General features: G+C 36.8%; 4 protein-coding genes across 5 annotated transcripts; 2 read left to right on the top strand and 2 right to left on the bottom strand.

The window, feature by feature from the left end:
• Positions 1 to 2,844: 2,844 nt before the first annotated feature.
• On the bottom strand, positions 2,845 to 3,225 carry LOC108945010 (uncharacterized mitochondrial protein AtMg00820-like). Its single transcript, XM_018770544.1, has one exon. The coding sequence runs from the start codon at positions 3,223 to 3,225 to the stop codon at positions 2,845 to 2,847; it is 381 nt and encodes a 126-aa protein (XP_018626060.1).
• Positions 3,226 to 27,574: 24,349 nt separating this feature from the next.
• Positions 27,575 to 31,273, top strand: LOC104108721 (protein CUP-SHAPED COTYLEDON 3). Its single transcript, XM_009617826.4, has 3 exons — positions 27,575 to 28,247; positions 29,130 to 29,404; positions 30,290 to 31,273. The coding sequence occupies exons 1-3, from the start codon at positions 28,043 to 28,045 to the stop codon at positions 31,007 to 31,009; spliced, it is 1,200 nt and encodes a 399-aa protein (XP_009616121.1). The 5' UTR covers positions 27,575 to 28,042; the 3' UTR covers positions 31,010 to 31,273.
• Positions 31,274 to 54,932: 23,659 nt separating this feature from the next.
• On the top strand, positions 54,933 to 61,263 carry LOC104092080 (monosaccharide-sensing protein 2). 2 transcript variants are annotated; one of them, XM_009597570.4, is made up of 6 exons: positions 54,933 to 55,124; positions 55,573 to 55,694; positions 56,081 to 56,641; positions 57,902 to 58,845; positions 59,618 to 59,805; positions 60,631 to 61,263. In XM_009597570.4, the coding sequence occupies exons 2-6, from the start codon at positions 55,616 to 55,618 to the stop codon at positions 61,073 to 61,075; spliced, it is 2,217 nt and encodes a 738-aa protein (XP_009595865.1). In that variant the 5' UTR covers positions 54,933 to 55,124; positions 55,573 to 55,615; the 3' UTR covers positions 61,076 to 61,263. The 2 variants fall into 2 exon arrangements, with proteins under 2 accessions (XP_009595865.1, XP_009595864.1); XM_009597569.4 differs by lacking the exon at positions 54,933 to 55,124 and adding an exon at positions 55,134 to 55,400.
• A 4,373-nt stretch (positions 61,264 to 65,636) lies between these two features.
• Positions 65,637 to 66,462, bottom strand: LOC104092081 (RING-H2 finger protein ATL80). The gene has a single exon (XM_009597572.4). It carries the CDS (start codon positions 66,387 to 66,389, stop codon positions 65,814 to 65,816), a length of 576 nt encoding a protein of 191 aa, XP_009595867.1. The 5' UTR covers positions 66,390 to 66,462; the 3' UTR covers positions 65,637 to 65,813.
• Positions 66,463 to 71,403: the final 4,941 nt, after the last annotated feature.

Below are 71,403 nucleotides of genomic sequence, written 5' to 3'. Positions count from 1 at the left end.
ATAGGTAAGAGTGTTACAAATCACCTCCTTCAGTTGATCAAAGCTGGCACTGGCTGAGACAGTCACTCCATCAAGTCTGTCGTGTACCTCCTTGAATGCCTTGACTGCAATTTCCCTAACTCTGAGAACTGCAACTCTTATCTTTGACACATCAGACCCCGTTTCTTTAGAGATTTCATGAATGTCTCCAACAGTGGATTGGGTAGCAGCAAGAAGATCTTTGATGGTGGACAGCTGATTGTCAATGGCAACAAGTTTCTCAGCAAGGTCAGGGTCACTAGGACTATGATGGGAAACAGAGGGTTTGGATTTTGATTCAGGTTGAACAAGTTTGACCTCACCTTCTTGCTTCTTAACCCATGAGCCCTTCACACACACATACCCCATACTTACAAACGCTCTGGAATTGAAAGATTTTGAAACAGAGATGAAGGGATATTCAGAGATGGAGATATTATGAGCTTCCAGAATGTGAGTGATGGCCATGCCATAGGGCAGACTGGTGGGATCATCAGCACTTTCAATCATAAAATTGATGACCCAGGAGGATAGTTTGATCTTGAGTTTTGTCACAAGGCAATAGACAAGAAAAGTATCTCTTTGAGAGAAGGTTGAGAAAGAACCAGTACGAGGAAGCAGAGTAGTTGCAACAATATGGGCTAGAACACGAGTTTCAAAACTAACATCACTTGGACCTAACTGGTTTGGGAGAGATTCAGATGGACACTCAGCAATACACTGTTTTGCTTGGTCAAAAGAGATTTCAAAATCATTAGGCCAGGAATTTTTAAAAAGCATGGGAAAACCAAAACACTTACACTAGAAAATTGAGTCAAACATGGCACAATCAAGAACATTGTGCTTCCCTAACACTAAGGATTCCAGCTTGTTAGACTTACTAGAGCGAATATTTGCATAAAATATTTTCACTAGGGGTTTATAAACTTTAGGAGGGGGAACAGAAAAGAATTTTGACCAGCCTTGATAGACGAATAGATCTTTTACCTTAAAATTTAGTGCTTCCATGTCATCAAGGTTGACTACCCTCCCATGAGCAATTGGCTTGTCTTTCAAAGCGATGAAAAAATCCCTGTTTGGAGAATCCCAGAAATTTAGGTCAAACTCTAAAGAGCTGGAGAGATATATTTTCGACTTCTTTGGAGTAAAGGATTCAGGGGGTTCTTCCATAGGTCTTTTTCCCAAGGCTTTTTCTCCAAAAGTATGAGAATGATATGAGAGGTCCGCCTGAGAGGAGGCAAAACCTTCTGAATGATCGGACCCTAGGTCTACTTGTTCTGGAGGCTGAGAAGGGGGTTTTGCTCTGGAGCGAGTACTCTTCCTGGTAGAGGCAGAGGTACTTTTGGAGTGTTTGGCCATGGAAAATCTTTGGTTGAGGAAAAGTTTTGGAGAGGGTTTCTAGGCGATAGAGACGATGGAGATTAAAAAGGGTTTTCAGGTATTAAAAGAAGGGTTTCTGATGGTTGAGTACAGAAAAGGAAGGGGTGTCAGTGATCAGACGTGATGATTGGTTTTCCTTCTTTGAACTCTGCAACTGATGTGAAAAGAGAGGGAATTCGGAGGTGCAATTAATGATTAAAAAATGAGCATTAGCCATATAGTAACACATAGGTCCTAATATTAATGATTATTGTAAGTAATACCAAGTAATTCTCTTTAAAAGCATAATATGTCCTCTAGTAAAGGCGTAGTAAAAATATTCGCTAATTGATTAGTAGTTCCAACAAAAGATAGTTGTATATTTCCCTTAAGGACATGATCTCTAATAAATTAATGCTTGATGTCTATATGCTTTGCACTAGAATGATGCACAGGATTTTTTGAGAGACATATAGCACTAGAGTTATCATAGAAAATTGGTATAGGTTTAAAGAATAATTCATAGTCACCCAATTTATGAGACATCCATAGTAATTGTGCACAACATTATCCAATGGCGATATACTCAGCCTCTGTTGTGGATAATATAACTGATACTTGCTTTTTATTGTTCCAAGATATCAGTGCCTTTCCAAGTAGTTGGCATGTTCCACTGGTACTTTTTCTATCTTATTTATCACCTGCAAGATCAGCATGTGAAAAACCTTCTAGTTTAAAATTGTTAGAGCGTGGATACCACAATCCATGAGAGACAGTTCCAATAAGATATCGAATAATTCTCTTTACTGCAGTCAGATGTGATTCTTTAGGAGCTAACTGAAACCTGGCACATTTACAGACACTAAACATAATATCCGGTCGACTAGCATTTAGATAAAGAAGTGAGCCAATCATTCCACGATACTTAGTTTTATCAACAGGATTTCCCTGTTCATCTTTGTCAAGACTGGTTGAATGACTCATTGGTGTGCCAATAGCTTTGGCATTGCTCATACCGAACTTTTGAATCAACTCATTTGTATATTTTGTGTGACATATGAACGTTCCTTCTTCAGATTGTTGAATTTGAAGTCTAAGAAAGAATGTTAGCTCCCCCATCATACTCATTTCAAACTCGCTTTGCATAAGATTTGAAAATTCCTTGCACAAAAGAGGATTAGCACTACCAAAAATAATATCATCAACGTAAACTTGAATAATGAGATTACTTTCTGATGATCTTTTAATAAATATAGTAGTATCTACTTTGCCTCTTGTAAATCCGTGATCAATAAGAAATTAGCTAAGTCTTTTGTACCATGCTCGTGGAGCTTGTTTCAATCCATACAGCGCTTTGGTCAGTTTATACACATGGTAGGGAAACTTTGAATCTTCAAATCTAGGAGGTTGTTTCACGTATACCTCCTCTTTAATGAAACCATTCAAAAAGGCACTTTTAACATCCATCTAGAACATCCTGAATCTTTTAAAGGATGCATATGCAAGAAGAATTCGTATAGATTCTAGTCGAGCTACTGGAGCGAAGGTTTCGTCATAGTCGACTCCTTTTTGTTGAGAGTATCCTTGAGCAACTAATCTGGCTTTGTTTCTCACAACTTTTCCATCCTCATTCAGCTTATTTCTGAAGACCCATTTTGTTCCAATTATGGGAGCATTTTCAGGCTTGGGCATCAGTTTCCATACTTGATTTTTGTCGAATTGATCTAGCTCTTCCTGCATTGCTTGCAGCCAGCTTGAGTCTTTCAAAGCTTCCTCTATTTTCTTTGGCTCAATCTGGGAAATCAGTGCTATGTTAGCTTTCTTCTTGAGAGCTCCCTTGGTTTTCATTCCTTCGCTTGGATCCCCTATGATGAACTTTTAAGGATATTCCGGTTCACTTCTCCATTCTTTTGGACGAACTGTATGAGTAGTTGACTCCTCTGGAGGTTCTGATTGACTGTTTCTAATCTCATTAGTTGACTCTACCACACTGTCAGGTTTATTAGTCGACTCTTGAGATTTGCTTGTCTCCTGAATTACCTGTGTTTGATCTTCATCACCTGTAGTAATTCCTTTCTCGGCCGAAGTGTTATTCTCATCAAAGATAACATGTACTGACTCTTCTACACACAATGTGCGTTTATTATAGACTCTAAAAGATATACTATTCAATGAATAACCCAGAAAAATACCTTCGTCACTTCTTGGATCGAATTTTCCAAGATTGTCCTTACCATTATTATGAATGAAATACTTGCTTCCAAAAGGATGAAAGTAACTTATATTGGGTCGTTTACCTTTCCACAGTTCATATGGAGTCTTCCTCAGGATGGGTCTTATGAGACATCGATTGAGGAATGTGACAAGCTGTACTTACTCCTTTTGCCCAGAAGTGATTTGGCAGTGAATATTCTAGTATCATAGTTCTTGCCATATCCTGTAAATTCATGTTTTTCCTTTCAACAACTCCATTTTGTTGGGGTGACCTTGGAACAAAGAAGTTGTGAGTGTATCCTTGATCGTTACAGAAATCTTCAAATGCTCTGCTTTTAAATTCTCCTCCGTGATCACTTTGAATAGTTGTAATAAGATATCCTTTTTATCTTTTGACTTGTCTCATCTTCAATAGCACAACCTGTTTTCTTGAAATTTACTTCATACCCTGAGTCACATAGCTGACTTAAACTCAGAAGGTTGTAGTTAAGTCCGTCAACAAGATAAACTTCAATGATATCATAGTTATTATTGAAAGGAACTATTCCGGTACCGACTATCTTTCCTTTTGAGTCATCATCAAATTTGACATTTCCTCCATCTATTTGTGTAACTTCTTTAAACAGGTTTTTGTCACTTGTCATGTGACTAGAACACGCACGATCCAAGTACCATTTTCATTTGCGACTCCTTCTGTGGTGTTCCTGCAAAATATAATTATCACTTCCTTTTAGGTACCCAAGCTTGGTTGTGTCCTTGTTGGTTAGTATTACTAGATTCAGGATTGTTTTTGGGTTTCCAAATCCATCATGAGACATTTGACTTACGAAATCGACAAAAAGAATATTTGTATCCATTTTTATTACAGTAGTGACACGTAGGGCTTGATCTAGTTTTGGTTCCCCCATTTGTGTCAGTACTAGCAGACTCTGTTATGGCTGGTCCTTTTCTAGTTGACTTGTAAGTCGCCTGGTTCGACTTTACAGAACTATGACTGGTGGATTTGCGCATGCCATTGAGTTGCATTTGCAATTCATCAACTTCATCTTGAAGTACTTCTTTTTCAATTTCGCATACTTTAAGCTTGAGTTTCCAGTCTTTTATTTCTCTGTTGAGTCTCTTTATTTAATTCATCATCTTTTGAGACTCTTCCAAAGTAAGATCAAGAATATCCTGCAATTCATTACATCTTTCGTAGTTAAAAGGTCTTACCTCGCTTGTTTCACCTCGTGCCATGAAACAATTCTCGTTGTCATCTTTGCAATCATCATCTGAGATGTCCTCGTCTGTCCAGCAACCTGAGAGCTTGTTCATGTCGTTTTCCAAAATTGTCATGAAGCATAGATTTGCTATCTCTTCATGTTCAGAACTGTCTTCATCACTCCAGCTTCCAAATGATTTGTTCTTGTTAAACCCTCTGGAGACCTTTCTTTTAAGCTCAGGACATTCAGCTTGAACATGCCCAAATCTTCCACATTCATAGCATTTTCCATCATTTTTGTCTTGTTCATTGTATTACCTAGTTCGCCTATGTGGTATTCTGCCTCTTTTTGTATTCCTGTATCTCCTCATTAAACCATCCATGTTCCTTGATACCATGGCAATTTCTTCTTGAAGAGCTTCAGGGTCGTCATCAATATCATTGTTTGTTCTTTCAGTTGTAGCCTTGAAAGAAACTATTTTCTTCTTCTCTTCTTAATTAGTTTTCTTGAGATGATTTTTCTCGAAAGCTATAATTTCTCCTCGAAGTTCATCATATGATAATTTGTTCAAATCCTGTGACTCAAGAGTAACTACCTTTGTCTGCCAAGTAGTGGGCAGACTTCTCAGAATTTTCCTAACTTGATCACCACTTGAGTAAGGTTTGCCAAAAGCTTTTAAATCACTGATGATTTTGCTAAATCTGGCAAACATTTCTTCAATAGATTCTCCTTCTTTCATCTGGAAAAGTCGTAGTCATGGACCAACATGTTGATATGGGTTTCTTTTACTTTACTGGTTCCTTCATAAATGACTTCAAGTTTATCCCACATCTCTTTGGATGTATCACAACTAGAGATTTTCTCGTATTCCTCACCACTTATAGCATTATAAAGCAAATTCCTTACTTTAGCATTAACTTGCACAACCGCCATTTGTTCATCAGTATATTCATCTATATCTTCAGGATCAGCGGGTGGTTGAGTAGCAGCCGGTAGTGGGTAATTCCCCTTTTTGATAAATCTCCAAACCTTAACATCATAAGATTTTGCATATATTTCCATACGCACTTTCCAGTGAGAGAAATGTTGTCCATTGAAGTATGGTGGCCTCACTTGCGATATTCCTTCCTGAAAGAGTGTTCCGACAATAACTTGATAAAAAAGAAAGTGTGAGCCTTGCTCTAATACCAATTGTAAGCACAAGAGGGGGGTGGATTGTTTATTTTTATATTTTAATAGCTACTAGTTGACTAGTTTTCTAATTAGTTGACTAGAAGTAATAACAAGATAATAAGAAGAGCATAAATTAAGATGCAGAAATAAAGTGCAGGAATTAAAGACACCAAAATTTTTATACTGGTTCGGATTCAATGTGAATCCTAGTCCAGTCCCCTTGGGTTGCAAGGGAGTTCTCTTTCAGTGAATGAGTTTTTGGAGTACAATCATGAATGGTGTGGTTTACACCAATGGCTCAGTTTCTATATCACTCGTTTCTTTTTTATACAATGCCTCACCAGTAATTTTCTCTCTTTCTTCTCTAACTTGTTACACAGCAGATCTAATAGAGCTACAATATTTGTTTGCATTAGAACAAAGAGAGGGTATTTGGTTCGATCAAAGTATATTTTTCTAAGGCTTAAGGATGTGTATAAATACTTTGTAAGAGGTCATTGCTGAAGAGATTTGCCAACCCAAGAGATTTGATCCTTGGAAAGAGGTTGATTCTTTTCAAGAATAAGGTTATTTGCCATTGCTCTTCCTTGATCAAAAGACTTTAATAGCTTTCCTTCTACAGGTCTTGATAGTGCCGGATTTACTCCTTGATTTTTGGACCTTCCAGTAATAGCAACTTGATTGATCATCTTGCAAGATCTTCGATACTTCTTTTCCGCTTCAATCAATCTCAGATTGATTTCCTTATCTTTGAATGATTCCTTCAATCTTGGATGCTTTCCTTGAGTTCCTTTAATTGATTCCTCCAATCTTGGATACTTTCCTTGAGTCCCTATACCAAGAGTAATTATATTATTTTCATCATTAAAACTAAAACCTAACACTATAAATAGAACCATGAGTATTGGACTATCATCCATTTTAGTTGGTTGCATATCTTGCTGTCGAGGTTTGGGATCCTCTTGTGGTTGCTGCTTCATCGACATTATCAAAGTCTATAAAAGGGAAGAGAGCAGCAATTCCACGCTTATTGACATTCCAAAAGATGAAGCCACGTGGCGGCGACAGATGTCACTTGTTCCAGCACCACCTGAAATAATTAAATTGCAAGTTTCATATTCTGTGTACTAATCTGGTCATTACTCTTTTCGTGGTTTCCGCAACTGAAAATACTGTTTGACCAAAATGGTAATCTAGCTAAGGAGTTTCATTATAATTGAATAATGGTTAAAATAATCTATTACAACGAAAATAGAAAGAAAAAAAAAGGACTGACGGGTAATTGTGACACTAAGGCACCGAAAAGAAAGATGATAACCATGGAGTATTTGTATTGGTATTGGCAATGGTGGTTGAGAAGACAAAAATACCAACATGCATTAGCCGATGAATATTCTGGAGAGAAGAGGGGAGAGAGGAGAGAAAAAAAGAAAATGGTGTAACTAAATCCCTTGATTAAAGTCACTAATAATGGATTAGAAGCCTTTTAAGGTGGAATGTATATAATTTGTAAGTAATCCTTGTTTAGGGCTGGTAATATACAAAATTAGAACAGTTTTGGTAAATAAGTTTCAAATATTGTATAGGAACGAAAAAATCCCTTAATTAATTGAGGCTGTGGGCCAAATAGGTGTTAATTCGAACGAGGTCGAATGTAACCTTTAATTAATGAAGCCATGTGCCGAATAGGTGTTAATTCGAACGAGGTGGACCGAATAGGTGTTAATAAAAACGAGGTCGAATATAACCTTTAATTAATTGAGATTGTGAGCTGAATAGGTGTTAATTCGAACGAGGGCGAATGTAACCTTTAATTAATCGAGGTCGTGGGCCGAACAGGTGTTAATTCGAACGAGGTCGAATGTAACCTTTAATTAATTGAGGTCATGGCCGAATAGGTGTTAATTCGAACGAGGTCGAATGTAACCTTTAATTAATTAAGGTCGTGGACCAAATAGGTATTAATTCGAATGAGGTCAAATGTAACCTTTAATTAATTGAGGTCGTGTCCCGAATAGGTGTTAATTCGAACGAGGTCGAATGTAACCTTTTCTTGGAGAGTAGAGAAACTTTCATGTACTCGTTCTTTATTCATACTTTTGGAGAGATTTACATATTTTCCGGGCGCTGGCTGGTAGTTCAGTCCCAATCCCGATCTATCTAGTCCCTTCATTGGTCAGGCTGGAAATATAGCGAGTGATTGAGCAATGAACTGATCGCCCGATGCTTTCCCATATGTGCGCTTCAATTCTGAAGTATCCCCGTCATCACCTCGTTAAAAATCTCCTCGAGAAAACCCAATTGGAACAAAACTCGAGCGAGGGCAAAAAGAGTACAACTTTGGGGTCCTCGTCATTTTAAAAGTTGATGTACTTGAGGTGTGTAATGTTTCAGTTGTTTGGTAGTCGCTTTCCTTCCATTGTTTCTAGTGTGAATGACCCTTTGCTTGCCGCTGCCATGATTTTTTAGGGGTCGTCCCAGTTTGTTCCCAATTTTCCTTTGCGCGGGTCTTTGCTTGCTTGTGTTTTGGCTTTAAGCACGTATTCCCGACTTTAAGTGGCTTGTCCAAAACTCGATCCGAACATATGCCCAAGTCCTAAATCATCATACGAACCTATTGGAACCGTCGATTCCGAGGTCGTTTACTCCAAACGTTGACCGAAGTCAAATTTAGCCTTTTTAGTCAACCTTAAGGAATCAAGTATTCCGATTTCAATCCGAACTCTTTCAAATCCCGAACTAACTATACCCGCAAGGCATAAAATAGTAGAAGCACGTACGGGGGGTCTTATTTAGGGGAACGGGGTTCTAAAAAGTAAAACGAATGGTCGGGTCGTTACAATATTATATAATGCAAGAATTATACAATCCAAAAAAATAGTGCCAATTCCGATGGAGAGTATATTATTATTATTAGTCAATTGTATATAACCATTTATACGAAAATTTTAAACGCACTACATATATATATATATATATATATATTCATGCATCTTGAATAGAAAATTTCGATGGGAAACGAGCTACTCATGCAATATACATACACAATGCCAGATTATTCACTCCAATAAATTAAAACAGACCTAACTCAGATGGAGAGTATACTGTTAATTTAGGCTAAGTGAACATCATAATTAACAACTCTAGTTCCATTGATCCAACATGTATACTCATATGGAGAGTAAGTACATGATATCAATAACTAGTATTTCACCTAGTGAGCTTACAATAAATTTATCCGATATGGAGGAAGACCTAAAGTCAACGCGGTAAATTTACACTCACTTGAAATTAATATAGGAAGGCCATAGAAATATATTTCTATCACTACTTAATCATGGTTGCTTTATAATTACAAAGTTGATTCAACGTGTAAACTCAGATGGAGAGTCAATACATATTATCAACTACTAGTAATTATACTTAGTGAGTTCATAATAAATTTATCCGATATGGAGGAAGACCTAAAGTCGACGCATAAATTTATTATCTCACTATAAATAAATAGTGGAGACCATAAGAGTTAATTCCTATCACCACTTGATCACAACCACGAAATTTTCTCTAAGGATTAAGTTCCAAAATTCACAAAATGCTCGTTTAAGCATTTTTAGGAATTTAAAATATGACATACATTTCAACCATATATCAATTCATGTTAAATAAACATGCGTCATCATGTTCCAGATTTAACAAAAATAAGACTGACATAAAAGGAATGACTTTTCATATCGAAATCACATTTTAATCTCGCAAATCGCCAAAAAACCCCATCTAAGCGATCCCGAACTGCCGAAATACGACATAATTTATGCAGTGAGTATATCTTATCAGGTCGTTTTCGATGATCCCATCAAATTTCAAGTCAATTAGAGATGATGATCACCAAAACTAGACCAAATTCGAATAAGTCTTTTTAGGCGAATTTAAGATTCAACCAATATGATTTACATTCTTTCCATATATCATATTAAGTTAAATCATCATGTGTAATCATGTTCCAGATTTAACACAAATAAAACCGATATATAAAGAATAGTTTTTCATATTTAAAGCTTATTTAATCCAATAAACTGCTTAAAACCCCATCTAAAAGACCTCGAAACACCATAAAGCAACGTGATTCACTGCATAGCAGTGAGTGTTTCTCACCAGGTCGCTTTTAATGGATCTACTAAATTTCAGGTCAATTGGAGTTCGTCAAATTCATGACCTCCAAATCCATGACCAAATTTAGAGATTAACCGTTTTAGGCATTTACATGGATTAAAATAAACATGATCATGCTTTCTATTATCCTTATAATTATTCCATGAGCACATGACATTGATTATGTCCTTTCTTTGGGTAAGATACACAAAAATTCGTCTTACATCAAATTGTCCTCCCGTTTTATACACATGGGAATCCAAGATATTACCTTTCACCTTTTTGATCCTTTATATCTCTTCTCATGAATAAAGTTAGTGTTACTAGTATCTAATGGTAAATACCCTTTTAGTCGATAAAAACTCCACCACTAGCATAAACTGATCCAAGACAATTTACACATGGTACATTAAGTATATTTGTTCATGACTCAAATAAATAGACCATTTTATGGATCCTATTTATTAATCATAACTCTCAATTCATGTGTTTATATAGTCATACATGTATAAAGCTATTAATTTTTTTTAATGATTCCAAAAAAATAAATAACTTTGGTTGTCACTATTTCTTAATCATAAATTTTTAATCCACGTGTGATTTCATCTCACATATGTAAAATATTAAGAATTTCCAATGATTCTAAATAAATAAACCACTTTGGTTATAACTATTTATTAGTCATAAGATTCTTAATTTATACAATCTCATATACATGTAAGGGCATAGTTATACCCATGACCAAACACTTGACAAACCATAAACCATAAGATTTCATCTTTCAAATTGGTTTGTACGTAATTAAAAGCCATAGGGAATTCTATACCAAATCAGCGTGCACAACTTAAGGGGTAAGAGTTCCTTTTCTTACAAAAACAAGTAAATTCCACAAGTCAAATTGCAAACAAGGCATATTATATTAAAATTAGAAAAGGACATTAGTTGGTGGGCCACTGTTTCGAAGTTTAGACCTTAGAGGCCATAACTTCATTATTTTCAAACCTAAGGAGATTAACCCGTCGCCGACTTCAATATTGAAATCCCAGAGTGCAGTCTCCTTTACCATTATCCCAGTTGGGACGATACTGTGGCAGCCACCGCCACTAAAACCAAAATATCCATTATCAGTGTTATCTGTTGTACGTATCTCGTGAATCCAAAGAAATTTCAACATGCATTGCGACACAGAAACAATTTTACACTATCGTTATCAACAACCAACGACCAAATTAACATGATCTCCGCTCAATCGCACAAAATTCTTCAAACACGCAAAACTACAACAAAACCTTTCACCGATTTTCTTGGTTAATTTTTCTCTTTAACTTTTAATCTTTGTCTATATGTTTCTTATCATGAATCACATATATTTAATATCCACGCTATCTATTTAGATGCAAGCAGGCTCTGATACCAATTGATGAAAAACAGGTATAAAGAGCGTGTAACGATCCGACCGGTCGTTTTGAGCTCTAGCGCGTCGTTCGGCGGTTTGAGACCTTGAGTAGTTTCACTTCAAGTATTATGACTTGTGGTCGGAATTGAATTTCGGGAAGTTCGGAGTTAACTTGGAAAGAAAATTCTCATATTCGAAGCTTTAAGTTGGAAAAATTGACTGAGGTATGATTTTTGAGTAAACGACCTCAGAATCGGGATTTGAAGGTTCCAACAGGTTCGTATGATGATTTTGGACTTGGGCGTATGTCCGGATCGGGTTTTGGATGACCCGAGAACGTTTCGGCGCCTATTGTGGAAGTTGTCATTCTGAAAGAATTTCATAAATTTGGATTGAGGTGCATTTCAATGTTATCAATTGGGATTCCGAGTCTGGAAATAGCTCTGTATAGTGATTCTGGTATTGGGAGCGCGTCCGAAAGTGGATTTGGAGGTCTGTAGGTCATTTTGGGGTCATTTAGCGAAAGTTAGAAATTTGGATAATTTTGAGAAGTTTGACCGGGAGTGGACTTTTTGATATCGGGGTCCGATTCCTATTCCGGAAGTGGGAGTAGGTCCATAATGTCATTTATGACTTGTGTGCAAAATTTGAGGTCAATCGAACGTGATTTGATAGGTTTCGGCATCGATTGTAGAAGTTTAAAGTTTCAAAGATTCATTAAGTTTGAATTGGAGGGTGATTCGTGTTTTTAGCGTTGTTTGATATGAGTTGAAGGCTTGACTAAGTTCATATTGTGTTTTAAGACGTGTTGGTATCATTGGTTGAGGTCCCGAGGGCCTCGGGTGGATTCCGGATGGTAAACAGATCGAGTTAGGGTTTGGAAGAATGCTGGAGCTGCTGTCATCTGGTGTAACCGCACCTGCGAGGTTTTGGCCGTAGGTACGGAGCCGCAAAAGCGGCCAGGGGGTCACAGAAGCAGTAGCTAGGCTGAGGGGGAAGGCCGCATAAGTGGCATGTCTGTGCGCAGAAGCGCTTGTGGCCCGCAGAAGCAGGAGCGCTCGTGCGCTACCTTGGGCGCAGAAGCGAGGGATGTTAGTTTGAGCTGGAGCATCTGCGATGGGACATCCGCATATGCGGAGCCGCAGGAGTGGCTAGAAGGCTGCAGAAGTGGAAGGTCGTCTGGGCAGAAGGTTTTTTATAAAAACGGGATTTGGCCCATTTTTCACTTGGTTGGACGATTTTTGGAGAGTTTCAAGGGGAGATTTTCATAATCTATGTCAAGGTAAGTGATTCCCACCTATTGCAAGTTAAATACTTGGTTTATATTTGGATTTAAGCATGAAAATTTGTAGAAATATGGGGTTTTGAAGAAAAATCTAGAAATTGGTATTTTTGGATTTTGACCCCGAAATTAGACATGCAATTTGTAATAAATTATATATTTGAGTTCGAGGTAATATGGGTAAAGTTTATTTTTGAAAAGTTTTCGGAATTTAGGCACGTGGGCCCGAGGGTTGATTCATCGACTTTTCGAACGGAGTTGGAAAATTGTTATAAATTGATTTATTATGAGTATTAGAATATATATTTATGGATTTGCACGTTTATTGACTAGTTTTGGAGCGACGAGCATCGGTTTGGGATGTTAGAGTGGCGTTGGAGCCGAATTATGAAACTTCGGAGCAAGGTAAGTCTCATATCTAACTCTGTGAGGGGGGAAACTATCCCTAGGTGATATATTTAATATGTGAAACTTATTGCGGGGACTACGTACGCACAAGGTGACGAGAGTCCGTACGTAGTTAGATCCATGTTATGTCATGTCAACATTTATTTCCCATATATATATATATATATATATATATATTCCTTTGTTGTTTTCCTCGCAAGCATAATTTATTTTCATTAAATGACTACTAAGAAGTTGGAATTAGCTAGGCTTTATGATGAAAATACCTTTGGTCTAACTAACTAAGATATTACTTCCCCCTTTCAGTTTTACTTGTTCACTTTCTGATTTTGCACTCCCTTTAAGAAAAAATAAATGAAATATATATTTTACAGCAATTTTATTCATAATAATGATAACGTTTCAAAAAGACTTATAAAATAATTTGAGGAATTAGCAAGGCCGACTCTGACGTTACAAGAGGTAAGGCTTATGCCTTAGGCGCTCATTTTTTTTTTTGGGGGGGGGGGGGGGGGGGGCGGATTTTCTAAAAATAACAAGTTTGTAAGTATTTAAAAAATAATATATAGTAATTTTAATACAAAGGTAGAGTTTTTAATATAAAAGGAAATAAAGCTCTTTATATATATAAAGTAATAGTTTTGACTTGCTTAAAAATGGGTAGACGAATAGTTTTTCCATTTCAATTTTTTATTTTTTACTCCATCATTAGATAACGTGTAAAATTTTTACTCTCCCTTTCTTAATTTGTTCAAGTCAATCTTTCTTTTTCCAAATCTCATCATATTTCAAAAACCCTACATATTTTTTGTCTTTCTCTTTTATATTCTTACTCACATTCTTTCTCCAAAATTTTATTAGTTTAAGTGTTCAACAATACTTTTAAGCTACCAATAGTTCTATACTTCTATTGCTCTATAATATCTTATCTAAAATCAACAATATCTCAAGAAAGACTAAATGAGTTGGCTATAATATCAATTGAAAATGAATTATTAGAAAAAAATGATTATAAAAAGAGTATTAACAACTTTATATCTTAAAAAGTTAGAAGAATAGATTTCAAATAAAAATATATCTTATAACTTTCTTTTAAAAATTTAGGCCTCATATTAAATTTTGGCTTTAGGCCTCGCATGTGCTTGAGCCGCCCATGAGAATTAGTAGTTAATGATAAAGGTAAAACAAGAAAAAAAGATATTATTTTTCTCTTGATTTGTTAAAATTGACAAATAAAAATAAAAATAATATTTTTTTGTATAGTAACGAGTGAAAGTGAACTGATGGAATAATTTCTTTATGTCCAAAGTGAGAAGGTGATATTGTTATCTGATTTTAGATCCAATATTGCACGTTAGTACTTATATTTCGTAAACGAAATTCACTAGTATTAACTTTAAACAGTAGTTCGTATCTAGATTAGCATTTAACTACCTTACTTTTGAATGTGTGTCAAATAACTTCCTGAGCTTCGAAGGTACATAATATATACCAATAAGTGAAACCTATGTTTTGTCGAAAATATTACTGAGTGCATGTCGAAACCTTCAAAAGTAGTGTATTCTTAAAAAAATCCGACACAAATGGGAAAGTATTTTGGACGGTCCATGTAATATGGAGTGAAACCTTTTGAATATTTTGAAGTAAGTAATTTGAACTCTTTTTTTTTTTTTTAAAAAAACTTTTATTGCATGACATGTGAAATAAGAAAAGAGTGCATGCATCAGAGATCCAGTTAACATTAAGCTTTTTAAACTTTATGTTTCCTCCATTCTATAGCTAAAATATAATGTACCTTTCGAAGATTAAAATGTTGGGCAAGGCTCAAATCTACGAGTTATAAATGCTACATTTAGGGGTCGTTTGGTTTGAACACAGGTTATGCTGGGATAAGTTATGATGAGATTAGTTATCTTGGTATTGTTTTTATCCACTGTTTGGTATATTGCATTAAAAATGACATGATTGCATAATTTCTAAGAAGAAGTTATTTGTTTACAAAAATACCTTCCATCTTATTTAGCCTTGATCTTCTTGCTCATTTATCTAGTTGACACGTCAATTTCTAATTCTTACATCAACAAGTATTAAATAATTTTTTTAGGCTCTAGTTTTCAATTCTTTGAAATATATTTTCTGATTTCTTCTTCTAAATCTTCTTGCTGATATCGGACAATAGTTGATGATCCATAAGAAAATCTAATTTTGCCATAATAAAAATGAAAAGAATTAATATACAAAAAATTTCAATTAGAAAAAGGAGCCTATGAGCAAAAGTTTATAATTTTCAAGCACATAAAGAGAAACAAATGAACCCAACGAATATTTAGAAAGAGGACTTTAGGACTATTTTTGTGAATTTTACTATTTTGTCCTAGGATAATAAGCCCAACACTAATTATCCCACCCCCTACAAGGTATAAGTTATTCATGTACTAATTTTAATCCCGGGATAACTTATCCCAAATTTAGTAACCAAACAAAGTATTAGAGAACGGGCCGGGAGAAGGGATAGAATATTAGAATTGTAGAAAAATGTAATGAAGTAAATACTTAGAGCCCGTTTGGACATAAGAAATTTTTTTCTTTTTTTCAAAAAAAAATTTATTTTTTTTCGAAATCAGCGTTTGTTCATAAAATTTTTAATTTTTACTTGAAGATGCATTTTGAAAATTTTCGAAAATTTGAAAAACTCCAAAAAACTGTTTTTCAAAATTTTCACTCAAATAACTCACAAAACTTCAAAAATATCCCAAAATTATATCTATGTCTAAACATAACTCTATATTTCAAATACAATTTTAAATTAAAAAATTTTTTGTAACCTATTTTGGAATTTTACAATTCTTACGTTCAACCGCCCGCTTAGAAATCGTAAAATATAGAGTAGTGGTGGGTGGAATCTAATATCTGTAATGAATTTTGAAATGGAAAATGTCGGGTCTGAGTGCTTCAGGTTCAGCGCCGTCCTCAATATTTTAAAAATAAGACTATGGCCTTCGATAGAGACTAGACGCTTTCACATACTAGTACAAAAAAGCGACCTCTCTACTTTCACTATAAATTCTTACTTATATTACTACACATTACTATATGTATGCAACAATATTATTTTCACTTTTCTGCATTTTTCCAGACAGGAATTGAAAGATTTCTAAATATAAGAAAATTCAAACATATTAGATTTCTTTTCCCTGTACTTATATTTAGATCAGCTAGACGCCGAAAGAAGTCTAAATTTCTCAAGTAAGCTTTAGTAGGAATTGTATAGGCCAAAAACCTGCCCTTTGAAGTATTTAGCATAAAATTGCATTAATGAATGTCATCGGCCGAGCTCGCCTAAGACATAACTGTTGGGATATAAACTATTAATCATGGACTTTGGTTTGGATATATTATTTATTATGGAACAACTGCTTATTCAATTTTAATAAAATTTCAAATAGATCATATATCCGTTTATGTCCTTTATTTATATAGTAGATGATTTAGTGTATAGAGTTTAGCTTATATGCGGAAGATTAAATCATCGGTTCTTATGAGTATAAAGATCATGTTCACAATCTAATGATGGAATTGGACAAACTATCAGGAATGATTGTAGCACAAGATTAAATATAATTTATCTTGATTATGGGAATGGTTTAATTCCAACTTCTTGTGCTAGTACATTTTGTATGTATTGAACGGACCAAGTAGAGATAAGTATTTTATACTGACTTAATAAAATAAATTCTCTAGCCATTAAATGTACTTATACTCTTAATCTTGATATAATTATTATTAGTTGTGTATATTATTATTGTTTTAATTTATTAAAAGGCGAGATCTTTTCGTGGGTCAATATGCTTGGTAAATTGGACAATAATGATATGCATTGGCAAAGTAATAGTTAGTTGATGGAATCCATGTCTCGGTCTAGAGATTGATGATGTACCTTTATGAAAGCTTATAAGTTTTCATGTGTAAACCCTACAGGTGGATTTTGTATCCGTCACATGAAATAATTTAAGCGAAAGTCTAAAGGAAATAATCAATGGAATTCTATTTCTTGGTGGAAAAGGAAGACCCTACAGGTTTAGGAAAAAGTTTTAAACCCTAAAATCTGTGGTTATATAAAGGGGTCTTATTTCATAAGGAGGCTATGGGTTTTACTACATGGCTTTCCTAGGAGAAACTCACCCACACGAGTTTCGCTAATTTCGGACATTATTCGGGTTACACAGCAGAAGACCGTGGAACTGGAGGATGATCTCGTAGATGATTTTTGCTCATGCTTGAAGGTCTTTTTGCGATCGCAATCACGCTTCAAGAGATAAGTATCGATTTTATGTTTGATTAAAATCTGTGATTATGTGTTGTCTATATTACATGCAAGTGATCCTGGCTATTTGCTTCCGCTGTATCACGACCCAAAATCCATTAAAAGTCGTGATGACGCCTAACACCATTGTCAGGCAAGCCAACAATAAAAGTTTAACTTAATTACTCACATTAGTGTTTGAAATCAAAATTTTCTTCAATTACATAGTACGAAGTGAGATTTACAAAGTGAATGAAAATATTTTCGCAACTACATTAATGAATAACCCGTAAGCACCCCCAAAATCCGCGGTCACAAGTGCATAAGTATCAACTAGGAAATAAAATAAAATACAACATCTGTCCGGAATACAAATTAGACAGAAAAAAATACAAATAACCCTTAAGGAGACTCTGCTGGCTGCGAATCGTAACCTGAAATGCAGCTCGCGGCAAGTCCCCGCATCATCCGTGCCTCTGTGCCCAAAGGACCACCGGACATAAAAGTACCTGCGCAAAAATGTGCAGCAAGTGTAGTATGAGTACGTAAATCAACGTGTACCCAGTAAGTATCTAGGCTAACCCCGAATGAGTAGTGACGAGGGGTCGATATCAACACTCACTAGTGGTCCAATAATATCAGGTACAGTAAAGAGGTGAACAAATATGAGGCAGAGTAAATAAATAAAATAAAAGTATAAATACGTGGTACAATTCTCCTCTTTACAATAGGCTCAAGCTCTCAATTAGCAAATTTTCTCCTCAATCGGAGCATATATATAAATATATAGTGGACCTCACCAAAATGGGTCGTTATACTTAAAACCAGGAAGAACTCACAGATACACTGGCTTTTTGCCAAATGTTACGCACGATTTCATGAGGATATTTTATAGAAATGCCGAGGCGTACGACCCGATCCCATCATAATCTGTGCACTGTCGAGGGTCGAACGACACGAACCATAGATGCATCTATTAACCTGCCGAGGCGAACGACCCACTCCGATGAGAGTATGGTATATAAATCCTGCCGAGGCGCACAGCCCGATCCCATTAGAGTGTGGTACATAAATCATGCCGAGGCGAACAACCCGATCCCATTAGAGTAAGAAGCTTTAACGGGTCCTTGACCCCACTCAAGAATAAACATGTGAGTTATAATTTCTTTAATGAAAAACCTTTCAATGAAACATACATATATATATCACAGACACAATTTCATAAGAGGAGTACAATTGTTTCGTGACTAATCATGAAACTCGTGAAGTCTCTACAATAACGAGTCTATTATTCTACGCATGTCTAGTCTCAAGTCATAATGCGAAATAAAAGAATTAAGCGAGCAAGGATAATCCGTATAGTACAAGTACAACATCGGGTGAACCTAAGTCTACCCGGACAATAACATGGATCTAACTACGTGCGGACTCTCGTAATCCCCACAACAAGGTAATCCCCGCAACAAGTTTCACATATTAAATATATCACCTAGGGGTAGTTTCCCCCTCACAGAGTTAGACATGAGACTTACCTTGCTCCGAAGTTCCATAATCCGGCTCCAACACCACTCTAACACCCCAAACCGATGCCCGTCGCTCCAAAACTAGTCAATAAACATGCAAATCCATAAATATATACTCTAATACTCATAATAAATTAATTTATAATAATTTCCCAACTCTGTTCGAAAAGTCGATAAATCAACCCTCGGGCCCACGTGCCCGGATTCCGAAACTTTTTCGAAAATAAACTTTACTCATAACACCCCGAACTCAAATATATAATTTATTCCAAATTCCATGTCCAATTCGGGATCAAAATTCAAAAATATAAATTTCTAGATTTTTCTTCAAAACCCCAAATTTCTACAAATTTCCATGCTTAAATCCAAATATAAATCAAGTATTTAACTTGCAATAGGTGGGAATCACTTACCTTGACATAGATGATGAAAATCTCCCCTTGAAGCTCTCCAAAAATCACCCAACCAAGTAAAAAATGGGTCAAATCCCGTTTTTATAAAAAAACCTTCTGCCCAGACGACCTTCCGCTTCTGCGGATGTCCCATCGTAGATGCGGCTCCAGCTCAAACCAACATCCCTCGCTTCTACGCCCAAGGTAGCGCACATGCGCTCCCGCTTCTGTGGGCCACAAGTGCTTCTGCGCACAGACATACCGCTTCTGCGGCCTTCCCCCTCAGCCCAGCTACCGCTTCTGCGACCCCCTGGCTGTTTTTTCGGCTTCGCACCTACGGCCAAAACCTCGCAGGTGCGGTTACACCAGATGACAGCAGCTCCAGCATTCTTCCAAACCCAAACTTGATCCGTTTACCATCCGGAATCCACCCGGGCCCCTCGAAACCTCAACCAATGATACCAACACCTCTTAAAACACAATATGAACTTATTTGAGCCTTCAACTCATATCAAACAACGCTAAAAACATGAATCACCCTCAAATTCAAACTTAATGAATCTTTGAAACTTCAAACTTCTACAATCGATGCCGAAACCTATCAAATCACATCCGATTGACCTCAAATTTTGCACACAAGTCATAATTAACATTACAGACCTACTCCCACTTTTGGAATCAGAATCCAACCCCGATATCAAAAAGTCCACTCCCGGTTAAACTTCTCAAAATTATCCAAATTTCCAACTTTCGCCAAATGACCTACGGACCTCCAAATCCACTTTTGGATGCGCTCCCAATACCAGAATTACCATACGGAGCTATGCCTAGACTCAGAATCCCAAACGGACATTGATAACATTGAAATGCACCTCAATCCAAATTTATGAAATTCTTCTAGAATGCCAATTTCCACAATAGGCACCGAAACGCTCCCGGGTCATCCAAAACCCGATCCGGACATACGCCCAAGTCAAAAATTATCATACGAATATGTTGGAACCTTCAAATCCCGATTCCAAGGTCGTTTACTCAAAAATCACACCTCAGTCAATTTTTCCAACTTAAAGCTTCCAATATGAGAATTTTCTTTCCAAGTCAACTCCGAACTTCCCGAAATTCAATCCCGACCACACGCACAAGTCATAATAACTGAAGTGAAACTACTCAAGGCCTCAAACCGCCGAACGACGTGCTAGAGCACAAAATGACCGGTCGAGTCGTTACATTCTCTCCCACTTAAACATACGTTTGTCCTCGAACGTGCTAAGAACTACTCTGGAGTTTGCTGAAATCATTGTTTTAACCCCTTGAGCACATATCCATGCTACCACAACCCAGTTGAGCACATTAGCTCGAGCCAGTCTGAAGATTCCCCCATTTATTTAGTCAAAAAGCCTTAGAGTGAGATTCCAACATCCGAAATTCCATACCAGGCCTGTTTCCAGCATACGAACACCGTATCAATCATTACATACTATACCAAACATGATTGTATACCTTTACTGAATTCACACCATGTATCGCATAATTCACATGACCATAATAATGTCCTCTGATAACAATAACCGAAATTCCACGAATCCGATGCCCACAACGCACCTCATAACACATATAAGTCATGTTCCAACTCTTGCGATGCTGCCACGACGGAAGAGATGTGTAGAAATTCATAACCAACTGCCAAGTCAACAAATCATCGAGTCTTTCCTCTTGACAAGAACCATCACCTCATTATGAACCAAATAACGATATTTGCTCTTTAATATGCTTCATATAAATCCGATCGTACTGATCCCAGGTCCAATAATCTTGTCTTCCCCAGTACAAGATGCTCACGCAATAAGCCACCTCAGACACTGCCAAAAGTATTGTATGATGCCACAAGGTGCCAATAAACTACAAACTCGAGTGTGATACATAAGGAAACGAACTCTGGAAAGAGCTACTCTACCCACAAAACTAGTTAAACAACCGAAAGGATGTTATGAACCTTTCTCAGAAAGTGAGAAACAGAGCACACAAGAATAGATATGGGGACCTATACTCAACATAACGTTGTTGCGGCGTGCAATCCGATCCACACATGATACCATTGCGGCGTGTAACCCGATCTAACCATGATACCCGTGGCGGCGTGCCACCCGATCCAAACAACATCTCCGTGGCGGCGTGCCACCCGATCTACACATACTAATAAATAGGGAAATACCGATCAAGCCAGAAATGTTTATACCTACGAAATACCCAAATATCAACCACAAGCACGCGAAGTGCATAATACAAATCCTGGGGAGACAGATAGCGCCATACGCTACAAAACTCAAGAACGACTAAGGTGCGATGAATGACCTGCATCTCGAGAGCCATCCTACTCATATAACACCGCAAGCTACACTGGATCACAACACATGTGCGAATAATCAAGCCACCTCACAACCCACACGGCACTATAGAGTATTACATAAAATAGCTGACGACGAAAACAACATACAACACCCGAACGCTCCTCCATAAGGAATGCTATGTTGAATGAACACACCCAGGCTGGTGTAGAGTACACATCCACATCAAACTCGTCAACGGACCTCAAATCGATTCTGATCATACCATGCTTGGGCAAATAACCTCTCAAGAATCCACAATGACCTCTTTCCCATGACACACATGAACAACCGTTGAATCCGGAACAAACTTCCACAATTCACAACTAATTGAACAGAGTGCCCTTCAATCACAAATTCTCACATTAGAGATAGTAACACAATCTCCATACTTGGCTCCAATCTTTAATCAATCAAGTGACTACATGTCACACTTATACAATCCTCCCATGGGATACGCTCCCATGACCTTCCGCACCAGGTAACAAGTTTGCAAATCCATACCACTGGTCATACTAATGTCGTAAAGTGAATCAAGGATCCGCGAATCAGTACAAAAAGCCTCCTACATAGGACGCCAATCTCAGGTGATGCTAAAGACAATACCAGCTTACTCTAACCAACTAAATCATTTCATACTCGTCCGAGCTCGTGACATTCTTGTCAACACCGAACCGCAACCTTGATCCTCATCTTCCAATTTCCCATGCCGCTCACTGCACCTAACATGCCAATACGTGAGAGTACCAGAATTCCATAATAACCCCTGATCCGCTAAAAGAATAAACACTTCATCATATAGAAACCTTTTACGTAGCTCATTTCAGAAAAACCAATGCAACACGCAACTAAATTCTCAAACCGCAGAAAATACAACCCCAAGTAGTGGTCTAAACCAACATGACCCTTCCGGGACCCATCTACACATAACATGCCATAATAACTCGAATGCCTCCAAGTAAAATCAATTACGGCGGTTGTCAAGCCTCGCACGTACCACCATAAATCACGTGCAAAACTTAACACGCTGAAGGAACTGATCGTTGCCACCACCATGCCAATTCAACCATTGCTAACCGATCTGACTTCTCCTAATTTACTTTGGACTTGCCTTAGGAATAATAGTAGCTCCATTTCAAACATAACGAACCCAAATCCGCACTCATCCGGAGTGACCTCATTTCACGAGACCACGTTGTCTCAAAACCCACGAACCATCTCATACCCTCCTCGTGCGTATATTTACATCTTCAACTGGTATACCCATTCTGATAATTTCTCTATGAATTCGAAGTTATTTCCTCCCATTCCTCCCAATGCTGCACCGCAGACCAATAATAACATAGAATACTCCAAGCCCCTTTTCATAATCCACCGCAAAAGCTCGATACTAGGACCGTTGTTGATAGTCACCCACTCCGACTTGGTCCAGAATATAATCTACTCCAAGGCTCTGCTAGCACATGAACATCCTATCAAGGAGGCACCCGGCTGAATCACTTTCCTTGTACATCACATCTACAAGAAGCATAAATCCCGAGTCTTCCCAAAACCTGAGCATAAATCGATAAGGCCCAATATAGCACACATTCCTCAAATCCTTTGCTCAAATTACCACTGATGTTTTCTTTCCTTAATCGTAATAACCCATCAATACACCGATAATCAAAAACCGCACAAGTAGACAACCATACAATCCAATTGTAGACGGTGGGGCTCCCCCACTTAGCTTGAAGCTACAATTACATAACCCTGGAACCCACCAAGATTCCTTATTCCCCATTGACATCAACTGAAAGTCCATCAATACACTTCAAACTCGAAGTCATGTTGCATCCAAATAAAATCCGTGGACCTAGTCACTGCGTACCATGATTCCCAAATTGCTCTAAGCTTTCCTCAAAGCGTGTGGCTATCCTACCACAGAACCCATATGCTACTCTTCCACTCTCCCACTTTGGTTAAACTCTATCCTTTAAGCAACATTTGGATTCCGCTTTTCGTACTTGACTTGCTAGTAATTCGACCACCGCGAGACACCTTCCGCCCTGTCCTTCCTCATTTTTCGCTACCCGAAACTGCCTCAAAGCAAAATACATCACTGTGGCACCTGACCTGATAAATTTTTACCAACTCTAAGCCTCCTCGAAGATCATCTTTCCCGAGCCATCAGTATTAGAAATGCCAATCCGATTTTGAATCATTGCACACCGCGATTTCTGACACCCGCTTCCCCGACACCATTTCCCAATTAAGAATTCCACCACGCTTGAAAATACCAAATCTCGTCACTCCATTATCCCAAACCTGAACATTCATAGTTAGATTGCCTTTCCTCCGCTGGAAATAGAATGCTGAACATTCTGAATCATGCACTGAGAAAAACCTCCTTTCAAGTCATTCACTGCCTCTACACATAAACAAGTATCCTACCATTACTCCAACACGGTACGATAACAATGTCTGAACATCATAGCAATTTGCGCGCAACCTTGAAACTATTGAAAACACAGCTACTGAGCCGAAATGACAAAACATACTTCCACAAGAAGACGATAATAACTTGCTCGAATGCGCAGGGAGAAACATCCTGCCCACGTCTGTAGTACCACTACAACTCCTCGATGCCCAATTGAAACGAGCGCTGAACATCATATAAGAATGAGTAGAAAGGATATAAAGGCATAAGCCTCAAAGGAATCAAATCGCACGATGAGGAATCAAGAAAGGGAAGTTCTCCTAACAGTCCTGTAGCCTCTCAAAGATAAGTACAGACGTCTCCGTACCAATCCACAAGACTTTACTAGACTCACTCATGATTCGTGAGACCTAAGTGAACCTAGTGCTCTGATACCATGTTGTCACGACCCAAAATCCATTAAAGGTCGTGATGGCACCTAACACCATTGTCAGGCAAGCCAACAATAAAAGTTCAACTTAATTACTCAAATTAGTGTTTGGAATCAAAATTTTCTTCAATTACATAGTACGAAGTGAAATTTACAAAGTGAATGAAAATATTTTCGCAACTACATTAATGAATAACCTGAAGCACCCCAAAACTCGGTGTCACAAGTGCACGAGCATCAACTAGGAAGTAAAAGAAAATACAATATATGTTCGGAGTACAAATTAAATAGAAAAAAAAATACAAATAACCCTGAAGGAGACTCAGTTGGCTGCGGATCGTAACCTGAAATGCAGCTCGCGGCAAGTCCCCACATCATCCGTGCCTCCGTGCCCAAAGGACCACCGGACATAAAAGCACATGCACAAAAAAGTGCAGCAAGTGTAGTATGAGTACGTAAATTAATGTGTACCCAGTAAGTATCTAGCCTAACTCCGGAGGAGTATTGACGAGGGGTCAACATCGATACTCCTATTTATCTATTATCTCAATTTTTTGGATTTTTCCTCTTTTTTTTATACAATAACCAATTATTGCATTAAAACAATTTAAGGTTTAATTGAAACTCAACAATACATGATGAAAGGGAATAAAGAGTGCCGTTTCAATTGCCGTTCCAAATTGTTTATTATGATCCTATTTACATTTATTACTAATTAATACACTAACACTAATTCAATAACAATTATACGTTATTATTTATTCCCATTACACTCAATGTAAGTTACTAATGGAATTGGTTACTATAAATACTGAAGTAAATCTTCTCCTCCACATAACTTTGGTCTATTATTCTTCATCCATCCCTCCTCTCCTTTCATTCAAACTCTCTATATAGAATATATATTTTTTACCTCTTTTCCAGTTATTTGTATTTTGCCCCAGTTATTATTTCATACACAATTTTTGTACATAATTTTTATTGATACTGTGTTTAACAGGAAAAAAGAAATTATCTTCTCTTGATATGCTAAAAGTGACAAGTAAAAGTGAAAATCGATTTTTAGAATACTAGACAAATAAAAGTGAACCGAGAGTAGTAAAGAACGCAGAATGTAAAAGCTAGAATTTAAAGATCCCTGTTATTACTGGGAAAAATTCATCTATTTTTTTCCAGAGTAGCACGTGAGACCATATAAGCATTTGCAGCATCAGCACTTCTCTTCTCTTCTCTGCAGAGGTAAAAATAAAGCTTATAAATTTGTTCTGTCAAAAAAAACAAAAATACAGAAAGGAAAAAGAGAAAGAAAGTTTTTAAGGAACCTATGGATATTCTGTAGCTATACTAGAGGGTGAGACTGAGACCCTAGGGAATAGTAGTAGGGTGAGGTGCAGAGGAGCAGGTTAATGTACGTGTGCAACTGCATATATATATATATATATATATATATATGTATATATATATATATATATGTATATATATATATATATATATATATATATATATATATATATATATATATATATATATATATATATAACTTCAATGTCCTTCAGATTTCTTTAGATGCCTCAGGCCTGAGGTTTTTCCCTGTCGCTATATCTTTTAGCTACTGGCTAGCTACTTACTTACTCTTGGTTATATAATAAAAAGATGGCCAATTTATTACTCCTTCCGTTTTAATTTATTTGAACTCATTTGACTGGATACTGAGTTTAAGAAAAGAGAGAAGACTTTTAAACTTGTGGTGTAAAATAAAACACATATATTTTATGTGGCTATAAATCATTACATAAAGATAAATTATTTTCAAATAAGGAAAGAGGTCTTTTTTTTTTTTGCACGAATTACAAAGAAAATAATTTCATTGAAACGGAGGGAGTACTGTATAGTCTATATAGACCAATTGTAGTTAAATTAGGCTTACGTACGTAAGAACCTTTTTTCCTTTTAACAGTCAGTGATTTCTGCAATTGTATTTACCACCACTGCACGTGTATCACTATCTTAGTGAGTTAATTGTATGCAGCCACCAAATAACTACATCTATCACTCTAACTAATGTGGAAAAAGAAAAAACGAAGGGCAAAAGATCAAAAACGAAGCTAGCATTTGAATATTGATTTGGTTGAAACTTGAAAAAAGAGTTTTTAAGTTGTGTTTAATTTTTAGAAATTGAAATTGTATTTGGACATGCATTTTATTTGAAAAGAAAAAGTTAAACTTTTATAAATTGAAGAAAACTTTTTACCCAAAAACTGTTCTAAATTAGTTCTAGCCTTCTTGCGAACTTGAAATATTTTTTTTTTCAATTTCTTTTCAAGATCGGGTCATATTCCATGAACAAATAATCTTTTTAATTTTTTTTTTGCAAAAAAATAGCCAAAATCAATTGTCAAACGGGATTTGATGAAATTGTACTAAGACGTTGCAACTATAAGTTATGGTTCGTCGATTTTCGTTTCCTCTTAACGTACTTGATTGGTATCTCTTTGGTAAATATTACATGTAGCTTTGTTTTTTTAGGAGGACAAGCTTTTCTTGTTATTTGGAATTCGAATCAAGAATATGTGAAGAAATGATGTTAATTAATCACATAAGGAGAAAAAAAAGATAAGAAAAACTATATTCCAACTTTAAATAAGAATGAAACACTACATACTTAATCCTTTGATATTAATACGTACATCATACCATATACAATTTTCACATTAGCAGTTTAAGAAGTAAGAAAAAATATCACAAATTACAATGAAGAGAGAAGAATTAATACAAAGCAAATCTTTGGTAATAGGAGAGATAGATAGGGGTAGATGTGTGATATCACCCCACCACATATATATATATATATATATATATATATATATATATATATATATCGTCCTTTTTCTAGTGCGCTATTATATGTGTCTCTCTTTCCCACTGATTAACCCCATCATCTGAAATTTCTGACTGCAACAGTCCCTCTATGTTAAAAAAAAAACATGCTCACACACGCACGCATAAATCTCTTCTACCAAACCAAAACCTTCTGCATTTACTAACCCCCTCTTCTCTACCAAAGAAATTCCACTCCTCACAAAGCCAAAATCTCTCGTTTTCCTAAATATCTGATTTTCTGCATTTTTCTTTTACCTATTTTAGAACCCGTTTCAGGTGGGGTTTCATAGTCCCTTTCAATCTCATTAATACTCACCACCTCCCCCCCTCCTCTTAATTCTATCCAATCCTTGTTTTCTCCACTTGTTCCATACTTTCATTACTCTTCTCTTACTTCCCTTTCTCCCTTTGGTTTCAGTGCCTAATTTGTTTTCTTTTCTTTTCTCTTTTGTATATATATATAATCCTCCACTTTCTAACCAGCTACTACATCACTTAATATCATTCATTATGTTGTCAATGGAAGAAATATTGTGTGAACTTAGTAGAGATGACATGAATAATGAGAAAGGTCTACCACCTGGTTTTAGGTTTCATCCTACTGATGAAGAGCTTATCACTTTCTACCTTGCCTCTAAGGTTTTTAACGGCACCTTTTGTGGTATTCAGATTGCTGAAGTTGACCTCAACAGATGTGAGCCCTGGGAACTTCCAGGTAACACACACACACACATTGCCTTCATTATATTCTTCTTTTGTTCATGTCCCAAAGTACAGGGAAAAAATAGTAGTAACTCAAAAGGAAGCTGATGAGAGTCTTTTTTTACCCCCTTTGTCTTGAAAATATATGGTTTTAAAGTTTTGGAATTTGTCTGTTGTAAATACATGTAATGGAATGTAGTAGTATGGCAGACGTACTAGCTGTTTTAAGATATTCTTCATTGCTTTATCATCAGAAATATTTATTCATATCTAAAACAAATAATGAGAGTATGAGAAGATTCTTGTCTAAAATACATTAAATGGGATATTCTTGTCTAAAATACTTTAGTCATTCTTCTTTTGCATGTGCATATGATATCTCACCAAGAAAGTTTTTCTGTGAAGTTCCACTATTGATACGTACCCTCACGTCATTAATTAGTTATTTACCAGCTTCGCTAAGTTCTTAATAATACATGTCCTTGAATTATAATGCCCTTTCGACCTATAAATTTCAGACATATCTTTCTTTTGTTACCTCATGTCATTTATGATTTACCAGCTTCGCTAAGTTCTTAATAGTAGTAAGACATGTACATGAAATATGTTGTCCACTGACTCATAACCCTTTCCTAGCCATAGAATATAGTAGGAGTACTATTTTCTTCTTTCCTTACATTTTTAAAAATGAAAATGTATGCATCTCCCTGTTGTTGCAGAAAGAAATTAATATGGGTCAAATCTACCTCTATGATTACTTATTAAAACAAGCAAAATACAGTAGAAAATATGTGTACCAGCTAGTTGTTATTATTGCGCACATGCATTAACATGAATGCGACTATTATAGTAATTTAATGGTATGTTCTAGTAATTTTGAAAGTGAAAATTGCAGAAGTGGCAAAGATGGGGGAGAGAGAATGGTATTTCTTTAGCTTAAGGGACAGAAAATACCCAACCGGGCTAAGAACAAACCGGGCAACAGGAGCAGGTTATTGGAAAGCTACAGGAAAAGATAGGGAAGTGTACAGTGCAACCAATGGAGCACTCCTTGGGATGAAGAAAACACTGGTTTTTTACAAAGGAAGAGCACCAAAGGGTGAGAAAACCAAGTGGGTTATGCACGAATATCGTCTTGACGGTGATTTTTCTTACCGCTACTCTTCTAAGGTAAATTTCTCATCCTTATTACTCGCTATTTAGATGATATAGTTAATTACTCGGAGATTGAGAAAATTAAAGGGAGTAATTAATTGTAGAGCTTTATTGTATGTAGGGTCTATAGGTTTTGTCCTTTTTAGGGTTGACTTGTTTAGTAAGTCTCGTGATATTAATTGATGTGATGTGGACTTGATTGATGGATATGAGGTGTTGTTATAGTACTCTAAAGATACTTGCCAAATCTTTTCACTTTGCTGATTCTTAAGAAAACATAGCGAAAATCATCTTGGAATTTCATGTACTAAAATTAAAGATTATTTCATGTTCAAGGGTATTCCCTAAACCTAATGTCACATTAAAAAGTTATTATAGAGTTCTTAGGTGCTTTGATTAAAAAGAGTACTAGTGTAATGTCACTCGACATGTCTTTATTAGGTGCTTTCACTAGTGTAATGTCACTTGACATGTCTTTATTCCCTAAACCTAATGTCACGTTAAAAAGATATTATAGAGTTCTTAGGTGCTTTAAATAAAAAGAGTACTAGTGTAATGTCACTTGACATGTCTTTATTAGGTGCTTTCACTAATAAAAACAAAAATTATATAGCAATGATTATAAAAAAAAAATTGTTAGCTACGAGCGATTACCCGTCACTTAGGTGCTTTGATTAAAAGAGAAGTATAATGTCGCTTGAAATATGTGGTTATTAGGTGCTTTTACTATTAAAAATATGAATTGGCGATGGACAAATTCTGTAGTTAATTATAAAGCAGACACATTATAAAGAAATTATGTTAGCTACGAGTGATTTAGTGACAGATTTAGGACAAAGTTTGTAGCTAATTCTAATTTTTTTTGTAATGTTTGTTAAAAAATTGTAATAAACTTGGCAGGAGGAATGGGTGATATGCAGAATACTACACAAAATAGGGGAGAAGAAAAATCCAATATACCAAGCTGCAGGACAAAACTATGGCTACCCTACAAGCTTGAAAACATGGCCATCATCATCTTTTCTCAACACAGCAGCTCCAAATCCCATATTGGCTGAAACACCAAATCCAAAAACCACAACTACTACACATTGGCAAGAATCATTCCAAATATCACAAAACTCAGTGCAATCACTGCACAACCTTTATCTATTTCACCACCAAGAAAACGACCTTATGAAATCCCTCTTCAGTCCCATTAATGTTTCCCAAACAAACCTCTTCCCAATAAATAATAGTGACCTTTCTTCTGCTGCCTCCTTTTCTACATCCCAAAGCACCAAAAAATACAAAGAAGACATAAACAAAAACTCGTCAATATCATCTTTCCTCTTTAGCAATTCCTTTTGCACTTCAAAGAAAAATGAAAAACAGCAAGTTCCACTAATGCAGGCTAACACAACAATGAAAACAGAAGCTAGTTTTTCACCATATTCTGGTTGTTACAATGATCAAAACCCTATGGCTTCGACTTTTGGGATGAATAATTCATCAGATTGGAGTTTAGTAGGCATAGAAGGGATGCATTTTAATGGTGGATGTACTCAGTCTCAGATGGTGTTGGATCACATGAATTGTCCCATCAAAATCACTGCAGAATCTTGGCCTCTCGATCTCTAAAAATAGAAGAGTTGTTTTTCCATAATTTCTATAGTAGGATGATATGGTAATTAATTATGACTACTGTTATGTCATCCTCTATATATAGCTATCCGCTCTAGTATATGTAATCTTTGTAATTAATTTAGGCTGCTTTATTCTGAAAGATGTTGCTTTCTCCTTAAGGATATATCTAGCTAGTACCGCTATGTAAGATATATCTTTCTTTTCTCGACTAATGTAAAGTTGCAATCTATTGATGGGAGTATTTATATATTTTTTCCATATTTTGTGTATCAAGTTTTTTATATTTTTTTTTAACTATGTTTATTTGAATTTTGAGTTACTAGTTAGAAGAGCTGAAGACACGAATAAATAGTTAGCTTATTTGTACGTCTCAAATTTTGTAACACAGTTTTTTTGAAATATTTCCAAATGTTTATTACCATGTCATTCTTACGAAGTTTTTACAATATTCAATAATTCAAAGTAATTGACCAATTCAAAATTCAAACTTTGAAGTGATAGATTCATATATCTAATAAACTTTCAACTACTAGTTTTTTGATATTATACTAGTTATTACTTCCTCCATTTCAGAAAGACACTATTTCCTAATTAGTTAATTTCAAAAAGATTAGTATATTCTTATATTTTTTTAACGGAAGTGTTTATAGCTAAATAAATGTTATGACTTGTTTAAAACCTCAAGTTTTAAAAGTTTTATAGTTATACAAATATTAAGATATATTTAAGACCACATTCAAATTTTTTTTTTTTTTTTTATGTGTGCCAAATCAAACTAGGACAAACAAATTGAGAGGCGAATAGTATTATATAACTTAAAATGTTTACACGTGATTTTTCTTACCACTAAAATAGTATTACATAAATGTAACGAAAGAGAGCAGAAGAATTGAAGATCTGAGCATAATGGAAGAAAAAGATTGTAAGTTGAGTGGTCCAACTCAAAATAATAATAACAATAATAATAATAATAATAATAATAAGACTAAAAAGAAAGATTTAGGTTAGCGTCATGACAATATTGATGAGATGGAAGCTGTTGGCTGGCTTTTGATGATGTCATTTGATTTAAGGAAGATTTAATGGGTGAGTATATGGGACCCGACCCGTCACTTTCGGCCATGATTTCTACGCAAATGCTTATGTTTAACTCAAATAATTTTGCTATCCTAGCTACATCTTTTTTTTCGACCGCAGAATTAAAGACGTGTCGTTAGAACTTGGTGTAAGTATTATATTGGGTGGGACTAAAATTTTTCTCCAATTATCAATCACACAACAAAGGCAAGGAGATCAAATTAATGCCCAACATATGACCTTTTCAAAAATAAGAAAGTCTTCTATTATATCCTATGAAAGGTACTTTATATATATATAATTTTAATTTTGCTATTTTACTCTTAATAACATAATTTTATAGCCATAAAAGTATGTGTACGGTCAAAACCGATTCTCAGGGCTTGATTCGAAGAAATCATACAAAAGCCTTCATATATGTCCCGGGGGCTCTACCAATGATAAAAGGGCTTGATTCGAAAAAATCATACAAAAGCCTTTTTCCTCGAGCGCGGCCCCGAAACCAATCCCCAAAAAATTCCGTATGCCCAAAATTCCCAAATATAACGGTATGACAGATCCTAACGAATATGTCACCTCCTACACATGTGCCATCAAAGGCAACGATTTAGAGGACGATGAGATCGAATCCGTGTTGTTGAAAAAGTTCGGAGAGACCCTCGCAAAGGGAGCAATGATCTGGTATCACAACTTGCCACCAAATTCCATCGATTCTTTTGCCATGTTAGCAGATTCATTCGTAAAAGCACATGCTGGTGCCATAAAGGTTGCAACAAGGAAATCAGACCTCTTCAAAGTAAATTAAAGGGGTAACGAAATGCTGAGGAAATTCGTATCCCGGTTTCAAATGGAACGTATGGATTTGCCACCGGTCACAGATGATTGGGCCATACAAGCTTTCACCTAAGGGTTGAACGGGCTAAGTTCGACAGCATCACGTCGGCTGAAACAAAATTTGATCGAGTACTCAGCAATAACTTGGGCAGATGTACTCAACCGGTATCAATCGAAAATCAGGGTCGAGGATGATCAATTGGGAGCTCCATATGGACCCGTGCATCAGAACCACACAACCACTAAAAACCATAGGGAATTCAAAAGAGAACAAAGGTCGAGCAGAGACCGATATCAACCGTACGTCACAGATCGGATGAACAACGGTTCAGCACGTGATACAATTCGGAACAACCAAAGGACTGATCGAGGAAAAAATTCTCGGGGACTTATGAGCAAGATCGGCTTTGATAAATATGCCGATCCTATAGAAGTTCCTCGATTATCGGAATATAACTTCAACATTGATGCATCCGCCATCGGACGCATCAAAGACACCAGATGGCCTCGACCCATGCAGACCGATCCTGCCCAAAGGAATCCCAATCAAATGTGTGAATATCATGGCACCCATGGCCACAAAACTGAAGATTGCAGGCAATTAAGAGAGGAAGTAGCCCGCTTATTTAACAAAGGGCACCTTCGGGAATTTCTGAGTGATAGGGCGAAGAACCATTTTAAGAACAAGGACTTCGGCAAGAAAAACGAGCTAGAAGAACCGCAATACGTCATTCACATGATCATCGGCGGCGGCGATACCCTTCCGGGATCGATGCTTAAACGCACTAAAATATCGATTGTGAGGGAAAAGCGATCTCGAACTCAAGATTACACACACATATGGACGTTGTCTTTCAATGATGAAGATACAGAGGGAATTATCCAACCCCATAACGATGCATTGGTAATATCCGTACTCATGAATAAAACTAAAATTAAGCGTGTATTAATTGATCCAGGTAACTCGGCCAATATCATTAGATCGAGGGTCGTAGAACAGCTCAGCCTGCAAGAACAGGTCATACCCGCAACTCTGGTTCTAAACGGATTCAATATGGCATGGGAAACCACCAAAGGCGAGATTATCTTACCGATAAACGTGGCCAGAACCATCCAGGAATTAAAGTTTCATGTGATCGAAGGCGATATGAGATATAACGCCCTTTTCGGAAGGCTGTGGATCCACAGCATGAGAGTTGTACCCTCGACCCTACACCAGGTCCTCAAATTCCCAACATCGAGAGGTGTCAAAATAGTGTACGGAGAACAACCGGCCGCAAACGAAATGTTCTCCGTCGAGGAAGCAAAATCAATATCCTCGTCTTCGCCGATAAAAGGATCGGGTTCAGAAGGAGACACAATCGAAGAGCAAAGCGCCAAATAGCAATCACAGACATCGGCTTCGACCCAGCCAGGTAAGCAGAACATTGAAGAAGATGATGATCAATGTATTCCTCGATCCTTCGTGACCCCCGATGATTCCGATGCCACCAAATCAACAATTGAGGATCTGGAGCAAATTATATTGATTGAACACTGGCTCGAACGAAAGGTATAGCTGGGAACGGGTTTGAGCCCCGAACTCAGGAAGAAACTCATTCAATTTATTATCGATAACGTCGACTGTTTTGCCTGGTCCCATTTAGATATAACAGGGATCCCACTGGACATAACGACGCATCGGCTGAGCTTGGCTCCTAGGTTCAGGCCGGTGAAGCAAAAAAGAAGACCCCAATCGGAGGTAAAGCACGCATTCAAAAAGGATGAGGTAACCAAACTTCTCAAAATAGGGTCCATTCGAAAGATGAAGTACCCCGAATGGTTAGCCAAAAATGGAACAAACTTAGAATGTGTGTGGGCTATAAGGACATGAACAAAGCATGTCCCAAAGATTCCTTTCCACTGCCCAACATCGATCGCATGATCGATGCCACGGCCGGCCACGAGATCCTCACCTTTCTCGACGCCTATTCCGGGTACAATCAAATTCAGATGAACCCAGACGACCAGCAAAAGACTTTATTTGTGACCAGATATGGAACATATTGTTATAATGTAATGCCCTTCGGGCTAAAAAATGCAAGGACCTACTTATCAACGCCTAGTAAATAAAATGTTCGAAGAACAAATAGGTAAATCAATGAAAGTCTATATTGATGACATGCTAGTTGAATTTGCAGGAAACGTTCGAGATTCTGAGGAAATACAACATGAAGCTCAACCCCAAAAAATATGCTTTCGGGGTCGGTTCGGGCAAGTTCCTCGGCTTCATGGGGTCAAATCGGGGAATCAAGATTAACCCCGACAAAATCAAGGATATCGAAGACATCACCATCGTGGACAGCGTAAAAGTTGTACAAAGGCTAACAGGAAGAATTGCAGCCTTAGGCCGATTCATTTCGAGATCATCAGATCGAAGTCACAAGTTTTTCTCTTTACTCAAAAAGAAGAACGACTTCGCTTGGACACCGGAATGCCAACAAGCATTACATGAATTGAAATGATATCTGTCGAGCCCACCATTGCTTCACACTCCAAAAGCCGACAAAAAATTATACTTGTACTTGGCGGTATCGGAAGTCGCCGTAAGCAGTGCCATAGTTCGGGAAGAGCAAGGTACGCAATTTTCCGTTTATTATGTAAGTCAGACCTTAAGAGAAGCGGAAACTAGGTATCCGCACTTAGAAAAATTGGCACTTGCGCTGGTAAGTGCCTCTAGAAAGTTAAGGCCGTACTTTCAATGTCACCTCATAAGAGTATTAACCACCTGCCCACTTCGTAATATTTTACATAGGCCCGAACTATCAGGCCGATTGGCCAAATGGGCCATCGAACTCAGTGGGTACGATATCGAATATCAACCCCGTACAGTCATCAAGTCTCAAATTTTAGCAGACTTCGTGGCCGACTTCACGCCAACCCTCGTACCCGAAGTCGAAAAAGAACTCCTGTTGAAATCAGGTATATCGCCGGGGGTATGGATCCTTTTTACGGACGGGGCTTCGAATGTAAAGGGGTCCGGGCTAGGCATAGTTTTGAAACCCCCCACGGGTAACATTATTAGGTAAGTTATTAAAACTATCAGGTTAACTAACAACGAGGCCGAGTATGAAGCCATGATTGCAAGTCTCGAGCTAGCTAGAAACTTTGGAGCAGAGGTCATTGAGGCTAATTGTGACTCTTTGTTGGTAGTGAGTCAAGTAAACAAAACCTTCGAAATCCGAGAAGGTAGGATGCAAAGGTATTTGGACAAACTGCTTATCACTTTACACCATTTCAAACAATGGACTCTACGGCATGTTCCACGAGAACGAAATAATGAGGCCGATGCGCTTGCGAATTTGGGATCGTCGGTTGAGGTAGATGATTTGAGCTCGGGGACTGTCTTTCAAATTTCAAGATCGGTAATCGAAGATGGGCACGCCGAGATAAATTCTACTAGCTTAACCTGGGATTGGAGAAACAAGTATATTGAATACTTAAAAAATGAAAAGCTCCCATCAGACCATAAAGATTCCAGGACCCTACGGACTAAAGCTGCTCGATTTACGTTGGCCACAGACGGAACACTATATCGAAGGACATCAAATGGACTAATGGTAGTATGCTTGGGTCCGGGAGATACCAATTACATCCTCCGGGAAGTACACGAGGGCACTTGTGGGAATCACTCTGGTGCCGACACATTGGTTCGAAAAGTGATCAGAGCGGGGCATTATTGGATCGATATGGGCAAAGATGCGAAAGAATTTGTTCGTAAATGTGATAAATGTCAAAGGTTTGCGCCAATGATCCATCAACCCGGAGAGCAAATTCATTCGGTCCTATCCCCATGGCCGTTCATGAAATTGGGGGTGGACATCGTCGGCCCTCTGCCATCGACCCCAGGTAAAGCCAAATTTATTTTATTTATGACTGACTATTTTTCTAAATGGGTTAAAGCGCAGGCGTTCGAGAAAATAAGAGAGAAAGAAGTTATAAACTTTATTTGGGATCATATCATATGCCAATTCAGGATACCAGCTGAAATAGTATGCGACAATGGGAAGCAATTCGTTGGCAGCAAAATCACAAAATTCTTCGAAGATCACAAAATAAGAAGGATACTATCAACGCCATTCTACCCCAGTGGGAACGGACAGGCCGAATCAACGAATAAGACTATTCTTCAAAACCTGAAGAAGAGGTTGAACGACGCTAAGGGAAAATGGAGAGAAATCATGCCCGAAGTCCTTTGGGAATACCGGACAACGTCAAAATCCAGTACGAGGATGACCCCATTCTCCTTAGTATATGGTTCCGAAGCATTGATACCAGTTGAAGTCGGTGAACCTAGTACCAGATTTCGATTCATGACGGAAGAATCAAATAACGAGGCTATGAACACCAACCTTGAATTATCGAACGAAGGACGAGAAGCTGCCCTCATCCGATTGGCCACCCAAAAGCAACGAATCGAAAGGTATTATAATCGAAGGACTAAGCTTCGCCATTTCAAGCCCGGAGACTTAGTGTTAAGAAAAGTCACCATCAGTACTCGGAATCCAAACGAAGGAAAATTAGGACCGAATTGGGAAGGACCATATCAGATGCTCGAGAACGTCGGAAATGGATCATACAGGCTCGACATAATAAATGACAAACAGTTATCAAGCAGTTGGAATGTATCACATCTAAATCGGTACTACTGCTAAGGTACGACCTTTCCATATTCATTTAGCTGACCCCTGCAGATGCCCGAACAAGAGCTGAGGTGGATCTTTCGCTTAAAAGCACGTGTTGCACTCTTTTTCCCTTAGACCAGTTTTATCCCAAATGGGTTTTTCGGCAAGGTTTTTAATGAGGCAACCATCGATCGTGCTGCACTTCCTCTTTCCAATTGACCTCGAATATCGGGGGGGCATCAGGTCAGGCCCTCAAATACATCGAGTTCAGATGCAAGAAAGTCATTTCACAACAATAGGGCTCCAACAGAAAACATTGTAAGAGCCAAATGGTCAAAACGAACCATGCTCATGTAGATTGGCCCGAACATAGGCGCAAAACATGAACACATGTACAATGACTTGAGATTTATTGTGCAACCAGAATTAAGATTCACTCGACTATTAAGCCTACGGGCTAGTTTTATTCCGAGTTCGAGCAAGCACTCACTCGACCATTATGCCTACGGGCCACATTATCTCGAGTTCGAAATATTCACTCGACTATTAAGCCTACGGTTTACTTTTATTCCGAGTTTGAGCAAGCACTCACTTGACCATTATGCCTACAGGCCACATTATCTCGAGTTCGAAATATTCACTCACCTATTAAGCCTACGGGCTACTGTTATTCCGAGTTCGAGCAAGCACTCACTCGACCATTACGCCTACAGGGTACAATATTTCAAGTTTGAAATATTTGCTCGACTATTAAGCCTACGGGCTACTTTTATTCCGAGTTCGAGCAAGCACTCACTCGACCATTATGCCTACGGGCCACATTATCTCGAGTTTGAAATATTCACTCGACTATTAAGCCTACGGGCTACTGTTATTCCGTGTTCGAGCAATCACTCCCTCGACCATTACACCTACGGGCTACAATATTTCAAGTTCAAAATATTCACTCGACTATTAAGCCTACGGGATACTGTTATTCCGAGTTCGAGAAAGCACTCACTCGACCATTACGCCTACGGGCAACATTATCTCGAGTCTGAAGCATTCACTCGACGGCTAATAAGCTATGTTTACTCTGAGTTTACATTAACTCAACCATTACATTACACCTACAGATTATGTTTCTTCAAAGTTTGAATCATCGACTCAACTAGCAAACCTAAGGGCTACATCACTTCAAATCTGATCGATCAGAGAGACTACGAGGTCAATATTTGATTAAAAGTTTTCACAAAACAAAATCAAGTCGACCTTGTTATATATATACAAAATTGCATACGTTATTAATTTACACACGTGAAGAAATTAGAAACTAAGCTTCCTGGTCGAGCTATTCCCCATCCTCATATCCGATTTTGCTACCCTCATCATCATCATCATCATCATCATCATCATCATCATCATCAGAAGCCAAGGCTTCAGTTTTCGCTTCGAGCTCTTTTGCCTTTTTTATCTCTTCGGCAAGGTCAAAACCTCAAGCGTGTATCTCCTCGAGGGTATCCCTCCGAGACCTACACTTAGCAAGTTCGGCAACCCAATGAGCTCAAGAATCTGTGGTATTCACCGCTTCCCGAGCCTCCATCTGAGCAGCCTCAGCATCAACCCGATATACAGCAATGGACTTATCCGCCAAGACTTTCGACGACTCAACCTCCGTCTTAGACTTAGCAAGTCGTGTTTCAAGCTCATCGATCTTCTTAGCTTGAACCAACCCCTTTTGCTTGACACTTTGAAGTTGAAAGTCGGCCGATAACAATTTTGTCAAGATGGTTTCTTTTTCCGCAGCCAGGCGATCGATGGTCTCCTTCCACCGATTGCATTCAGCTCGGATTTGATCGACTTCTTCTCGAAGTAACCCGATCTTTTCGATCTTTTGCTGCAATTGAGACAATGAAGGGTTAATTTCCACAGTTGAGTCAGACCCATACTTTAATAGAACGAGGCTCACCTGCTTATCAAGCTCGACCTCTTCTTCACGGACCTTAGCCAAATCCTCTTGAAGATCTTTTATAGCCTCATCCTTTTGTCTGCAAAGAAGCCGCAAGGCATCTCTCTCACCTGAGACCTTCCAGAGCTCGGCCTCTCACTGTCTAAGATCGACTCGAAACCTACTAATGGCATGCACAGTAAGAAACACAAGTCAAGTATGGAAAAGAACAAAGAAACCAAATGTGGAAGAATCATTACCCGAGTAATGAAACGCTAAGCCTCCTCTAATAAAAGAGAAACGTCACCGATATCGGAATCATCGTCGACTCCAGTAAAGCAATCCCTAAAAGGGTCCTCCGCACCAGAGCCTGCGCCGATATCGGGAGTCTTCAACTCTCGAGCTTCCTTTAACGCCTCCTCAGAAAAAAATGAAAGAGAAGGTGAATGACCCATTGTCATAGCCCCGAGCAAATCACTCGGAGTACTATGGCCGAGACTCAGGTCTTCGGAACCAACCCCGACAGGCACAACCGCCAATGGTTCGGGAGCTCTAGCAACCTCGATGGCCTCCGTAGATCGGACTACCAAATCCGATGAGTTATCTTCTTCTTCTTCTCTCAGTCGTTGGACCGAGTCAATCGGAAGGGCAATTGATTTTCTCCTCACCCTTTGAGTTTTGGGCTCGGGGTCCTCTGACTGAGAGGAAGCTCTTCACTTCTTATTTTTCCCTGGTTGAGGGACCAGGAACTTGTTTCCTTCTTCACCACTCGAAGGCCTCAAAGCGGCATCCCTGGTTACGCCGACACAAAAGGAAATCGGTAACAAATAGAATGCAAAAAATACTTCGAAGGAAACAAGAAGCAAACCTCACCATGGTTCTTGGCCTCCCATCTACCTTTAGCCAAATCACGCCAAGCGCGTTCGGCATAAGAGGAAGTCGAGGCTAACTTCCGAACCCAGTCCTCAAGGTCAGGAACCGCTTGTGGCATACAAGGGGCAGTTGAATATCAGGGAAAGACATCATAAATGATCGAAAAAGGACAAGAAAAGCGAACAAGAATCACTTACGGTCAAAATTTCATTCTTTGGGGAACGATATCTTCTCTTCCGGAATAAGATCACGGGTCCTCACTCGAATATAACAACCCATCCAACCCCATTCCTTGTCTTTATCGATGCTCGTCATCAAAGCCTTCGATGCTCGACGATGAAGTTTGATCAGTCCTCAAAAAATCTGAGGCCGGTACAATCGTATGAGGTGGTTCAGAGAAAAATCCAACCCCCCGGCTTTGATAGAGAAAAAATGCAATAAGATTATTATACGCCATAAATAGGGATAAATTTGACCGAGGGTGACTTGATATCTTTTGCAGAAATCAATAATCACCGGGTCGACAGGTCCCAATGTAAAGGGGTAAGTATAAACACTTAAAAACCCCTCCACATAAGTGGTGACGCTCTCATCGGAGGATGGAATTTGCAACACGACCTCGGAACCCCAGTTGCAGTCCTTTCTGATGGCCTCGAGGTGATCCTCCGTTATAGAGCACGTATACATCGATACGTGCTCACATCGACCAGGAACAGATGAAGGATTCTCCACCTTAAAATCGGTCTTCAAAGTGCACGGGCCAGGAACATAGTCGTGAACGGACGGCTCCACCGGCGCCTTATCATCGGACGACCGTGAGGAAGAAGCTTTCTCCTTCTGAGGTACGGTTTTCGAAGTCTTCGCCATTGGTATGAGAGGAAAGAATACAAAGGAAGGTAAAAAATTGACAACACCAAAACTCTGGCGTAGGCGGCTCTGAAGCAACGAAATAGAGAGGATAAATGAGAGAATTTAGAAGAAGAGAAGGTGCAAAAGTGGTAAAGATTGTATGGAAAGGCTATTTATAGACTAAGGTATGACGGTTCAATATCAGCGGTGGCCGACCACCGTTTGACACACATTAAATGCCTCGATAAAACCGAGCCGATGGGACAGCTATCACATACGTCATGGTCAGGGTCGATAGAAACGTCAGCATAAATTTGATCGAGTCGTGGGGAAATCATATCGTTTCTTGCCACATCCTTTTCCGAGAAATGAGAGGACTATCTGTGTACGGTCAAAATAGATTCTCAGTCATAAAGACTGGTCGAGACGATGATGTTTCGATCGAAGGGTATCCACATGACGAGCTCGGTCGAATTCCGAAGTAGGGACGTCGAGCCTCGAGCTATAAGACCAATCAACGACAAGACTCGGTATCATTATCGGGCCCATATCCAAATCGAACTACGAGGTAACACCGACCAACTCTAGCCCCGAATATCGATGCCCCAAGGCAGAGTCGAGCTTGAACCAAGACCGGGGGCTCGATCTAATCTCGAGCCAATGTCAAGCTCGCAGACAAGAGCCGTTACAACCGCACCAAGGGAGAGAATCTTGGCGAGAACCGAGGAAGAGACAAACCATCATGGGTCCTCCACTATGTGCATTATTTTATTATATTATTATAAATAAAGTAATGACCCACTATTATAAGAGGGGGCATCCTTGTAAGCTATAGAGACGCATAGACTGCAATAAACACATCATTTTCTCATATACATTGAGATTTCTTTGTGCTTGTTTTGTCTCAACTCATTCAGTTTCCCTGTTCATCATTCCCATTTTCATAGCAAAAATATTTGTACTGTTATTTTTGTATCAAAGAAATTTGCGTATCCTTAGAACTATACCTAAATTTAATGTTATCCGATTTTTTGGGTAAACAGTTTGGCGCCCACCGTGAGGCTAAGGGTAACAGTGATTGTTTGATATAAATCTACAGTACACTCCAGTTTATAACTTCAAATTAGCAATGGCTCTACCTATCGACCTCGAAGCCGGCCTTCAAGATGAAACCAACAACTTGGCGCCCGGGGCCGGAAGGCTACCTGACAATGGCAACGAGGCTCGAATCGAAGAACCCGAAATTCAAGCCGAAGTACCATTGGATATCAATTCACAAATAGCTCTGGAGGCGAATCAGCGTTCCGAATCGGAAAGAAGCGTTCAGGGCGGTGCTCGACCCATAGCCCGAGACACCCACAGCACGGGGGAAATCGGGGTCAACTTGCGTATGATTTTCGAAATGCTACAAGCCCAACAAGCAGTGATAGCTCAGTTGCAGAGCCAAACTCATATGCAAAAGCAGGCCGAACTCCAATCCACTTATTCGAGAAGTCACCCCCAGAACGGAGCCCGCCATAGTGAAATCAAACGAGCAAGAATCGAGGACCGCTCCTAAAATTGCTAAATTGCTCGAGGAACTCACAAAACGAGTCGAAGCCAACGACAAGAAAGTGGAAACGTATAATGCTAGGGTCGATCAAATCCCTGGGGCTCTGCCAATGATAAAAGGGCTTGATTCGAAGAAATCATACAAAAAGCATTTTCACCTCGAGCGCGGCCCCGAAACCAATCCCCAAAAAATTCCATATGCCCGAAATTCCCAAATATAACGGTACGACAGATCCTAATGAACATGTCACCTCCTACACATATGCCATCAAAGGCAACGATTTAGAGGACGATGATATCGAATCCGTGTTGTTGAAAAAGTTCGGAGAGACCCTCGCAAAGGGAGCAATGATCTGGTATCACAACTTGCCATCAAATTCCATCGATTCTTTTGCCATGCTAGTAGATTCATTCATAAAAGCACATGCTGGTGCCATAAAGGTTGCAACAAGGAAATCAGACCTCTTCAAAGTAAATTAAAGGGGTAACGAAATGCTGAGGGAATTCGTATCCCGATTTCAAATTGAACGTATGGATTTGCCACCGGTCACAGACGATTGGGCCGTACAAGCTTTCACCCAAGGGTTGAACGGGCTAAGTTCGACAGCATCACGTCGGCTGAAATAAAATTTGATCGAGTACCCAGCAATAACTTGGGCAGATGTACACAACCGGTATCAATCAAAAATCAGGGTCGAGGATGATCAATTGGGAGCTCCGTATGGACCCGTGCATCAGAACCACATAACCACTAAAAACCATAGGGAAATCAAAAGAGAACAAAGGTCGAGCAGAGTCCGATATCAACCGTACGTCACAGATCGGATGAACAACGGTTCAGCACGTGATACAGTTCGGAACAACCAAAGGACTGATCGAGGGAAAAATTCTAGGGGACTTATGAGCAAGATCGGCTTTGATAAATATGCCGATCCTATAGAAGTTCCTCGATTATCGGAATATAACTTCAACATTGATGCATCCGCCATCGTATCGGCCATCGGACGCATCAAAGACACCAGATGGCCTCGACCCATGCAGACCGATCCTGCCCAAAGGAATCCCAATCAAATGTGCGAATATCATGGCACCCATGGCCACAAAACGGAAGATTGCAGGCAATTAAGATAGGAAGTAGCCCGCTTATTTAACAAAGGGCACCTTCGGGATTTTCTGAGTGATAGGGCGAAGAACCATTTTAAGAACATGGACTTTGGCAAGAAAAACGAGCTAGAAGAACCGCAACACGTCATTCACATGATCATCGGCAGCGATGATATCCCTCCAGGATCGATGCTTAAATGCACTAAAATATCGATTGTGAGGGAAAAGCGATCTCGAACTCAAGATTACACACCCATAGGGACTTTGTCTTTCAATGATGAAGATGCAGAGGGAATCATCCAACTTGTGGACTTTGACTAGCATGAACACTACATATACATTAGTTTGTTGCAAGTCGTCAATTCTATGAATTGTCAAATGAAGAGACAAAAACTAAGGACATAATTTTTGAAATGTCCTCACAATTTGAATTATGAATATAATATTAAGGACACAATCAATACTTGTGTTGGCCACGCTGCCTTCTTGTATTTCTTTAATAGACAATAGTGTTGGCATATGAGAGAGATGTAGATAGATCATATATTCTTTCAACACATTTGCAAACAATCTAACTTATACTTGTTCCCAATGGATTTTCTAAATCCTGAGATTGTACTCCAGATTTACAAATTATGTCTGTTACACTTGTCTCTTTTGGATTGTCCTGGTCTTGACATTCCACTCCATCTTGAACTTGCACTCCATCAAAAGATTCTACACACATTTAAGAATAGCAAATGATGGACCATCAAAACCAATACTATCTCTCTTCCTTTTCCTAGTATATTGGTTAACGACTTCATTTTTGTTTTGCTCTGCAAGCAACACTACATATACATTAGTTTGCTGCAAGTCGTCAATTCTATGAATTGTCAAATAAAGAGACAAAAACTAAGGACATAATTTTTGAAATGTCCTGACAATTTGAATTATGAATACAATATTATGGACACAATCAATACTTGTGTTGGCCACGCTGCCTTCTTGTATTTCTTTAACAGACAATAGTGTTGACATATTGCTTGCATTTTCTTTATCTTGCAACTGTTCTCCATGTTCTTCGATTGCAAGTTCACAAGATTCTGCAAAAATATTTACAGGAGCTAACACAATTAGTACTTGTTACTAATCTTTTATTAAAACAAACATGTATAAGATAAAAAAAAAACTCTGTCTAACCTTTTGCAACTGTCAAGATCATGCCAGTTAAATCATTATCTTGACTAGCATTTTTTTTGGCTTCCAATATTGTCTGTAAGAGAGAGAGGTGTAGAGATATCATGCGTTCCTTCTATACATTTGCAAACAATCTCACTTATGCTTGTTCCTTAGGTATTTTCTATGTCTTGAGATTGTCCTCCACTTCTCTCTTTTGAAATTTCATCATCATGATAGTCCACTCCATCTTCTTTCCTTGCAGTTTCAAAAGATTACAAGTTAAAAAGTTAAGGACATGTAGTCCTGAATTTAGAGCTACAAGTTAAAAAGTTAAGGACAAATAGTCTTGAACTTAGAGTTACAAGTTAAAAAGTTAAGTACATGTAGTCCTGAACTTAGAGCTACAAGTTAAAAAGTTAAGGACAGGTAGTCCTGAACTTAGAGTTACAAGTTAAAAAGTTAAGGACATGTAGTCCTGAACTTAGAGCTACAAGTTAAAAAGTTAAGGACAGGTAGTCCTGAACTTAGAGTTACAAGTTAAAAAGTTAAGGTCATGTAGTCCTGAACTTAGAGCTACAAGTTAAAAAGTTAAGAACAGGTAGTCCTGAACTTAGAGTTACAAGTTAAAAAGTTAAGGACATGTAGTCCTGAACTTAGAGTTACAAGTTAAAAAGTTAAGGATATGTAGTCCTGAACTTAGAGCTACAAGTTAAAAAGTTAAGGACAGGTAGTCCTGAACTTAGAGCTACAAGTGAAAAAGTTAAGGACAGGTAGTCCTGAATTTAGAGTTACAAGTAAAAAAATTAAGGACATGGTGTCCTGAACTTAGAGCTACAAGTTAAAAAGTTAAGGACAGGTAGTCCTGAACTTAGAGTTACAAGTTAAAAAGTTAAGGACAGGTAGTCCTGAACTTAGAGTTATAAGTTAAAAAGTTAAGGACATGTAGTCCTGAACTTAGAGCTACAAGTTAAAAAGTTAAGGACAGGTAGTCCTGAACTTAGAGTTACAAGTTAAAAAGTTAAGGACATGTAGTTCTGAACTTAGAGCTATAAGTTAAAAAGTTAGCTACAAGTTAAAAAGTTAAGGACAGGTAGTCCTGAACTTAGAGTTACAAGTTAAAAAGTTAAGGACATGTAGTCCTGAACTTAGAGCTACAAGTTAAAAAGTTAAGGACAGGTAGTCCTGAACTTAGAGTTACAAGTTAAAAAGTTAAGGACAGGTAGTCCTGAACTTAGAGCTACAAGTTAAAAAGTTAAGGACATGTAGTCATGAACTTAGAGCTACAAGTTAAAAAGTTAAGGACAGGTAGTCTTGAACTTAGAGCTACAAGTGAAAAAGTTAAGGACAGGTAGTCCTAAACTTAGAGTTACAAGTTAAAAAGTTAAGGACATGTAGTCCTGAACTTAGAGCTACAAGTTAAAAAGTTAAGGACATGTAGTCCTAAACTTAGAGTTACAAGTTAAAAAGTTAAGGACATGTAGTCCTGAACTTAGAGTTACAAGTTAAAAAGTTAAGGACATGTAGTCCTGAACTTAGAGCTACAAGTTAAAAAGTTAAGGACAGGTAGTCCTGAACTTAGAGCTACAAGTGAAAAAGTTAAGGACAGGTAGTCCTGAACTTAGAGTTACAAATTAAAAAATTAAGGACATGGTGTCCTGAACTTAGAGCTACAAGTTAAAAAGTTAAGGACAGGTAGTCCTGAACTTAGAGTTACAAGTTAAAAAGTTAAGGACAGGTAGTCCTGAACTTAGAGTTACAAGTTAAAAAGTTAAGGACATGTAGTCCTGAACTTAGAGCTACAAGTTAAAAAGTTAAGGACAGGTAGTCCTGAACTTAGAGTTACAAGTTAAAAAGTTAAGGGCATGTAGTTCTGAACTTAGAGCTACAAGTTAAAAAGTTAAGAACAGGTAGTCCTGAACTTAGAGTTACAAGTTAAAAAGTTAAGGACATGTAGTCCTGAACTTAGAGCTACAAGTTAAAAAGTTAAGGACAGGTAGTCCTGAACTTAGAGTTACAAGTTAAAAAGTTAAGGACAGGTAGTCCTGAACTTAGAGCTACAAGTTAAAAAGTTAAGGACAGGTAGTCTTGAACTTAGAGCTACAAGTGAAAAAGTTAAGGACGGGTAGTCCTGAACTTAGAGTTACAAGTTAAAAAGTTAAGGACATGTAGTCTTGAACTTAGAGCTACAAGTGAAAAAGTTAAGGACAGGTAGTCCTGAACTTAGAGCTACAAGTTAAAAAGTTAAGGACATGTAGTCTTAAACTTAGAGCTACAAGTGAAAAAGTTAAGGACAGGTAGTCCTGAACTTAGAGTTACAAGTTAAAAAGTTAAGGACATGTAGTCCTGAACTTAGAGCTACAAGTTAAAAAGTTAAGGACAGGTAGTCCTGAACTTAGAGTTACAAGCTCAAAAATTAAGGACATGGTGTCCTTAACTTAGAGTTACAAGCACAGAAATTATGGATATTACCTTGATGTCATTTTGAATCCTTTTTTCTAATAAAGCTATTTTTTGATGTATTCTAGTACATTCTACCTCCATATCCTTTTTGAATTTCTCCGATAATCTCTGAATTAAATACCATCAAAACAAAATAATTCTTAAGCAAAAATAAGCAAATAAAAAACTAATGGTATTCAAAGACAGAAAACCTACGTTAACAATTTTCTTAAGCAAGACTTCATCAAATTGTGTTGAAGGCATTGAACTTTGATCTTGAGACAATGGCACATGCACACTAGTGGGCTCCGCATCTACTTCAGAAGAAAGAAATGGTACCATCTCGAGTAACTGATACAACTATTATATAAGAAAAAAAACGTAAGTATTCAGAACTAAAACACATAAACAAAAAAATAGCTAGTAATCCTGTTAACTTACTTTTTCATTATGGAAGTACTTTTTACATAGGGTGTCATAATGTGGAGATTTCATATCTAAATAACATAGCATCCGGGGGAACCCACATTCTCTGAAGTTCACAAATTATTTTTCTTGAAAAATTGGGAATACTTCCATAATCCAAACACAGAAGGCTTGCCAAGTATAGTATAACTGTCCTTCTCTTTATCTTTCTCTTTCTCTTTCTCTTTCTCATTCTCATTCTCATTCTCTGAAGTATTTTGTTTGGGTTTCAAGCAGCTCTTCAATGATTTTAGTAACTTTTCATAACAAAGAGGGGCCCAATTGAAAGAAGAGCAGAGTTCATCGTCATCTACGATTTTCATTACCCACTCAGACACATTCCGATTCTTGCGCTTCCCCATCAACACAGATTCAACAAAATAAATTGTTGCCAACTTCACCGCATCGTCATGGCTTCCTACAAATGATGCAGTTGTACCATATGGGTGACTAGTAATAAAATGCCACAAATCGCCTAACTCGATTCTATCCTTTCCAGGGAAATAGACTTTCGAAAGCCTATTCTCTCTTTCACCTAAAACTTTGAAGTCCACTGAAGAAGAACATTTCAACCCAGTAATTATCTGGAACGCTTCACGTGTAAACTTCACTTCATGATCAAAAACCTTGAATGTCATTGAATGCGAGTCATTGCTTATAATTTCTGAAAGCAACACACAATGAATAAGTCTACCACAGAACTTCACACCTTGTAATCGGAAAAAGTTTCCGAAAACACCATCCCTCAACTTCTTCCATTGCGTGTTCGACAAGAAATTTTTTATTATTTCCTTATACTGAAAATCTCCTTTCCAATAGCTCATCAAATTATGCCAATCATCAAACTCGAAAATACGATCTCCTTCCATTAGCACACTACAAAGAAGGAAATAGAACGTAAACATTAGGACTATTTTTCTGAAATGTCCTTAATATTTAAACTAAAAAACTAAAATCCAGGACCTAAGTAGATGCATCTTTAATAGAAGAACAGTAAACTAAACTTAGCTTACAAATTCTTAGGACTATTTTTCTGAAAAGTCCTTAATATTTAAACTAAAAAACTAAAATCCAGGACCTAAGTCGATGCATCTTTAATAGAAGAACTGTAAACTAAAATTAGCTTACAAATTCTTAAGACTATTTTTTTGAAATGTCCTTAATATTTAAACTAAAAAACTAAAATTCAGGACCTAATTAGATGCATCTTTAATAGAAGAACAATAAACTAAAATTAGGTTACAAATTCTTAGGACTATTTTTCTGAAATGTCCTTAATATTTAAACTAAAAAACTAAAATCCAGGACCTAATTAGATGCATCTTTAATAGAAGCACAATTAACTAAACTTTGCTTACAAATTCTTAGGACTATTTTTCTAAAATGTCCTTAATATTTAAACTAAAAAACTAAAATCCAGGACTTAATTAGATGCATCTTTAATAGAAGCACAATTAACTAAAATTAGCTTACAAATTCTTAGGACTATTTTTCTAAAATGTCCTTAATATTTAAACTAAAAAACTAAAATTCAGGACCTAATTAGATGCATCTTTAATAGAAGCACAATTAACTAAAATTAGCTTACAAATTCATAAGACTATTTTTCTGAAATGTCCTTAATATTTAAACTAAAAAACTAAAATTCAGGACCTAATTAGATGCATCTTTAATAGAAGCACAGTTAACTAAAATTCCTAAACACAGCTAGCTTATAAATTCTTAGGACTATTTTTCTGAAATGTCCTTACATAATCAATATATTGATTGAATCACAAACATATTCCAATACCAAAAGGTTCTCAATAACTTTCTCATAAAAATCTGCATCTTATTCCTCAATGAATCAAGTTATAATCATTATTTTGGACATTTCACACATACTTGATGACAAATACAGCATTGATCACGATTAGAGATATACAAAAAGAAAAATGCATAAAAGCAGAATCGAAAACATACCAGTACGCTGGTTCGCTGCAGAGAAGATGACAAATGAGAAGAGATTAAGTTGGACAAAGTATACGCAGAAAAATTTTGTGGGATGGGCAGGAGCGATATTGAGGGAGCGAAATTTTGGCTCTGAACTTCAATCGAGAGAAGAGAGTTGCATGCAGAAACGATATTGAGGGAGCGGAATTTTGCCTATGAAATTTTGGCTCTGAACTTAAATTAGAGAAGCGTATAAAGGAAGGGTTTGGGAATAAAAGAAATAGAAGAAAGGGTAAAAATATCTTTTCATATTAATTTTAATAGAATAGTGGCTATTTTTGCTCAACATTAGAATTGGTGGATAAAAAATAAACACCACCTTATTTAGTGGCTACCACACGTCATTTTTACCGCACATGGAGCCCCATTACAGGTGCTAATTAATACCTATAATTTTCAGGGCGAATATGTAATTGTTACTTCTGACTTGATCGATATATAATTGAAAATATTTACTTATGTTACATGTACGCTCATTGTCACAAAAGAATAGTTGGTAAAATAGAAATTCACATTGTTGATTTAAAATTTTGAATTCATGTTTGACAACAGCGCAAAGGTATGCAATGTGCACTATGGTCATATTAACATAAGCGGATCCAGGATTGAAAATTTATGGGTTCCTACATCAATCTCAAGTTAATACATCATAATAATTTGACTAAAGAACAAGTACCGATTCAACACATATTTAATAAATTTCTTAATACAAATATGAGATCTGGGCAAAAGCTACTGGGTTCCCGAAAATCCATACTCATACCTCTAGATCCGCCCCTGACCATATACCTGCCTAATTTTGTCAAATTAATCAGAAGGTGACATAGCCGTCTGAAAAATAAAAATCATTAGAGTTCATAGCAAAGATTGATTATCGACACGCACAAAAATTATTTCCATATCTTAATAATGACAATTCAAAGAGCACATATATATAAGCTTAACAATACACAACCTAAATATTTTCAATATTGGAAAAAGTATACGAATATCTATGTAATTACACTTACACTTGGATGAAGCTTAACAACACAACGTCCACTTTGATAATATGATTGATCTAATCAAGGATTTGGTGAGAAAGAAAAAGTTTTTTTGGCAGACAAAAAATTAATCGCAAATATTATTTCATTAAGAGCTTTAATTTATAATATCACTGAACCCTAAAGTCCTAAACGCTATTCCCTGAAGGAGACATGTACGGTTAACACTTTTTCCTGTCCAATATTATATATTCCTTTGATTATGCTGTCAATTATTCTTCTGCCATCCAAATTTGCCTAATTATTTTTTGAAGAATGAATAGATAATCTCAAAATACTTTTTTCAAAAAAGCAGGAACAGAAAATAAAAAAATATAACAACAACAATAATCCAGTGAAATTTTACAAGTGGGTCTGAGGAGAGTAGTGTGTACGCAGACCTTATCAGTTATCCCTACCCCGAGGGATAAAGAGGTTATTTTCAATAGACCCTCGGAATGACAAAATAATAATAATAATAATAATAATAATAATAATGTTATAATTAATCTTATTTAATTTTTCTTCTTACCTCGTTGAAAGAAAAACGTAAAAAATGAAGTGTAATCACGATTGTAACATTTTCTTTAATAGTGAAGAGTTAAAAAAAAATATGAAGCAAAACAATAAAGGAATATATACCATCAGAAATATTTTTTTTTTTGTTGAAAATATATTTATATAGCTAGCAAAAATTGCACAGTTAAGTCATTATTGGGGTACTGCAGGACCCCTATTGCAGCAATGTTTTGGAGAATTGTTTCCATATTACAACCCACAAAAAAACTAACCAAATGAGTTCCTGTCTGTCTAAAATACATCATTGGCAAACATCGGAGGAGCTGATAATATGCTATATGTATTCAAAAAGATTGCTTTTGTTGTTTCCTTGGCCAAAGCATCTCCCCACCCTATTCTGCTCTCGGTAAGTGTGCTTCACCACGACCTTGTCCATCCTGCGTATTAAGGAACTGCATTCACCAATTATAGGATCGTAAGTGAGGTTACCTGTTATTAGCATTTGTATGATTTCAGCTGAGTCAGTATTAATTTCAAGAGGAACCAAATTATTTTGTTCCGCAAGTTAAAGTCCTTTTAGGAGGGCCTTCAGCTCCGCCACAGTGTTGGTTGTATGGGAGATATTTTTCATAAACCCAATTATCCAATCTCCATTGTGGTTTCTGAAAACTCCACCTATACCTCCTATTTCTGGGTTCTCTTTAGCTGCTCAATCCGTATTAAGTTTGTAGAATCCTCTCCTTGGTGGCTCCCATTTGATTATGATTTGGTGTGTTATTTTGGTGGAAGCATTTTTAGTCAACATAAGGTATTCTGTGGCGTTGGAGATGGTGTTGGAAGAGTTGACAAGCTCTTTTTTTCATTAAAGAAGTTGTTGTTTCTGATTAACCAGATATGCCAGAAACATAAGGGGATGATGTTTTCCCAGAGAATGAGACTATTGAAAGACTTTTTCCTAACTGAACTCCGAGTTGATGGCCATTGTTGGGCTAAAAAGGTTGGGTTCTGCTATCTAATATTCCTAGATGTTTTGGAGAGTAGGTCGTTCCAAAAGCGTACTGCATTGGTGCACTCAAAGAAGATGTGGTTGATTATTTCTTGACCATTATTGCAGTAAGAGCACCAGGGGTCACAGTTGACACCTATTACGTGGAGATAACTCCTTGTGGGAAGCCTTCTGTGGGTAAAAAGCCAGATGAAGTTCTTTATTTTACTGGGTGCTTGGAGCTTCCATATCCATTTGGAGGATCCTTTCTCATCAATCTCAAAACTGTTATTAGCCTTGTTAAGAAAAGAGTACGCATGACTGTTTGAGTAGTAGCCATTGGTAGTTAATCCCTAGATGAGGATGTCCTCTTTAGTTGGATTTGGTGGAATGAAAACAGAGTTTAACAAGTTGAGGATGCTAGGGGGGAGATCCATGGATAAAGTGGATAGGTCCCAAGCCCCTAAATTGTAGATTGAGTTCACCTTGGCATTTAAGAAAGCGGGCCCTCAATCAATTCCTTAATTGCCGTCTGATTAGGTATCCAAGCATCATTCATAAAGCTGACCCTATTTCCTTTGTGAACTACTCATCTGCTTGCTTTACTGCAAGTGTTCCATCCCTTTAGAATGCACTGCCATGTAGGGGATTTGGGGTATCTAGAATATCTAGTGGTTCTCATTGTTCTTTGTGTTTGGCTCAGGTTGCAGTTTTTGTGAATGAGGATTTTTGCCCATAAGATATTGGTATTTTGGTAAGTCCTCCTGGCAAGATTTGTGAGGGCTGCTTTGTTCTTTAGAAATGTTGAACTATAATACCAACGCTAACAAGAACACTAAGAAAAAAGATGAAAGGAACAAAGTAGGAGGAGGTGATGGAACTTGTTGAATTTAAAACACAAAAAAGAGAGAAAGAAAAGAAAGAAAAAAAAAAGCTTATCATTAAGAACTCAGTGGCACAAGTTCATTTGTGCTCGAAGTATTTGATTAAATTTTGAGGAAAAAAAAGTTGTTGAATAGAGTAAAATTGTGGTCTTTCTTTTTCTCATTAAGAAAAAGCCAAAATAGCATCAACAAGGTGGTTATAATAATAATAATAATAATAATAATAATAATGGAATTTTACTTTAGCTTAAAATATTATAGGCAATAAGCAACGGCCATTAGACAACCGTCCCTACAAATACAATCATCATTTTAAAGTTTTCTTTTTGTATTGGCAAACATCCCATCACTTGTATCAATTTGCACTAGTTTAATTGGGATTATTATTCTCTTCCTTAATTATTATATATATGCTTCAATGTTAGTTTCATAATCTCCGGGATATTAAATTATTAAAAGGATTTTTTATGAATATCTAAAGCTTTTGATTTCCTTTCCTATTCACTTTTATGAGATTTAACTTTGTTAGAAAGAAAAATTGGAAAGAATGTCTAGAACAAAACGTGGAGTGTATATAATAGTTCCCCAAAATTATTAAAAAAAAAAGACTTAACTTTTATGATATGTTAAAAAGTATAAAACACTTTTTACCTGTCAATCCAGTGCTATATCGAAACATAATTAACCACTTTACAAACACTTTTTTTTTAAAGCAAAGTGATTCCTCAAGCCACAAAATTTATTACAAAATGTGCAAAAATATTGGGGGTGGGAAACGGGCGGGTCGGGCCGGATATGAGCGGGTTCAAACGAGTAATTTTAAAAACGGATAAATTATCCGATCGATCTGTATTTGAGGCGGATAAAATACGGATTTATCTGACAGATGATATGGATATCCAATTATATACGCAACTTTTGTTGATTAAAGATTTTACCTTTACCTTCTAGCCATTATGTACTTAACTTGATCTTAGATTGTACTTTATTAATTGAAATAACAAACAACTTTTTCCAAAAACTTGTTTGGATGGTTGTTACCAATTTTATTTTATCAGATTGTTACTTTAAATATAATATTTATTTTGATTGTTACTTAAATTTTATTGTATCATATCGTCAAATCCATTGTTACGTTACAACGAAAGTGTCACTTTATATAACGACCGATTTGGTGCGATCGCGTCGTTACTTTTTTTTTTCTATCTTGCCCTTCCTTATTACTCCTATTAAATAATCATATTTTATATTTTATTCTACCTTTATAATATAATATTTTTATCGCATACCGTACTTTTCTTTGTAATATTGTAAGTTTAATTTTCATAATTCCGATGCATAACATTATGAAATGATGACAAACTATATCATTTATCAAAATATTATTTTCAGTAAAACAGTAAAATATAATATAATATAAAACGAGGTAGTCACCCTCCAAACAAACTGTGAAAGGAGGAATTTAGCTTAGAACTTAACTCCTATTTTCTCCTAAACTTTTATGAAGTGGGAAGAGTCAAGATTCCTAAACTTTTATGAAGTTGGTCCTTTTTTGTCTCCTCTCCCCAGTTTAATCTTTATTTTTTCTTTTTATTCTTCAGATTTTTTTTTGGTTCTTCCTTTTTCTTTTATTCTTTTATTCTCTATTCTTTTTCCCCCACTAATAGCTTACTGCCACTACTCTCTTTCTACTGAAAATCCTGAAGAGAAAAAAACAAAGACCAAAATTGTCTTGAAGATATTTCCAGTTTTAAGATTCTGGGGTGGGTTCTAATTATAGTGTAGTCAATTCCCTGATTGACGGATTTGACAAACTTTTTACAAAGACAAAACCCTTTTTAATTTGAAGATATGTTGAAAGGCGGTTGGGTTAGTTTCTGTTGTTTTAACCCACTTGTCCTACAATAAAAGTATCTCAAACCAAACTCTTTGTTTGTCCTGTGTTTTTTTAACTAATATAGGAAAATCTTTTTTCTGCTCTGCTTTAGCTTCACTTCCACACTGTTAGAATATTCCCTCTTTCTATCTGTTCTCAAAAGGTACAATCTTTTCTACTTTGGATCCCTCAATTTTGTATTTTTAGACTATCAATGTTAATGACTTATTTCCTATGTACATAAAGTTTTAGTTTTTCTTAAGGATTGATAGTATTTAGATCTGTGGTTTTGGTGGAAATTGAGTTTTAAGTTATTCCTTGTTTTTAATTTACAGGTATAGTTCAAAATTGATTGACTTGTGTGCAGTGTTGGAAAAGATGAATGGTGCTGTTTTAGTTGCGCTTGCCGCAACCATTGGAAACTTTTTGCAGGGTTGGGATAATGCTACTATTGCTGGTACACATTCTTTACTCATTGTTGTAAATATTATCTTTCCAATTATTTTAGTTTGTTTTGATGGAATGACATTTATATGATTGTTATTTTATTGAAGTTGTCAGATAGTTCAATGCAGTGTTTCTGCTATTTCAGCTATTATATTGTTTTCTTCTCATTGTGAATCTAAAACTAAAAAACCTTTACATGTTCTTGCATATTATTTATTAGTATTTTCTATCCATATGTATTCCTAGTTGCATTCTTTTCTCAAACATGTGTAGAATTAGTAATTTTTTCTATCACTATTTAGTCCTAGTTGCATTCTTTTCTCAAACATGCATAGAATTAAAGTATTAGAAGAGTCATGCATTGTTTCTTGGTATTCTAACTATTTAAACTTGCAGGAGCTGTTGTATACATAAAGAAGGAACTTACTTTGGATGCTTCAGTGGAAGGACTTGTTGTTGCTATGTCACTCATTGGAGCGACGCTTGTCACAACTTGTTCTGGAACCATATCGGACAGCTTTGGTCGTCGCCCTATGCTTATCCTCTCATCCATGTTTTATTTCCTCAGTGGCTTAATAATGTTGTGGTCACCTAATGTTTATGTCCTGCTTATAGCTAGACTCTTAGATGGGTTTGGGATTGGATTAGCGGTTACACTTGTCCCATTATATATTTCTGAGACTGCTCCATCGGAAATACGAGGGTCACTTAATACTCTTCCACAGTTCACTGGTTCTAGTGGAATGTTCTTGGCCTACTGCATGATTTTTGGAATGTCCTTGATGACCTCGCCGAGTTGGCGACTGATGTTGGGTGTTCTTTCAGTTCCTTCTCTTATCTATTTCGTATTAACTGTACTTTATTTGCCTGAATCTCCTCGATGGCTCGTCAGTAAAGGAAGAATGCTTGAGGCAAAACAAGTTTTGCAGAAATTGCGTGGCATGGAGGATGTTTCAGGTATGCTATCTGCTATTTCTTGGAAACAATTTCCTTTTGTGTTAGCTGGCTATTTAAATGTTGGGAAAGTGTTGACTGTGTCCCATGCTTTCTCAAGGACAATAAGCAACATCTGTTTTTTTCCATTTCCTTATGCTTTGATGTTAGTGCATAGCGGGAGCTTAGTATACCGTACTGCCTTTTTTTTCTTATGCTTTGATGTTGTATTATCTATTTGACAAGTAAAACCTATTTAGAAAAAGCTTGTACAACATGCTTTGGTACTGTATGTAATTGGACTCAAGACGCATGTGCTTCATGCTGGCTCGAACAAATTGTGACAGGTACAATATAGACAAGACTCAATTTTTGCTAGTGATGGAGTTAGCGCGTTCCTTTGGGAATGTTGATAAAATGTAGTTAGAGCCACACATCCATTTCTTGCCAGGGGTGTGGTGTACACACTTCACGCTTCCAGGAACATGTTTGAATACTGTAGCTGAATATATGTATTCATGTGACATCCTCCCCCCAAAGCAAGGTTTTGCATTGTAGACTAGCAGTACCACTCTTTTTACTCTGCTCAGTAGGGGAGAAGTGAAAAAGGGTATATCATTCTTCCGTGGGGAAGCCCATATTCTATCACTCTACTTTGATTTTCTTGAAGAAGAAAGGGTGCTAGGTTAGCAATTTGTGTACCCATCATTCCATCTTTTGGCCTTGTGGGTTCATTCTTCGCCACCTAGCTTTGAGGTGGGAGGATTCAGTGTTTGCAACTGTGAAGATTAATTAACTTCATTCCCCTATCTTCCCATTAGAGTTTGTCTGTAGAATACTCTTCTTTTAAATTCTTTCTATATTGATCTGGTGAATCCTATTCAGTGAAAGGCACTGATTTCATCATATTGATTTTGTTGATTATTCTGTGTAAAGGGGAGATGGCATTGCTAGTTGAAAGTTCAGCAGTTGGTGGTGAACCATAAATAGAAGAGTATATCATTTGTCCACCACATGACCACATAAACATGTCTCAATATGCTATACCAAATCAGATCTGTACACAATATGTAGTTGTTCTACCAACATATGTTGCCACTCGTGTTCCCTGGATCCTTCCTTGTTGGTTTTATTTATTTGGGGGAAATAAAGCTCTTTTTTTCTGGTTCTCTAATCAGTAGGCTACTCCTCTTATAAGTTCTTTCATATTCATCTGGTGAATCCTATTTTGTTAAAGGTACTGATTTCATCATATTGACTTTTTGTTGATTGTTCTGTGCATAGGGGAGATGGCATTGCTTGTTGAAGGTTTGGCGGTTGGTAATGATCCATCAATAGAAGAGTATATCATTGGTCCAGCTAATGAGCTTACTGAAGATCAGGAGCTGACTACTGATAAAGATCATATGAAGTTGTATGGCCCAGAGGAAGGCCTCTCGTGGGTGGCAAAGCCAGTTCCTGCCCAGAGTAGTCTCGCTCTTGTGTCCAGGCAAGGGAGCATGGTGCAGCAGAGTGTGCCTCTTATGGATCCTCTTGTGACTCTATTTGGTAGCATCCATGAAAAGCTCCCTGATACAGGAAGTATGAGAAGCATGCTATTCCCCAATTTCGGCAGCATGATCAGCACCATGGATCCTCACATCAAAGATGATCACTGGGATGAGGAGAGTCTGCAGAGAGAAGGTGACCGTTATCCTTCAGATGGTAGCGGTGCAGACTCTGATGACAATCTACAAAGTCCATTGATATCACGTCAAACAACCGCCGTAGAAAACATGGTCCCTCTTCCCCATGGCAGCACTCTGAGCGTGAGACGGCATAGCAGCCTCATGCAAGGCAATGCTGGAGAAGGGGTAGGCAGCATGGGAATTGGTGGCGGTTGGCAGTTGGCATGGAAATGGTCTGAGAGGGAAGGTGAAGATGGAAGTAAGGAAGGAGGTTTCAAAAGGATATATTTGCATCAGGAGGGTGTCCCTGGCTCTCAGCGTGGGTCACTTGTTTCAGTTCCTGGTGGTGATATTCCTGAAGATGGTGAATTCATACAGGCTGCTGCTTTGGTAAGTCAGCCTGCACTTTACTCCAAGGAACTTATGGGTCAGCATCCCGTTGGACCAGCGATGGTCCATCCATCTGAAACTGCGTCAAAAGGTCCCAGTTGGGCTGCTCTTCTCGAACCAGGAGTCAAAAGTGCGCTCATTGTTGGAATTGGAATTCAAATATTGCAACAGGTGGAGCATTATGCTTTTTCTCATTCTGTTGCTTCTTTTGGTTGTTTTACTATGATTCAATTTAATAGCTCTGGAATTTTAGCATGCAGTCCTTGAATGCTGATGAAATGGACTTAATTTCGAGCTTTAAATATGCTACTCCCTCCGTCCCAATTTATGTGATGGTATTTGACTGGACACAAAATTTAAGAAAGATATGAAGAAAAACTTTTGAAATTTGTGGTCTAAAAATTTATTTGGCTATATAGAAAGGTATTATTCTTTTTGGCACATACTAAGAAGGAAAGAATGTCACATAAAATAGAACAGAGGGAGTACATCGTTGCAGTTAAGCTTTCTGTTTCCTGCTTAACCATATATATTTCGGGATTGGGGTTAGAGTAGGAACATGTAAGGGTTGCTTGATCAAACTACACAGTGAATCCTCTCATCAATTATCTGGAAACAAATAAAAAGTAGCTTAACTTAATACATCTAATTTATGAAGTTTTAAGGAAAAAGTAGCTCTGCAGTTTTTATATTCTGGTGTTGTCCTTTTTCCTGCTGAGTTAACCTTTGTCGATGGGGTGGGGATGAATCATTTTCTTCATTAGTGTAATTTCTGTTGTTATCATTTGTAGAGTCTTCTTTGTACTGTCTCCATTATATAGTTTTATAAGGAGAACTACCTTGTAACTAACTAATCTCAAATTCTTGAGACATTGCTCACTGCTCGTTAGACATCAAGGCACGGAATTTCGCCATCTTATGACTGTAATATTTTGTTTTGCAGTTTTCTGGTATAAATGGAGTGATGTACTACACTCCTCAAATTCTTGAGCAGGCAGGTGTAGGAGTTCTTCTTTCTAACTTTGGCATTGCATCAGACTCAGCATCCTTCCTCATCAGTGCGTTAACAAACTTTCTGATGCTCCCTTCTGTAGCTATTGCAATGCGATTCATGGACGTTGCCGGCAGAAGGTAATGTCTTCTTAATTCCTTTCGTCTTTTTTAGATTAAGGGTGGTTTTGGTTTTGTCCTCAGAATGTGGTGCTGGAAAATCCATGCAGTTTGTGCAGTGAGTCTTCAATTGCATGTCGGATGATATTTTTGCTTTATACTGGTTTTTGTAATATCCTCATGTTTTGTCCAAGCCATATATATCCAAAAGTTGGAAAATCCATGCACTATGTGCTATGAGACCAAAAATTCAAATTGGTTAGATTTTGAGTTTTATTTTGTGATAAATAGTATTCTTTCTGATGCAATTTACACGATGAAGATGCGTGACATCATTCCACTAATAATATTAGCTACGCAAAGTTTTACACCTTTCAAGAATTCAAATTCAATAGCTAATCCAATTTAAATGTAGATGGGATATTCTCTGTCAACTTGTCAACTAGTATTACTTCAATACATTCTCTGATTACTACTTGTACAATACACAAGCCATATAACATCTTAAATATCATGCGAGGCAAATGTTATCAAATAAACTAGAAATGAGGGAAGTTTAACTTAAAGTTTTTAATTAAAAAAGTGTTTGAGGGATTAAGTGGAGCTCTGGTCTTATTTGACCCTAGTTCTCTGACATTAACGACTATCTCAAGGCCAAAGTTCCTGGAATTGCATTGGCGCTCTTTTGCTCAGGTGGTTCCGATATCTCATTAAGCATTCTAAATTAATTGCTTTGGCGGCTTTGTTTCTCAATGTACTTGATTATAGTAAAGAAATACAAACTCTTCATCATTCTATTCTTTCTTTAATGATTTTAACTTGTGTTGTTAACTGATTCAACTGCAGGACACTTCTGCTGTACACTATCCCAGTTCTCATACTATCCCTCATCTTGCTTGTCATCGGTAATACTGTGAACCTCGGGAGTGTGGCTCATGCTGTAGTTTCTACTGTTTGCGTGATTCTCTACTTTTGCTTCTTTGTAACTGGCTACGGACCAATCCCAAATATCCTCTGCGCGGAAATCTTTCCCACGAGGGTTCGTGGTTTGTGCATTGCCATATGTGCTCTGGTTTTCTGGATATGCGATGTCATTGTGACGTACACACTGCCCGTGATGCTCAGTTCGATTGGCTTAGCTGGAGTGTTCGGTATTTATGCCGTTGTATGTGTCATTTCTTGGTTTTTTGTCTTCTTGAGGGTTCCTGAAACCAAAGGCATGCCCTTAGAAGTCATTACAGAGTTTTTCGCTGTTGGTGCAAGACAAGCTGCTATGGCGAAGCACGAGTAGTTTTAAGGCATCTTCAGTCGGATAACTTGTAGAAAATAAGATTTATTATTTCTCTAGGTTCATTTTATATCCCTTTAGCTCTGTGATTTCTCATTTCGTTTATGTTCAGAAGTTGTATACCATTTTATGCATGACTATGTCCATATAGTAGAATCTCTAAGTTGATTGTTTTCATTTGATTTCCAAAAGGTAGGAAAATTTGCTCATCTTGTGACCTGCAAAGTGAAATAGTTGGCCATGATTTGAAGAAAAGGAAAAACCTTAACAATCTGTATGAAAAGAGCCATTGATTTGCAAGTGCAGTATGTCTTCTCTGGGATTATGAATTTGGTATTATTTGATGTAAGCCTGGTCAAGTAAGTCCCTTTGGAAATATGTTGAATCAGAAATAAAGATTAATTATATAAACCGACATATGGGCTCCAAGTCCACTTTCAAAAATAGCCAGATTTACACGTGGTAATTGAAAAATAGCTACAGTTTTAAAATTAATTAAAATTTAGCCACTTTTCATCTAAAGATAAATCTGAACGAAAATACTGTTCAAAATTCGAAAAATATTCGAGCATAATATACTGGAGTTCCAGCATAATATACTGGTCCAACATAATATGCTGGAAGTTCAAACACAGGTGCTCCAATCTCCAGTATATTATGCTGGAACTTTTTGTGTGTTGGAGTTCCAGGATAATATGCAAGAAGTTCATACACAGGTGCACCAATCTCCAGTATATTATGCTGGAACTTTTCGTTTTGCAGTAAAATACTGGCTATTTTTCAATAACTTTGCAAACGCTGACTATTTTTCAATTACCAGTCCGAAAACTGGCTAGCCCGTGCTATTTTCACCTTTCAACCCATGAGCACCGGCCCGTAAGAACAAAAATGGGGAATCTACGTGGTATGCCCATTGAAAACATTAGTTAACACCATATACAATTAAAATATTTATTTTACTCTATATACCTAATTTATAAAATTATTTTACCATGTATACCTACTTTATTCTAAAATATAATAATGTATATTCCAAATTAGAATATTGTCTGCATATTCAATCACTTATTGGGCCTGCTACGGTAGCTAGAGTATATACTTCTTATCCCATGAGAAGGGCCTGAGACAGTAAGATATACGCAAACATTACTCTTATCTTGTGTGGGGTAGTATATAGTCGTTTTCTTTCTCTTTTTTAATTGTTCTTTTAATTATCCATTTTCGAAGCAGCGGTGGAGCCGAGAATTTGCAAGTGGGGATTCAAAAAGTACAATATGATACATTTAGGATACCAATTTCTAACCTATTTTTTTTTTTAATAACCTTTGCCACTACATCAGAAGCACCTATTATGTCAAGGTAATTAAACAATCATATATATAATAAAATTATACTATGTTTTTTTTTATGTTTGACAGTATAATTTTTCGTCCCCGTATGGAAGTGATCATGCAAGATCGACTATACTTGTCACGTATTAGCATATTCAAGCATTATGTTATAGTGTTTCGTGTATTTTACAATTCTATCATGTAGATGGATTTGTATGCTCGAACTTTAGTTTGGCTCACGTGCCAAACTAAATTTAATCATGTAATTGTGTATTGTTCGTCTTGCAATAATAATAATAATCAGTATTTATTTTGAACAGTCAAATTTCTCTATAACATTCAAGTTTTTTTTTGGAATTGTTTTTTTCATGTTCTGTTATAATATATATGTTCTCTATATTAACACTTCATTATAGTAACCTAAAAAAATCGAATCAAATAAAACTGTTATAAAGAATTTTGACTGTATTAACAGTTTGTCCGTAAAAGTGGAGCAAGCCACGGGAGAAGAGAGAGTGCAGTAGGAAGAGGAAACATGCATATTGCATGTCTCCGGGAAGAAAAAGGCCTTTTTAACTACTCTCTTGTCTTTCCATGCCTAAAATCGCTCCCTTTTTAGCCATTCTTGAATCTGTTTCTCTCTGTTTCTCATTCTTATCTCATGCTTCCATAATTCACATGTCTATCGTGTTTCCCCCTTTTAGGCGTTCTCCTTGCGTTTGTATCTTTCCAACTCTTTCTCTATTGGGGAAAAGGGCTAATAATACTCTTCAACTATATCAAATACTATCAGTGGCGAAGCTAGGAAATTCAATAAGAGTGTTCAAATTTTGAACACCCTTTGTTAGTGGGATATGTAAGGATGTTCAAAGTCTATATTTTAATCAATAACAAGTAATATTTTACCTTATAATTTTTCGGCGAAGGGTGTTCAGTTGACCTCCCTTGGGCCAACATAGCTTCGCCCCTGAATACTAGAACTACAACAATAACAATATACCTAGGGGTCATACCGATATGAGGTATAAGAAGGTATAGTGCTGGTATAAAAATTTAATACCACCTTAATACTTTGTTTGGTTAACAAACCTGGTATAATTTATTCCGCGATTAAAATTAGTATCGGGATAACTTATACCTTGTAGAGGATGGGGTAATTAGTGCCGGGATAACTTATACCTTCTTCTTAGAAATTATGCAATTGTCATTTTTAATACAACATACTAAACAGTGGATAAAAAATAATACCAGAATAACTAATCCCAGCATAACTAATCTCAGCATAACTTATCCCGGCATAAGCCGTATTCAAACCAAACGACTCCTTAGTGTAGTTTCATAAATGGGGTCTATGGTGAGTAGTGTATACGCAGACCTTACTCCTACCTTGTGCAGGTAGTGAGATTGTTTTTGATAGACCCACAGCTCAAGCAAACATAGTCACAAATATACAAAATACTATTTTAAATTTTATCTTCCCTTGTATTTTAGAGTTATTCATTCTTTTATTCTTAGTAAATTGTTTCGGATTTGCCTTGACCCTTACGGAACCTTAGCATGAATCATGAACGAAGTATAACGGAGGGTAGTTGAGGGTTAAATCTGAAACTTTCATCCGAAATATTTTAACACGTGGAATCCGTTCATTTCACACTAAAACTCTGTGGAGGTCAATGGTATGAAATATGAATGCATATGTGTATATATATATATAGAGAGGGGGAGAAGGATATATAAAATTAAATTAAGATACTTTATAGAGTAAATGGATGAATTCAAACCTTTTTGCCCTCTGTATTTGAAGGAAAATAGAATATCCTGGAGGTAAGACAAACTCCAATTAACAATTTACCTAATTAAGATAAATCCAAACATAGTACACTTCAATAAAACTGAACAAAAACAATGTTTTCTAAGGTTAACGCAACCGACAATATTTATATATAGCCTAACTATAGTATATAGTGGAAGCATGAAAGAATTGATGAGCATTGTTTGCTTAAATATTTTATTCCTCATTAATACTTTTTTGTGTTTTGGATGGAAATTAATACTATTAGCATATGAGAAAGTTGTCTTCAAGAATTGACTCGTAGACGTTATAGTGGGATTTCATGGGTCCTCCCTAGTTACTACGTTGGACGGCTCCCATTAAAAGGGAATAAATGACCTGATTAAATAAGTTAAACAAATATTTCACCACTAAGTTGGAGTAAGATTTATCCTATTATTATAATAGTAGAGGTTAGGACAAGAAAAAAGAGATGGTATTTTATTATGTTAATCATATACTAGTAGCTTATTTGGAGCTATCCTTTTGTGAACTGTGACATTTTCATTTGATCTTTAGTTTATTGCTTGTACTAAATGATAGTGGGCCCCGCACATCTTGTTGTTATCCGTTTAACTAACATTTTTGGTAGTTCATTTGGTAGTTTACCGACTATATCGACCTCACCACTTCAACTTGGACTATAAGATGAGATCTTGTAGTATCTTATCTTACTTGATAAAATTCCACATGTTTAAGTGACTATAGTTTGAAAATCACCCAGGATTGTGAGATCTATTAGTTAATAAAGTGAGTTGAGAATCATAAAGTTTGATATTTAAATCTGGGCGGAGACATAACTATAAGGTAATTTCTTCCTGTCTGTTTAAGGCTAGATGGATGAATTATATGGTACATGCTGCTAGTGAAAGATAACGAATAACCATGAAATGAGTCGACGTGCAAGCAAACTATCTCAGACACCATAATTATTTTTCTTAAAAAAAGTTATTACGCTTTGAACATCTTATTTGCTACTATAAAGAAAATTTCAAAAAAGGAGAATGAAGAAGCATAGAAACCGTGAAAGATTGAGCTACAGATTGGTAATCTGATTCAACATTTAAATTAATACATTGTTTGATTCTTGATTAAAAACTATGTGTAACTAATTAGGCGTTCAATTTTTGATTAAAAAATTATGTTAAACATAAGTGACACTTACAATAATTTACAAATTATAAGTTTTAACCAAATTATTAGTAGTTGATTTGTTGAGTGGGAACAATATGCTCTCCGGGAAAAAAGTAGAAAGGTGATTGACGGCCGCACACTTTGGTCAGTTCCTAACACGCCTTATTTTCGGGTCATATCGACTGAAGGAGCATCTCTTTCACACTAGCCTTTGTTTTCTCCCCTTAAACTAAAGAAGAAATCAGAAACTAATGAAAACTCCATTGGATAATTGATAAATCATTTGTTAACGAAATGACCAATTCACACTAATTGAAACAGTAATATGTCACAAATTCAAACACTAAATTTCTGTAACCTAATTAATATAGTAGGGCTGGATGAATATACACGTTTACATCCATAATATATACATACAGCCTAATCTACTAAATTACCTAATTTTTTAAGGTAGAAATGCATTTACGTGATAATTTCTCGGTAATCGGCTTTCCGGCTCAGCTCCGGCAGCCGACGACGAGCTCGCCACAGGCAACTCACCGCACTTATGGCATCTCGTCACTACTAGGATCTGCCGGCAAGACGGACACGACGAATGCGAGCCTAACCAGGTATCGATGCATCCTACGTGGAAGCCATGGCCACACTGCGGCAGCACTCGAATCTCATCTCCGACGACGAATTCCGCCAGGCAAATGGCACATTCGGAGAATTTCGCGGCATGTTCCGTCGTGTAACTGAGCTTCGGAAGCGACTTGAGGACCTTCTTTTTCAAACCTTTGTTCGCCGGAGGTGATGAAAAAGCTGAATTTCCGGTGGCTCTGGCCGAGATCCGTCGGATCCAGGCGCAACGAGCAACGGCAACGAGACCGAGGACGCAAATAAGGGCGCAAAGGAGAGCGGCGAGGATAACGACGAAGTCGGAATCGACGTTGCCAATACGTGAGGAGGAAGTCGCCGGAGAAGGTGAAGTGGACGGTTTAACGCCGCCGTGAATAGGTGAAGGATCAGTATTAGCCATGAGGAAAGTGCGGAGCTAATCGGGAGAGAAGATAAAAGCGTTGTGCTTAAACCTATTTCATTTTTCAGCTCTTTTTAGCCTTATAAAGGAGTAAAATATAGGCAACTGTTTAGCCAACAATCTTTTTTATTTATTTAAATTGTATGATAATTTTCTTCGGATCAAGAAAGCGAACGGATGGAGTCAAACTCACACATCTTGTGTGGTAGACTCACGTCGTTCCTATGAAACAAATTACAATTAATATAATTTAATCTGTGATAATAAATTAACATTAATTTTACTAAATTACCATTTAATATAAGTAGCATATTATATAAATATTTCTTATACCGAAGTCTATAAAAAGACTACCTGGTGGAGTAAAGTGATCATTTTATAAGGCGACCCTATGATTTTTAATTTCTAAAAATTCCATCCTTCCTATGTATAAAAGAGTACTTCCTTTCTCTTAAATCATAATTTATTGTTTGATTTAGTACGGAATTTAAGAAAGGAGTACATTAATTTTGAAACTTATGGTATAATATAGGTCTTAAACATTTATTTAGCTAGAGGCGGGATGCACACTATAGGGAGAGTGTTACCAACATCTAAAAATTTCGACAAAACTTCATCTATATTTATACATATCTTCATGAAATAGTTAAATATTAATATAGACATCCGTATCAATTTTTATAAGGAGTGAACATCAAATTTATCTAAAATCATAACTTTTGAAGTTATTCGCATCTGAAGTCCATACAAAGTGTTTCCAAATACCACAATAACAAGAACATGATTGGGGACCGAAGAACAAAATTAAAGTGAGCTAGCTAGAAGTAGTACAAAAGCCTATATTTCCAATTAATTCTAATGCAATGTTGCGAACCTCTCTTTTCCTCTTTTAGGATTTTCCTCCCCTAAATTAGCTTCTTCTATGCGATTAGGGGTGTCAAACGGGCCCGACCCAGATCTGACCTAAGGAACATTAGTCACCAATACGTCATGATCGTTTTTCATTTTATAGCGTTTTAGGGTCGTAAAACGAAAATTCGACTTGATTCCCATATTTTCGTGTGCTATAGCCCACGCCGGGTCATGTCGGATATGGGCCGATCGAAAATATATAATTAAAAAATAGATAAATTATCCGATCCGATCATATTTAATACGAATAAAAAAACGGATTAAGCGGAGGATAATATGGATATCCATATTACCCTTGACTTCTTGAATATGATTACTTTTGGGAGAATTTTTAGTCTCCCAAACTTGAGAAATCCTCAATTTGAGGCTTTACAAATGTTAAAATTAAACACATTAGTTATCCATTTTCTAGGTGGATAATATGATTATTATTCATATTTAATATATTTTTAAAATTTTCATTATCCAACGTATTTTTTAATGAATAATATGAATAGAAAACTATTTTTCTTTAACCATTTTACCAACCCATGTGTGATATTCCAAGTGAACCATATCTAGTACTTAATTATGAGTTCGTTGATTTGTAGCAATCACATATCTTTTGGCTAGATAAAGATGAAATAAAAGCATCAATAAAGACTAAAGAGCATCTGAGTTGTTGGATTAAGGAATGACTTTATATACTACAGTGCAAGCACATGGGAATTGGGGTGTGATACATCATCCATCATTGATCTATGTTTTCGACGTTGACATTTCTTTTATGATCGAAAAATTTATCTGAAACCAACCCTTGAATTAATCGCAACCTTCAAAATTGCGGAATGATGAGCCCGCCCCTCTAATCTTCTCTACATAAATATCAAAAATAGTTCGCTTAGTATAGTGCTTGAATCTACAACCTAAGACACAAATCCCTAGACATAAAAAAAGGTACAACACTATGCTTAGTGGGGATTTGGTTCACTTAATAGATAACCGAAATAAATAATTATAGTAAATTAAAGAGAAAAAAAAAATAAGATTGATCATAACAGAATATAGATCAATCGATTTCAGTTATGATATTGACGGATCATACTGAAAATACATCCATAATAAATGCTTGATACTTAAGAATACCAAAATAGAAAAAGATTAAGGGCAATTCCGTGCACTAAACTCCCGCTATGCGCGGGATCCGAGGAAAGGTCGGACCATAAGGGTCTACTGTACGCAACTTTACCATACATTTGTGCAAGAGGTTATTTTCACGGCTTGAACCCGTGACCTCCCGATCACGTAAAATAGAAAAAGATTAAGATAGAGAAATCTCTATAATGAAGTATGGTTTTATGCGCCTAGTCGTCCGAGTTTGGAGATAGGTATCTTAAAAAAGAAAAAGATAGTGCAATCTGTGGTCCAATATTACCAAACATCTTTCATATTTCCTATTTATGGATTAGTTTTGATAATGCCCCATTCCTATGGCATGTGTTCTGCAAATTTTTGTTTAGTTTAGGCGAATCTTGCCAAACAAGTCCACCCCTAATATATCTTACCTCCAACGTTTATAGATTAGTGGTACCAATAAGACTCTCCCACATTATACATCAAACAACAATAATAACATAAACAGTATATTCTTACGGTGTGTGATCTTGAAAAAGATAGTGTATACGCAAACCTTACCCCTATCTTGTAAAGGTAGAGGGTTATTTCTGATAGGCCCGCGTGCCTCGGTTCAAGTCATTCCAACAGTAAAATTGACACCAGGTATCCACTTTAAAGGGCTGCTATTAAGGAATTAGTCAGTACGTCTTAAATTTTAATTTTTTTAAGACAAAAATATCATGAATTGTCCTAAAATTAAGATTTTTAATTTAAAATTCTCGCTTCATTTTCAATGTCCCCTTCCCTAATCATCGGGTACAATATAAAAAAGCTTCTTTTTTTTAAAAAAAAAGAACGACTTATCTTATCCTTTTAACATCATAACCAACAAGGAAAAAGGGAGAAATACACAGAATTAAGAAAAGCAGGTGACACGTGCTCAAGTGATTAATTAATACTTGTAGGTAATGGTCAGCTCTAAATTCTTTTTTGTCGACTATCTCCCACCATTTTGCTACAAAAACTTTAAAGAAAGGAAAGTAGAAAGTAGAAAGTCATATAAAAGCAAAGGGGCCTTTCTTGGTTGTTGCATAGAATAGGAAGTGGAGGTAGTAGACGAGTAGAAGGGAGTGAATTGGTCATTAAGCACTTGTTATTATACCACATGAAAAGTTGGATCTTCTTACTTTTTTGTTGTTAATAAAAGGATAAGTCCCAATTGGAGCACGTTTCTCTTTTGCTTTGGCTAATCTTACATCTTAATCTGTCTCTTCCACTTTTTTTTTTAGTATCAAAGAAATTTCCTCTAAGCTTCTGGTCTGACTCTAGTGTGTACACAAGTTCGAAACTGGGAGAAGTATGGCCCCACACATCTACCTTAAACATTAAGGGGTCGTTTGGTAGGTAGAGAGTACAAGAATAATACTGAATATGGTGTATTAGTAATGTTGGTATTAGTTATGCTTGCATTAGTTGTGCTGACATTAGTTATGGTGACATATTTCTTATCCATTGTTTGGTTTGATGTATTAAACATTGCACAATTTCTAAAATAATTGTTTGTTTACAAAAATACCCTCATAACTAGTCCATCACTTTATCTTTTTAAAAGAAAGATATATTGAGGAATATTTTTAAATGAAAAAAAATTTTAAAAAAAATTATTTGATTTATCTACCTATATTGTAGTATAGAATTGAATATTTATTTACAAAAAAAAATATGCTAAGTATTTATTTATTTACTAGGGATATAACTTTATTTCCCACTTTCTTGGATTATTTCAAAATTGTATTAATATAATAGTATATTTTAATCAAGTATAAATTTTGAAGGACAATTTTGTCTTTAACTAAGTTAATGCATGTATTAAAACTCATTGCATTGTTAGTACCATAATTTATTATGCATAGAACAATACCAAATAGGACGTATAACTAATGCTTGCATAACTAATGCATAGGTTCAAAAACTATACCAAACAGGGTAATATTAATACACAAAACTTATGCATGCATTATTTTATCTAATGCATCCTACCAAACGACCCCTAAGAGGTTGTTTGGTAGAGTACATTAGAGAAAATAATGCATGCATTAACTTTGTGTATTAGTAATACCTTATTTGGTATACTTTTTCAACCTATATATAACTAACACAAACATTAGTTATACACCCTATTTGATATTATCCTATGTATAGCTAATGCATAGCCAACTATGATATTAGCAATACCAAGGCTATTAATGCATGCATTAGTATGGTTAAAGGCCAAATTATCCTTAAAGTCCTTTAAAGCTAAAGAATATGGAGGGCATTTTTGTAAACAACTAATTTTCTTAAAAATTATGCAATGAATTTTTATTTTAATACACCATACCAAACAATGGATAAGAGATAATCTCTGCATAACTAATGCTTGCATTACTATACTGTGCATTACTAATACAACTTATTTAGCACTATTCTCGTACATCCTACCCGTAAGCTTTGCCCGCGACATTTAAACTCGTGATGTATGTCTCATCCACACATCATGTCCTTGTCACTGAACCAAAGCTCGAGTCATAAGTTGTTGTGCCTAATATTTGGGTTTGAAAGTCAGAAGTCACTTATGCCATCTAGTTCAAACTTCCAAGTTCCTATTTTCTCACAAGTCATGTCCTATCTTATCTTACAGTGTCATGTGCATAACAAATCCACCGAGGAACATGTCAATAGCTTGCATAAAGTAACTAACCCTAACTGTCAAATAAATTAGTGAATGAAATCTCATCACTCGATATAGCAAAAGAAAGCGGACTTGAAAGAGTAAATTCAAACTACGAGTCCAGAACCATTTGTGGTTCTTTTGGATAAGTGTGACGGAAATGTGTGTTTAAAAAAAAGAATGATCTTTCTATATATAGCGTTCTTTTAAAGAACGTTATATCTTAACGAAGTTTTGGCCGTTAAAGTATAGCGCACTTTAAAAGAGCGTTATATATATATATAACGTCATTGTAAA

The sequence above is a fragment of the Nicotiana tomentosiformis genome, chromosome 4 (assembly GCF_000390325.3).
Source record: "Nicotiana tomentosiformis chromosome 4, ASM39032v3, whole genome shotgun sequence".
NCBI classification, from domain to species: domain Eukaryota; kingdom Viridiplantae; phylum Streptophyta; class Magnoliopsida; order Solanales; family Solanaceae; genus Nicotiana; species Nicotiana tomentosiformis.
Note: the sequence above shows the minus strand (reverse complement) of the source record. Positions and strands in the feature narration are given on the sequence as shown.

Bases quoted from the DNA above. Each gene is read 5' to 3' on its own strand.
- LOC108945010 (XM_018770544.1), bottom strand. From the start codon at position 3,225: ATGAAAACCAAGGGAGCTCTCAAGAAGAAAGCTAACATAGCACTGATT.
- LOC104108721 (XM_009617826.4), top strand. From the start codon at position 28,043: ATGTTGTCAATGGAAGAAATATTGTGTGAACTTAGTAGAGATGACATG. The intron at 28,248-29,129 runs GTAACACACACA...TGAAAATTGCAG, and splicing joins TGAGCCCTGGGAACTTCCAG to AAGTGGCAAAGATGGGGGAG. The intron at 29,405-30,289 runs GTAAATTTCTCA...TAAACTTGGCAG, and splicing joins CTTACCGCTACTCTTCTAAG to GAGGAATGGGTGATATGCAG.
- LOC104092080 (XM_009597570.4), top strand. From the start codon at position 55,616: ATGAATGGTGCTGTTTTAGTTGCGCTTGCCGCAACCATTGGAAACTTT. The intron at 55,695-56,080 runs GTACACATTCTT...TTAAACTTGCAG, and splicing joins GGATAATGCTACTATTGCTG to GAGCTGTTGTATACATAAAG. The intron at 56,642-57,901 runs GTATGCTATCTG...TTCTGTGCATAG, and splicing joins TGGCATGGAGGATGTTTCAG to GGGAGATGGCATTGCTTGTT.
- LOC104092081 (XM_009597572.4), bottom strand. From the start codon at position 66,389: ATGGCTAATACTGATCCTTCACCTATTCACGGCGGCGTTAAACCGTCC.